This window comes from Triticum dicoccoides, chromosome 6A (assembly GCF_002162155.2).
Source record: "Triticum dicoccoides isolate Atlit2015 ecotype Zavitan chromosome 6A, WEW_v2.0, whole genome shotgun sequence".
NCBI lineage: Eukaryota > Viridiplantae > Streptophyta > Magnoliopsida > Poales > Poaceae > Triticum > Triticum dicoccoides.
The window spans coordinates 443,403,726-443,475,814 of record NC_041390.1 but is presented as its reverse complement, the minus strand read 5'-3'; the positions used below and the strand labels follow the sequence as shown (position 1 = coordinate 443,475,814).

General features: G+C 43.4%; 1 long non-coding RNA gene across 1 annotated transcript; it reads left to right on the top strand.

Annotated features, from left to right (window-relative positions):
• The first annotated feature begins 51,446 nt into the window (after nucleotides 1-51,446).
• On the top strand, nucleotides 51,447-52,232 carry LOC119315151. Its single transcript, XR_005152596.1, has 3 exons — nucleotides 51,447-51,476; nucleotides 51,593-51,677; nucleotides 52,076-52,232. It is a non-coding gene; the product is annotated as an uncharacterized LOC119315151 (long non-coding RNA).
• Nucleotides 52,233-72,089: the final 19,857 nt, after the last annotated feature.

The window sequence follows — 72,089 nt, the reverse complement described above, 5'->3', positions numbered from 1 at the left end:
TTTTATGCATTAGTTCCAATCCTCAAACATTGCATGGTTAGGATGTTATTAACATGTGGGTTGGGAAGTACTTGATGAGGTAGAACCTATTACCCTGTTACATACAAACCCTTGGGAGTTACTTATATGAATTGCTTATATTGATATGCTATGCTCGTAGACGTGGTTTGGGTGAGTGAAATCCGTGATAGATGTGAGATTCTTAATTAATGGTTCAACTTAAGGTGGCAACTTAAATACACATCTGGGTGGATTGAGGCACCTGGAGTACCCAGTGTTGCCTGTATTTTTGGAAATCCCGGAGTACCCGTGTGATCTTCCTATGGACCGCCACCCAGGCTCAAAGGGAACTGAGATGATTCATGCTAGAAACTTTCGTGTGCAGCCACCAGCTATTATGGGCTCTAGTATAGTTGAGTAAGTTACGTGAAGCTCTAGAAGAGGTGGATCAGCAGGTAGTGGGATTGTAGGTTTGGTATGGTCTGCCCGGAGTAGAGAGTTAATGTGTCTGAAAGACTGTGTCTCAGTCATCCGTTTCTCAAACACCAAGTAGTGCGAGAAATCCAACGGAGGCGATCGAGTCTTGTGGGGAAAAGTGCGCAAACCTCTGCAGAGTGTGCAAACTAATCATGGTTAGCCATGTCCCCAGTTATGGACAATCTTGAGTATCTAGTACTTGGAGTATCTTAAGTATCTCATCACTCTAAATTAATATTGTTGGGTTGTTAATTACCTTAATTGGGATTGAGTTGGAGGAACCTTCTCAATGATGTTTCAACTACCATGATAGTTAAATTAAAATCTATTCCTTTGTTGTAGGAAAAAATTGGATTTTCGCAAAAACTATAACCATATAGCTTTCCACCAGCCAAATATGCATATAGTGATAGTATTAGTCTGTTCTTGCTCTACTGTGTTACTTTGCCAGCATATTCCATGTGCTGACCCGTTTTCGGGCTGCAACATATTATGTTGCAGACTTTTCAGACGAGTAGTAAGGTTTGTTAGGTCGTTGCCGTGCAGCTCAGCTATGTCGTTGGAGTTGATGGACTCACTTTATCTTCCAAGCCATCCGCTGTTATCGTATTAGATGGCCTTAAGCCATATTTATTGTAATAAGCCCTATTTGGAGACATTCGATGTAATAAGTGTGTGATTGCTACTCTGTTATAATCCTCGAGTACTGTGTGTGTCAGCATTACCGATCCAAGGATGGCACTAAAGCACAGAGACTTGACCGTTTGAGGTCGGGTCGCTACAATCATCACACTTTTATTTACTTACAACTCAATATTACAACTCAATATCTAGAACAAAGATATGACTTTATATGAAGGCCTCTGGCGGTGTACCAGTATGTGCAATGATCTAGCATAGCAATGACATCGAAAAACGGACAAGCCATGAAAACATCATGCTAGCTATCTTACGATCATGCAAAGCAATATGACAATGAATGCTCAAGTCATGTATATGATGATGATGGAAGTTGCATGGCAATATATCTCGGAATGGCTATGGAAATGCCATGATAGGTAGGTATGGTGGCTGTTTTGAGGAAGGTATATGGTGGGTTTATGGTACCAGTGAAATTTGTGCGATACTAGAGAGGCTAGCAATGATGGAAGGGTGAGAGTGCGTATAATCCATGGACTCAACATTAGTCATAAAGAACTCACATACTTATTGCAAAAGTTTATTAGCCCTCGAAGCAAAGTACTGCTACACATGCCCCTAGGGGATAGATTGGTAGGAAAAGACCACCGATCATCCCTAGCCGCCACTCATAAGGAAGACAATCAATAAATACTTCATGCTCCGACTTCGTTACATAACGGTTCACCATACGTGCATGCTACGGGAATCACAAACCTCAACACAAGTATTTCTAATAATTTACAACTACCCACTAGCATGACTCTAATATCACCATCTTTATATCGCAAAACTATTGCAAGGAATCAAACATATCATATTCAGTGATCTACAAGTTTTATGTGTAAGAGAAACAGGCAATCCAAACTTCAAATGATATAAGTGAAGCACATGAAGCATTCTATAAAGCCATACTCAAAAGATATAAGTGAAGTGCAAAGAGCATTCTATAAATCAACCAAGGACTACCTCATACCAGCATGGTGCATAAAAGAAAAATGAAAACTAAATGCAAAAGACGCTCCAAGATTGCACACATCGCATGAACGAAACGAATCCGAAAACATACCGATACTTGTTGAAGAAAGAGGGGTTGCCTTCCGGGGCATCCCCAAGCTTAGACGCTTGAGTCTCCTTGAATATTTACTTTGGGTGCCTCGGGCATCGCCAAGCTTGAGCTCTTGCCTCTCTTCCTTCTTCTCACATCGAGATCTTCTCAATCATCGAACACTTCATCCACACAAAACTTCAACAGAAAACTCGGTAAGATCCATTAGTATAATAAAGTAAATCACTACTCTAAGTACTGTTGCAAACCAATTCATATTTTTTGGCATTGTGTCTACTGTAATATAACTTTTTATGGCTTAATCCACCGATATAATTCGATAGTTTCATCAAAACAAGCAAACTGTGCATCAAAAACAGAATCTGTCTAAAACAGAACAGTCTGTAATAATCTGAACATTCACCATACTTCTGATACTTGAAAAATTCTTCCAAAATTAGGAAAATTAAAAAATTTGTATAGAAAGACAGTTCAAAAATAATCAGAACCATTTGACATTCCAGCTAAAAATATAAAATCGCGCACTACAGCCAAAGTTTCTGTCCTGCACCGTACAAACCAACAAGCAAAGTAAACATCCTAAAGGCAAACCTTGGCACATTATTTTTATAAATACAATGGAATTGTACAAGGGGATAATTATTTTTGTTGAAAAGTTTCTGTAATCAAGATTCACAAAGTTGCCGTGAGCATGAACAAAGTTCAAGGAGCTCTCCCACTTCAACAATGCTTGTCTTTCTCACTTTCACTTTCCTTTTTGAAAAACTTTTGGGTTCCCCTCTTTATTTTTGTTGTTTTTAAACTATATGAAAGCACTCAACAGAAATAAATGACTCCCTAAAACTTCCGGGTTGTCTCCCTGGCAGCGCTTTCTTTAAAGCCATTAAGCTAGGCATATAGTGCTCTAGTAGTGAATCCACCCGGATCCCAAGGTATATCAAAAGCCAATTTTAATTAACAATGATTTGTAATTTAGTAGTGAGCACAAAGTAACATATATCATGTAACAACGAAGTCTAACTCTCTTCCTATGCATCGACATGTCATAAAAGAACAATTCATGCACACATAGTAAAGGCCAATGCATAGTATAAACAGTTTCTTGCAATTTTATCGTATTGGAAACATAGAGAGGTGGATATATAGTTCCTCTCTCATAATAATTGCAAGTAGGAGCAGCAAGCACATGCATATTATATCTATCAAAATCATCATGTGTAACTATAAAAGGCAACGCATCAATATAATCCTTAATAAGTGCAAACTTCTCCGATATAGTGTAGTCGGGAGAATTCAAAAAGATAATAGGACTATCATGCGTGGGTGCAATAGCAAAAATTTCATGTTTAATATATGGAACTATAGCAAGTTCATCTCCATAAGCATAATTCATATTGGCATCTTGGCCACAAGCATAGCAAGCATCATCAAAAAGGGATATTTCAAAAGAATCAACGGGATCATAGCAATTATCATAGCATTCATCCTTCGGTAAGCACGAAGGGAAATTAAACAATGTATGAGTTGAAGAGTTACTATCATTAGAAGGTGGGCATGGGTGATCAATCCAAATGGATTCTAAATGCCACGAAACTTTTTGGAGCATTTTTCTGCCCAAAGGACACCCAGGAGGACCAAGAAGTGCACCAGAGGGGGGCTATGGGGCCCACTAGGCACCAGGGCACGCCGGGGCCCCCAGGCGTGCCCTGGTGGGTAGTGGGGCCCACAGGCACCCCAACCTCTACCTCTATAAATACTCTAAAATTCCCAAAACCCTAGGGGAGTCAATGAAACACAATTACAATCGCCGCAAGTTCTAGAACCACGAGATCCAATCTAGGGTCCTTTCCTGGCATTCTGCCGTAGGGGTCAACAATCACGGAGGGGTTCTTCATCATCACGCTTGCCCCTTCGATGATGCATGAGTAGTTTAACATAGACCTACGGGTCCGTAGGTAGTATCTATATGGCTTCTTCTCTCTTTTTGATCTTCAATATGATGTTTTCGATGTTCTTGGAGATCTATTTGATGTAATGACTTTTTGCGGTGTGTTTGTTGGAATCCGATGAATTGTGAGTTTATGATCAGATCTATCCATGAATATTATTTGAATCTTTGATGAACTCTTTCATGGATGATCTTTATAGCCTTGTATTTCTTCTTCAAAACTTCGGTTTGGTTTGGCCAACTAGATTGATTTTTCTTGCACTGGGAAGAGGTGCTTTGTGATGGGTTCGATCTTGCGGTGCTCAATCTCAGTGACAGAAAAAGACATGACATGCACGTATGGTTGCTATGAAGGATAAAAATATGAGGTCTATTCCTACATGAATAGATCTTGTCTAGATCATGTCATTGTTCTTATTGCATTACTCCATTTCTCCATGAACTTAATACACTAGATGCATGCTGGATAGCAGTCGATGTGTAGAGTAATAGTACTAGATGCAGGCAGGAGTCAGTCTACTAATCTTGGACGTGATGCCTATATACATGATCATTGCCTTGGATATCATCATAATTATTTGCTCTTCTATCAATTACCCAACAGTAATTGTTTACCCACCGTATGCTATTTTCTTAAAAGAAGCCTCTAGTGAAATCTACGCCCCCAGGTCTATTTCCTATCATATAATTTTTAGATCTATCAATCAAAAAATCAAAAAATACATTGCTGCACTTTTTTCTTTACATATTTTTATTTTGTGTTTTTGCTAGATCTATTTATCAAATCTCATACATCTATCTCAATACCAAGGAGGGATTGACAACCCCTCTTATGCGTTGGGTTGAAAGTTTTTGTTGTTTGTGTGCAGGTGATGTTTACATAGTGTTGCTTGGTTCTCGTACTAGATTGATAACATGGGTTTCATAACTGAGGGAAATACTTATCGTTGGTGTTCTGCATCATCCTCTCCTCTTCAGGGAATTACCAATGCAGATACAAGCAATGAGGAAGAATTTCTGGTGCCGTTGTCGGGGAGAAATCATCAACATCTATTAGGTTCCTACGCATAAACTTTCATCTCCTTGCAATTTACTTTGTTTGCCTTTTTCTCATTAGATTTTTTGTTTGCTTGCCCACATTATCTTTAGGAATACCCCTCCTTTGTCACTGGATTTTGAAGTCTGTAGGATTGAAAGTATGTCTAGAGGGGGGTGATTAGACTACTTGACCAAATAAAAATCTAGACTTTTCCCAATTTTATATCTTGGTGGATTTTAGCAACTTAACACAAGTCAAGCAATTAACCTACACATGCAATTCTAAGAGTATAGCAGCGGAATGTAAATCATTGCATATGAAGGTAAAGGGGAGGAGTTTAGAGGGAGCAAACGCAATGTAGACACGGAGATTTTTGGCTTGGTTCCGATAGGTGGTGCTATCGTACATCCCCGTTGATGGAGACTTCAACCCACGAAGCGTAACGGTTGCGCGAGTCCACGGAGGGCTCCACCGATGAAGGGTCCATGAAGAAGCAACCTTGTCTATCCCACCATGGCCATCGCCTACGAAGGACTTGCCTCACTTGGGTAGATCTTCATGAAGGAGGTGATCTCGTTGCCCTCACAAACTCCTTGGTTCAACTCCACAATCTTAACAGAGGCTCCCAAGTGACACCTTACCAATCTAGGAGACACCACCCTCCAAAATATGGTGTGTTGATGATGAACTCCTTGATCTTGTGCTTCAAATGATAGCCCAACACTCAACTCTCTCTCTCTCTCTCTCTCAGATTTGGATATGATGGAAAGATGATTTGAGTGGAAAGCAACTTGGGGAAGGCTAGAGATCAGATTCTTGTGGTTGGATTGGAATGTCTTGGTCCCAACACATGAGTAGGTGGTTCCCTCTCAGAAAATGAGTAGTGGAAGTGTAGGCACGTTCTGATGGCTCTCTCTCTCAAATGGATAGGGGATGGAGGGGTATTTATAGCCTCCACACAAAATCTAACCGTTACACACAATTTATCAAACTCGATGGGACGGAATAGTGAAACTTGGTGAGACAGACCTGGTTCAAAATGTGAACGTTAGGCTTTTCGGTGGGACTGATGATACCAACTCAGTGAGACCGATGCACTAGGGTTAAACCTCATCTCGGTGAGACCGATCACATGAACTCGGTGAGACCGATTTCAGTAATAAACAAACAAAGACTTGGCTAGGCAAACTCGGTGGGACCGATCTCTCATTTCAGTGAGACTGAAACGTTACAAAAAGGAAACAGAGAGTTTGCATTGCCAACTCGATGGGACCAATCGCTCATCTCGGTTAGAGTGAAATGTTACGAAGGGAAACAGAGAGTTTGCAATCCCATCTCGGTGAGACCGAGATCCCTATCGATGAGACCGAACAGATTAGGGTTTCTGGCGATGGCTATGTCAAGTGAACTCGGTGGCGCCGGATAGATCAAACCGGTGGGGTCGAGTTTGACTTTAGGTTTAGGACATATGTGGAAATGAGAAAGTGGTTGAGGGCTTTTGGAGCATATCACTAAGCATTTTGAGCAAGCAATCCATTAAGAAACACCTCACCCCCTTTTAATAGTGTTGGCTTTTCCTATGGACTCAATGTGATCTTGGATCACTAAAATGAAAATGTAGAGCCTTGAGCTTTTGCCAATATTTGTCCTTAGCATTTTGAGGGGTCCACATCTCTCAGTTCATGTCATGCCAATCATTGAACTTTCTGAAATAATCATCTTGAAAGAATACTAGTTCAATGAGCTATATGTTGTTATGAATTACCAAAACCACCCTGGGATTAGTTGCACTTTCAAGTTCTATACTTCACACAGAAACAAGGAGAAAATTTGAAAGATGCTTGGTATAGGTTAATGGAATCCTACCTCATTTGCAATATAAAAGGAGATGCAAAAATTTTGCTTCGTAATTTTTATATAGGTTTAACCATGCATCATAGACTACTCTTGGATTTTATCGCTAAAGGGAATTTTGTTGGGATTGATGCCAATGTTGCTTATGAAATAACAGAGGGAATATTGGGAGTTCCACTACCGAAAAAGGGATTTACTTTTACGCAAGAAGGGATTCGAATATTAGACAAATTGGGTGAGCTACAGAAAACTTTGGTTGAGTTCCAAAAGTCTAATGAACCCCTCAAACATATTAGTGGAAACCTCAATCGCATGAATACTTTGATTACTCTATGTAATAAGCGGTTGGATATTTTAGATCTTAAGATGGTCTCTTTCCCTGAGAATAATGGGAGGCGTAAAGAGACTCCTAGGTTTGAGAAAACCCTTACAAAGATAGGAAAAACTAAGGATGATAATACTTGAATCTATGCATTATGCCTAGCTATATGGGCATAAAACGATAGCGCTTGTTGGGAGGCAACCCAATGAATAAAATAAAAATCATGTTTTCTTTCTTTTTTCATGTGTTTACACAATTATGCTACCATTATGATTGTGTTTTTATGTTTTAATTACTGTTGTGCCAAGTAAGCCTTTATCATGTTGGGTGATAGTTGATTTGGTCTTGTTGGAAAATAAAAACTTTTGCGCCAGTAGCAAAATTATTAAGAAATCAAAGAAGCGCGATAAAATTCTGAATTTTCCACACAAGATTGATATACAAATTTCCTACATTTTCCTAATTTTTCAGAATTTTTGGAGTTATAGAAGTATGGTCAAAGTCCAGATTACTACACACTATTCTATTTTTGACAGATTCTGTTTTCGTTGCATAGTGTGCTTATTTTGATGAATCTATGTATTCTATCGGGGGGTATAATGCATGGTAAAGTTAGAATACAGTAGGTATAGTGCAATAATAAAATATGAATGGGTTTGCAACGGTACTTAAAGTGGTGATTTGCTTTATTATACTAACAGAACGAAGGTTTTGTTAAGTTTTGTGTGATTGAAGTTGTCAAGTTTTGGGTTACATCATGATGGATGAAGGAATAAGGAGTGAAAAGAGCCTAATCATGGGGATTCCCATGGCACCCCAAGGTAATATTCAAGGAGAACCAAGCAACTAAGCTTGGGGATGCCCTGGAAGGCATCCCCTCTTTCTTCTAACAACCATCGGTAATTTTACTTGGAGTTATATTTTTATTCGTCACATATCATGAGTTTTTCTTGGAGCGCCTTGTATTATATGAGTCTTTTCTTGTTTTGCTTTATAGTTTGTCACAATCATCCTTGCTGGACACACATATTTGAGAGAGCCATATGCTATGATTTGTTATAATTTCTCTATGTGCTTCATTTAAATTTTTTGAGCTATGGAATTGCTCTAGTGCTTCACTTACATCTTTTTGAGCAAGGCGATGCTTTAATTTTGAAGAAATATACTCTCATGCTTCACTTAGATTGTTTTGAGAGTTATAAAATTTTAAAGAAATACCCTCTCATGCTTCACTTATATTATTTTGAGAGATGAAAATTTTGAAGAAATATTTGTGCTCTTGTTCTTCACTTAAATTTGTTTGAGAGCTTGTTATAAGCAATGGTAATATATGAAACCAGTCCCAAAGTGATAGCTATTCAAGAGGGATAATAAAAACTATCATGAAGATCATTGGATATTAAAACTTGATTCCTTTAATAGTTTTGCAATATGGAGATAGTAATATGTGAGTCATGTTGGTGAGTAATTATTCTTTAGTAAGAATAATGGTATTAAGGTTTGTGATTCCCTATGAAAGAACAAAAGACAATAGTTATGCAATGAAGTTACATCCTATTTATGGTGCATTATTCGGTGTTAGTTATGCTTAATGCTTTTTTATGATCATTTTCGTTTCTTGGTTGGTTGCTTCTCAATCTATTTGCTAGCCTTTCCTTGTACTAAGTGGGAATACTGCTTGTGTATCCAACTCCTTATACCTACCTATATGTAGTATTTCCATGTCATTTCAAGTAAATTTGTATGTACCAACTCTAATTTTCAAAATGAATTTCCTTTTTGTGTGCATGTACCGCTCATGAAGCTGCAGGGGGTGGCCAATATTTTCCATGCTAGATGTGTTATTCTCAAGATGAGTGTTTATTCACTTGTCATTGAATGAGAGTGTGGTCGGTAATAGGGATGCCCAGTCCCGATTGAAAAAGAAATATACTTTATGCTGTCAAATAATAAATTCCTTAGAAAGTGTTGGTATAGAAGGCACTCGTGGACACGGCTAGCCATGGATTGTGAAAGAATGGTGGAAGAAGGAATAAAATTTATTTTATGTTTTGGAACCTCCTATGATGTATCTAGCATGGAAAGTATTGGGAATTCTTGGTCGTTTTCATTGACAGGAAAAGCATGCCTCTCAAAACAATTTTATCTCTCAATTTAAGTTGTGAGCTCTTGCACCACTACAAATCTCTACTTCCCTCTGCGAAGGGCCTATCTATCTACTTTTATGCAATTTCTATTTTTATTGGGTATCCACCCTCTCTTATAAAGCACCAACTAGGGAACACTATGATCATACTTGCGCATTGGATGTAGCAAATATTTGAGTGTGTTTCATGAATGGATCAATGATTGAGCATAATGGGCTAGGGATAGCTTTCTTTAGTGTTGATATTTTGAAAGACATGGTTGCTTGTTGATATGCTTGAGTATTGAGGTCTTCGTGTCAAATTATAGACTATTGATTTGAATCATCTAAAGTCCAAATGTCCATGCTACAAAAGAAAACAATATGTGAATAAATATGATGGGTGGCATTCCACATCAAAAATTCTGTTTTTATCATTTACCTACTCGAGGACGAGGAGGAATTAAGCTTGGGGATGTTGATACATCTCCAACATATCTATAATTTTTTAGTGTTCCATGCTATTAAAGTATCGTTCTTGGATGTTTTATAATCATTCACTAGCAACTTTATATCATTTTTCGGGACTAACCTATTGACATAGTGCCCAGTGCCAGTTGTTGTTTTTTTGCTTGTTTTTTTACATAGTAGAATATCAATACCAAATGGAGTCCAAATGCCACGAAACTTTTTGGAGAAATTTTTCTTCCCAGAAGACACGCAGGAGGCCCAAGAAGTGCACCAGAGGGGGGCTGTGGGGCCCACTAGGCACCAGAGAACGCCAGGGCCCCTAGGCGCGCCCTGGTGGGTAGTGGGGCCCATAGGCACCCCCTCCACCGACCTATGCCTCTATAAATATTCTAAAATCCCAAAACCCTAGGGGAGTCAACGAAATAGAATTCCAGACACCGCAAGTTCCAGAACCACGAGATCAAATCGGGGCCTTTTCCGGTAGTCTGACGGAGGGGTCAATGATCACGGAGGGGTTCTTCATCATCACCCTTTCCCCTCCGATGATGCGTGAGTAGTTTACCACAGACCTACGGGTCCGTAGGTAGTAGCTAGATGGCTTCTTCTCTCTTTTTGATCTTGAATATGATGTTCTCCTCGATGTTCTTGGAGATCTATTTGATGTAGTGAATTTTTGCGGAGTGTTTGTTGGGATCCGATGAATTGTGCGTTTATGACCAGATCTATTCATGAATATTATTTGAGTCTTTGCTAAACTCTTTTATGCTTGATCTTTATAGCCTCGTATTTCTTCTCCGAAACTTTGGCTTGGTTTGGCCAACAAGATTGATTTTTCTTGCAATGGAAGAGGTGCTTTGTGATGGATTCGATCTGCGGTGCTCAATCTCAGTGACAGAAAGAGACATGACATGCATGTATCGTTGATATTAAGGATAAAAAGATGGGGTCTATTCCTACATGAATAGATCTTGTCTACATGATGTCATCGTTCTTTTTGCATTACTCTGTTTCTCCATTAACTTAATACACTAGATGCATGCTGGATAGCAGTCGATGTGTGGAGTAATAGTAGTAGATGCAGGCAGGAGTCGGTCTACTAATCTTGGATGTGATGCCTATATACACGATCATTGCCTTGGATATCATCACAATTATTTGATCTCCTATAAATTGCCCAACAGTAATTTGTTTACACACTGTATGCTATTTTCTTGAGAGAAGCCTCTAGTGAAATCTACGGCCCCCGGGTCTATTTCCTATCATATTATTTTCAGATCTGTTAATCCAAAAATACCTTGGTGCACTGTTTCTTTACTTATTTTATTTCGTGTTTTTGCTAGATCTATTTATCAAATCTCATACAATTTAGTCTATCTCAATACCGAGGAGGGATTGACAACCCCTCTTACACATTGGGTTGCAAGTTTTTGTTGTTTGTGTGTAGGTGATGTTTACATAGTGTTCCTTGGTTCTCCTACTAGATCGATAACCTAGGTTTCATAACTAAGGGAAATACTTACCGTTGTTGTGCTGCATTGTCCTCTCCTCTTCTAGGAATTACCAACGCAGATACAATCAATCTGTCATCGGAATATACAAGCCAAGTTCTACAATGTAAAATTTCCCACTAGTATATGAAAATGAAAAATTATGGAGACTCTCTATATGAAGATCATGGTGCTGCTTTGAAGCACAAGTGCGGTTAAAGGATAGTAGCATTGTCCCTTCTCTCTTTTTCTCTCATTTTTTCTTTTCTCATATTTTAGAACAATATCATGAACCTCATCCACACTTTTTGGAGGACTCATCAATCTCCTTCATTCTTTACCTCAGTGGGACAATGCTCTAATAATGATCATCAGACTTCTTTTTACTTACAACTTGATAAACTGAAATAATATGACTCTATATGAATGTCTCAAGCAGTGTACCAAGATGTGTAATGATCTAGCATAACATGTATAACAATGATGAATGGTGGCTTTGCCACACATATCATGTCAGCTCTATATGATCATGGAAGGCAATATGATGATGAACACTCATGTCATGTGGATAGTAATCGTGGAAGTTGCATGGCAATATATCTCGGAATGGCTATGGAAATGCCATAATAGGTAGGTATGGTGGCTGTTTTGAGGAAGGATGTAATAAGGTTTATGTGTGATAGAGTGTATCATATCACAAGGTTTGGATGCACCGGCGAAGTTCGCACCAATTCTCAAGGAGAAAATGGGCAATGCACGGTGCTGGAGAGGCTAGCAATATGTGGATAGGTGGGAGTGCCTTATTAGTCCATCAACTCACATTAGTCATGAAGAACTCATATACTTATTGTGAAAGTTTCATTATCCCTCGAAAAAAGTACTACTCGCATGCCCCTAGGGAGGAGGTTGGTGGGAGTTAACCATCACGCGCCCCCGATTCGAACAACATAAAGGATTTCAACAAGGAATAAATATGCCCCAACATCCCCATCATGCCATGACGGACACTTAAATGAGTAATACATAACAAGCTTTAATACCATATCTTTACTAACCAATGATCATGAACCAATACCCTTTCATATTACTACATCAATATAATTAAATCACACGTTTCATATTCAGTAATCTACATGAAAGTTTTTATTATACCACTCTTGTATACCTATCATTCTTGGACTAGTCTCATAACCCATGCACATTACCGCTTCCTATTAACAGACTCTCAAAAAGGTATAAGTGAAGCATGAGAGTGCAAATAATTTCTATAAAGTATAACCATCGCCGTGCTCTAAAGATATAAGTGAAGCACATGAGCAACTTCCTAACTCAAAAGATATAAGTGAAGCACATGGAGCATTTTAATAAATTATGATGAATGTGGGTATCTCTCAAAAGGTGTGTCCAGGAAACAATGATTGTCGAAAACTAACAAACAAAATAAAACTATAGCACAAGATGCTCCAAGTAAAACTCATATCGTGTGATGAATAAAAATATAGCTCCGAGTAACATACCTAGCAGGCCGAAGGAGCTAGGTGGACTTGGTCTTCTTGACTTAAACCGCCAAGGCTTGGCATTAAGATTGCGTTGGGAGTGGCTTAGACACACTGATTCAGGAAGACCGTGGCATGGGCTCCCGATGGCCAAGGATCCACAAGTTCAGGCGGCCTTTGACAGTCTGGTTGTAGCGACCTGACCTCAAACGGTCAAGCCTCTGTGTATCCGTGCCATCCCTGGATCGGTATGCTGGCACACACAATACATCAATGTATATATCAAAGTGCAATCAGATGTATAAATAACGTAAAACTGATATATATATATATATATATATATATATATATATATATATATATATATATATATATATATATATATATATATACATCATAAATCTCAGCGGAAACAATTGAACGGGTGTGGAGTCCCATCAACGCCAATGACAAGTTGAGTGTAGACCATAACCCTACAACGTAACTCTTACTCGTCGTAGAAAATTCCCGCAACATAAGACGTTGCACCCCTGTAGGTCAGTACATTGAATGTACTGGCAAGTCACATCATAAGAATAATGAACCTATTTGTACATGCAATTTGGCTGGTGGAAAGCTCTAAGTTAAGTTTTTTTGCATAAAGCTAGTTTTTCCCTAGAATAAAAGTTATTATTCTACCACTACTGTATAGCATAGGATGAGTTGGTAAACCCAACTCAATACATTCCCAAAGTTTCATTTACAACCCAACTGTTTAATTAAGAGTGATGAGATCTCCCATCATTTCCACTACTAGATGCTCAAGTTGTCCGTAACCGGGGACACGGCTAATCGATTAGGTTTTAACACTCTGCAGAGGTTTGCGCACTTTTCCCCACAAGACTCGATCGCCTCCCTTGAAGTTCTCGCACTTCCTGGCATTTGAGAACAGGATGACCGAGGCATAGTCTTTCGAAAATGTTCCCCCTTAACCCACGGATAGGTCGGTACACCTACATCATTCTACATCTGCTAGCCTATCCCGGAAGAGGTCACACTATCTACTCAACTAAGCCAAAGCCCATATTGGCTTGTGGCTGCACACGGAAGCTTCTAGACATGAGAATACGATTGATCTCTTTGAGCCTGGGTGGCCGACCACTAGTGGTGCACCACCATGGATTAACCATGCATGCTCCCACTATACTTCGCCACCATTCAAACCAAATACCACCCAGGTAGTTCATTTACAAGTCTTGGTCCTGGTTACTACTTTGTCACTCATGTCTCACCATGCTCGCTTCCCAAACCACGTCTACATTTAGTGAGGCAAAAAAATAAACTTACACGATGGTGACAAGGATATATAGATCAGACCTACCTCAATGAACTACTAGGTAACGGCATAGCCATCTGGCAACAATAAATCCTACCATGCCATCCTACCACAAAAGGACTAAGTGCATAATATAAAGCATAGGTAATTGAAGGAATGATCAAATGTGAACTTGCCTGGTAATAGTTGATGAAGATAATATCGCTCTCAGAAATTTACTTAATAGAACTATTTGTCACTCTCCGATGAAAATCTATAAAGTCAAACATTGCACTCACATAAGCAATCATTTCAGAGAACCAAGAAGAACATGCAAGGTGCGTAACAGACTAGGCTCTCCCTTAGGCTTTCTCTAGGCGACCCCTAGGCGTCCACTGCCGGTGGCCACTCCAGTCCCGGCGGCCACCACCGCTGGTGGCCACTCTGGCCCCGGCGGCCACCACTCCTCCCTCCGGCTGCCACTCCGGCGCCGGTGGCCACTTCCCCTCTGCCACTTGTCACCCTGAGGGTGATAGCCAACTTTCTTCTCCGGTTACTTTGCGGGAAGTGTTGCTCCTAGAATGGCCATGGATCCTCCTTCACTCAACTTTGCTCGAGGTAAAGATTTCCAGCTATCAATGAGGCAAAAGTTTGGTCACCCTGTAGTGTTTTCGCCTGGTTTTTGTCAACGTGAATTCTTTATGGTGGTTTCCTTCTGCCGTGCTCGTTTTCGATTGGATTGTCACACGGTTAGTATCACGTTGCAATCATGTTTTGGTGGCTATCCTCAAGGTTTCCGTGTGCTTCATCTCAAAGACAGAATGTTCAAATTTTCTGTTGCCTCAAAAGCAGTGGGTTTTGAGATCTATAACCATGGCCGGATAGTTGAGAAGGATTTTGAGTTAGTTTTCAATCTTTGGGGTTTTGGTGGACCTAATTGGTTACGTGAAGAACAACTCTACTACCGTGAGGATGAAGCTTCCTGGACTAGAGTTCTCAATGGATCGCGTCCGCGTGCTGTCGCCGGCAGAGTCTCCGGCGAGCAACCCCGGCAGTCAGTTTTTGCTCGATTAGAGGATATTCCGACCACCAGAAATAATGTGGTCACAGACTTTAATGTGCCCTCAATGCCCAATATTACTACCTCAGGAGAGGATCACGCAGCGACTGCTGCGGGCGGGAATCTGGGTCAGTCAAATGCTTCGTTTCAGTGCTACGCGTGTGGCAAGATGGGCCACTTTGCTCGGGAGTGTCATGACACTCGCCTTCCTGGGCTCTACCCCTCTCTCAGGTTTGCTACCTTCCCCGGCCCACCTAATGAGGCCTGGGACCTGGATGCGGTACACGATTGGTTCAAGTCCGTTGGCCCGGCACGTGACCCTTCGCGAGTTTCCTCTTTTCGCGAGCTATGTTTGGGATCTTTTCCTAATTTCCAGCCTCGTCCTACTCTTGCCTCCTCAACTTCTTCACTCTGCTCCTCTATTTCAACACTCTGCCCGAATTCCTCCACCACCACCTTGAGCTTGTCTGTGCCGGCGAGCGCTGCAGCTCCGATGGCCAATATCCCGATTGATCTGCGTCCTTTCGTGCCTCATGGCTTTGACATTCAGCAAGTCCCTAGCCGCAATGGAGTGGCTCGGGTGGTGCTGCCGCAGCGTCCTCGTCATCATGAAGATTGGGCGATTGCGACCATCCATCCTCTCCCTGCTGATGCTCCATTCAACAATGTAAGAGATGTTCTTGAGGAATTTATTGTTGAGCATAGGCAGTTAGGATTGAGGGACGTGCAGCGTTGCCCGTTCGGCGAGGCATATGTTCGGCTCACAAGGGTTAGGGACAGGGATAAATTGGTGCTAGATAGTCCTCACGAATTTGGGGACGTGTTCATTACCTTTGTGAAGCATGATGAGGGCAGGAATCACAGGAGGGTTCTTTTCAATCGAACTGTTTGGTTGCTTCTGACGAGAGTTCCTTTTGATTTCGGTAATACTGAAGATTTAGCTTGTGCTGTCAGTAAGTTCGGCCGCATGATTTCCTGGGACAGGGAGGATGATCATATGGGCCGTATTGTGGTCAAGGCCCGAGTTATGAACCTAGATATCATTCCTAAAAGTATGCGCTGGTCTGAAGGAGATGAATTCGAGGAAGATGGTTGGTCCTCCTCCATTAAAGTGCTAGCAAGTGAGCTCCTTGGTGGAGGTCCTACAGATGAGGACCCTATTCCTCCTGCCAATGTGGATCCACACCCTCTCCCCGAAGATGCTGAGTCGGCTCATATTTTTCATGATGATGCTGCCAACAATAATGCTATGGATGCTCATGTTGCAGAGAATTGGGATAACTGGGAAGAATTTCAGTAAAATGCGCAGAATGATGTCTTTGAGGATCTCTTGGATGTTGTGCAGCAGGAAGAATTGGCTTGGGCAGATGGAGAAGAGTTGCATCCTGCACCAAGTAACAGCAGTTTATCTTTTGATATGTCTTTCTCTGAAGGCGACAACACAAATATGCTTATGGCCCCTGTTGCAGTGGAGGTTTTTCCTCCAAGGGAGGCAGTGCCTGCTATTCCTCATCTCCCTGCCTTGGTGATTGCTAATGGTCTGCAGAACATCATCCAAGCCTATTAGTCAGATGATGAGGAACCTCCTATATTGCAGGAGAACTTCCAAGTTGCTGCATTAGTTGATGCTGTTTTGCCTGCTCAAGTTCAGGTTGTTGCAGAGCAACTGCAACTTGTTTCTCCCAACAGTGATGGAGCTCATGCTACTGATGGTGTTTCTGCATCTTCTCATTTGGACCTTGCACAACATGTGCTACTGGAAGTTGCATTGGAGGTTCCATTGGGCTCTGATCCACCTGTGTCTTTAGATGGTCAAGCTAAGTTTCCCCTCACAGCTGGACCTTCATCTGAAGTTGTGGTCTGCAGTCCTGAGCATGTTAATACTGTCAGGGGAAGCCTGCAGCTAGTGGAGAACATTGAGGATCTACAGTCTGGGTTAAAAGGTAATTGGGTTACTCAAATTAATGAGCATTTTAGCATGGCACCTTCTATCCTTGGTTTAAAACATATTCAGATGGCTACTGCTGCTTCTAATGCCTCTTCTGTCTCTGAAGAAGGCATGCACCTGTGGAAACATCACTTTAAGGACCACTCTTTGGAAAACAGGAGCTCTTTCTCAGTCAGCATTCATGTAAGTTGGTTCAACTTTATTGTTCACTTGCTTCTGTCCCCTGACAAGTTTGATTGGACTGTTAATATGCTAAAATCTGGAATGTGGGAACTGTTCACTGCTGTGGAAAATATGGATCAAGCATTTCTGTTCCATATACCTGACAAGTGCCCTACCTCTCATGCACCAATTTGTCAGGCCATGGAGGAGGGGGGCAAGGGCAAAGGAAATATTGGTGGGGCAGCCAATATGCAAGATGAGGAGTCCCAGGCCCTGTTGCATCCTTTTGGTCAAGATAATCTGAGGAAGAGAAGAAGTGGAAAGACCCCACTAGTGGAAACAGAGGTAAGGAGAAGTGATAGAATTAAGAATGACAATGCTGGTTACAAGAGAAACTCCTGCTCTAATAATAACTGTCTACCTTGCAATGCTGTCCCTCCCACCATACAAAAATCAGTTGTTAAAAACCTCAATGCCTCTTTCTGTAAGGTTGCTGGGGGGGAGCTGGAGGACAAGCTGGCCAAGAAGCCCAAGAGAAGGCAAGAGGTTGATTTGGACAAGGTGCCCTTGGCCAAAGGAGGACACACCTCCAAGCATTCATAATGTTTAGGGCCTTTTATTGGAATACTGTTTGGACGGTGTGTGTTTGTGCCTTCATTCCTAGTTTGATGCTGCTTTTGACTAATGTAAGACTTAGATATTGGAACTTTATGAACTCTATAGATTTGGGGATATGTTATCCTATTAATACCTCTTGGCTGTATGAGTGGATGCACTACTGGACATGTGCTTGGCTGTGGTTTTGGGTTTTGCTTAAACCTCTTTTATGTGTGCAAGATCAAGTGCTGGTACTTGAGCTCTGGTACAAAAAATTAGGTGTTTCCATGAATAACACAAACAGAAGCTAGAATATTCTCAACTGGAACATTAGAGGTATAAATTCTGAGGACAAATGGTTGGCCTTGAGGCAAAAAATTAATGAGAGTGACTGCAACATCTTGTGTCTTCAAGAAACCAAGAGGGAGATTTTTGACACAGCTTACTTAAAAATCTTTTGCCCTTCCAGACTTAATAAATTTGCCTTCCTACCCTCTGTTGGAGCTTCTGGGGGTCTCGTTGTGGTTTGGAATGGCTCTCAATTTTTTGGAGAAGTTATTGCACAAAACAGGTTTTCACTTTCAGTGCAGTTTACCAGTCTACTCTCTAACCAGTCTTGGATTATCTCTAATATTTATGGGCCCTGTGATCCACAAGACAAAATTGAGTTTATTAACTGGTTCTTAAATATTCACATGCCTGATAATGTTGACTGGATTTTAATGGGAGATTTCAGTCTTATGAGAGCACCATCAGATAGGAACAGACCTGGGGGAGATGTTAATGATATGCTTTTGTTTAATGAGGCTATAAGCAATCAATGTTTAATTGAATTACCTTTGCATGGCAGAAAGTTTAGTTGGAGTAATATGCAGCATGATCCTCTGTTGGTCAAACTGGATTGGTTTTTCACTTCTGCCTCTTGGATGACTACCTTCCCAAACACAATGGTGCTACCCCTTGCAAAACCTATTTCAGATCATCTGCCATGTGTAATTAAAGTTGGTACTTCTATTCCAAAGGCAAAAGTCTTCAGATTTGAAAACTACTGGCTCCAACATTCTGATTTTAAAACAGATAGTGGCAAATGCATTGAATATCCCAGTGGGCAATCTTGATGCTGTCAAAACCTTGAATGCTAGGTTTAAAAACTTAAGAAGAGCTTTGAAGCTGTGGGCAAAATCCTTATCCTGTCTGAAAACTCAAATTGCAAAGCTGAATGAGCTCATTTTCATGTGGGACCTCTTTGAAGAATTTAGAGAGTTGGACATTCATGAATGGAATTGCAGGGATATTCTTAAAGAGCATCTGCTTATTCTTTTGAGGAACCAGAAGATTTATTGGAAACAGAGAGGAAAAATCAAAGGAGTGAAGTTTGGAGATGAGAACACAAAGTTTTTCCACACTAAAGCCTCAATTAATTACAGGCAAAACCATATTGCTATTCTCCAAAATGCTGACCAAGTTGAGATATCTGACCATGCTGGGAAAGCTGCAATCCTTCTAGACTCTTACAAAAAAAGAATGGGCACATCTCAAAATACCTCAATGCATTTTGACTTGGCCTCCTTGTTTGGGCAGAGACAACACTCAGATATCTTTGCTAATCTTGAACTGCCTTTTACTGAAGAAGAAATTGATGATGTGGTCAAAAATCTTCCAACAGACAAATCACCAGGCCCAGATGGTTTTAATAATGAATTTCTTAGGTCCTGCCGGGACATTATTAAGGGAGATGTGCTCAGATTCATATATGACTTTCATACAGGGCAAATTTCTCTTGAGAGCAGAAATACTTCATACATTACTCTCATTCCTAAGGGAAGTACTCCCTTGACAGCAAACGATTTTAGACCAATATCTCTACTAAATTGCTGCCTGAAGATTATCACTAAACTGCTGGCTAATAGGTTGTAGAAAGTGATTCTTAAGTTGGTACATATTAACCAATATGGTTTTCTGAAAGAAAGATCAACACATGATTGTTTGGGCTGGGCATATGAATACCTACACCAATGTCATAAATCTAAAGATGAGATTATTGTGCTTAAATTGGACTTTGAAAAGGCTTTTGACACAATTGAGCATCAGGCAATGTTGGATATTTTAAGGGCCAAAGGTTTTGGGGACAGATGGATTTCATGGATCAAAATGCTCTTCACTTCTGCCTCATCTGCTATCTTGCTAAATGGTGTCCCTGGAAAAAAGTTTTATTGCCTTAGAGGTGTGAGACAGGGAGACCCCCTATCCCCTCTTCTGTTTGTGCTTGCTGCTGGTCTCCTTCAGTCAGTTCTCAACAAGGCAATGCACATGGGATTGTTATCTGCCCCCTTGCAAGTGCAGTCATGCCCTGATTTCCCAATTGTCCAGTATGCTGATGATACCCTGGTTATTCTACAAGCAGATGCAAAGCAACTTCATTGTCTTAAAGCCCTCAATACTTTTGCAGATGCCACTGGACTTAAAGTAAACTACAATAAATCCAGTATGATTCCAATAAATGTGCTAGAAGAGAAGATGGAGATTTTGGTAAATACTTTTCATTGCAAGAAGGAATCTTTTCCAATTCAATATTTGGGAACACCTTTAGGTCTTCATAAGCCTACTGTTGAGCAATGTTTTCCTCTTGTCACAAGACTGCAAAAGAAACTTATGGGTTTGTCCTCATTTATGACAATGGCTGGAAGATTATTGTTGGTGAAATCTGTCCTCAATTCTTTGTTGATCTATCTCATGGGATGCCTTGATGTGCCTGTCACAATCAAGACCCAGGCCATGAAGTACTTGAGACACTGCCTATGGAGAGGCCCTGATCTGGAGGACCACAGACCTGCCATGGTGGCATGGAGCACTGTGTGTAGACCCAAAAATCAAGGAGGGTTGGGTGTCATGGATATCTTCATCCAGAATAAGGCCCTGCTGCTTAAGAATCTGCACAAGTTCTATAACAGACACAATACCCCCTAGGTAAACCTGATTTGGGAATCATATTACAACAATGATACACTGCCTGGTAATAACTGGATTGGATCTTTTTGGTGGAAGGCAAACCTTAAGCTTATTGATAACTATAAGTCTTTGGCCAGATGCAACATAGGTGATGGCAAGAGTGCCTTCTTTTGGACTGATCTGTGGCACTCTACTTGTTTGCAAGACATGTTCCCTCATTTATTCTCTTTTGTGAAGAACAAGAATGCTACTGTCCACAGCATTCTCCAAGTAGAATATATAGAGGATCTATTCCACCTTCCCCTGACTATGCAAGCTTTCCAGGAATTTGAGGATATGGAAGATATTCGTATTGATCTAAGGGCATCTGATACACTAGATTGCACTGATACTTGGAGCTACATTTGGGGAAATGAACACTTCTCAGTGGCTAAGGCCTATAAAGTCATGATGGGAATAAAAATTGTGCCACAGCAGTTCAACTGGATCTGGAATTCCTCTTGTCAACCAAAACATAAGGTGTTTTTTTAGAGATTGCTGCATGACAGGCTCAATACCAGAAACCTTTTGAGAAGGAAAACTTTCCATTTGCCCAATTACAATTGTGCTGTCAACAATTGTCCACGGGAAGAAACTCTTCACCATCTTTTCTGGACCTGCCCTTTTACAGCTCAATGTTGGGACCTGATTTTCCCTTCAAGACAGCCAAATGCTTCAATTCTGGAAGCTTTTCTTGATCTCAAGCAGAAGTTACATGTACCTTTTTTCATGGAGATAATCATCCTTGCTTCCTGGGCTATCTGGATCTCAAGGAACAACTTGATCTTCCAAGCAGTACAACCTAGCATTTAGAGGTGGAAAGCTATTTTCTTGGAAGAGCTAAATCTTCTAAGATTTAGAATTAAGAAGAGTTATGCTGGAGTTTATTGTTCCTGGCTTGACAATCTTGTACTGTAATCCTAGACCATAGATTTTCTTTTCTTCTTTGCTCTTTGGCTTTTCTCAAGCCTTTTGTATAGTGATACCTTTGTTTTCTCTCTTTTTTAATTAATAAAAATTGCAGTGGGGTTTTGCCCTACCGTGTACAGTCAAAAAAAAGAAGAACATGCAAAGCAAAAAGTCTTGGAAAAACCAAATGAACATTCAACACACTTAACTAGCATGGAAATATCCTAAGTGCAAAACAACATGTGACATAGGGTGCCAAGATGTGATGTGTACTAAAGTGCAAACATGGCATAATAGTAAAACTATCATAGACTGTCCATTTCTATGTGGAAAATCTGTGACAATGGTCCAAGTGGTAGGGTTTGCCTACGGTGACATGGTGCAAAAAGAATCACATCAATCGGAGCTACGGTTTAGGAGATATGGCCAGTTGAAGTTTGAATTCAAACCTGAATAAATTCAAATTCGAAATTGGCTAAAAGTTTTCAAAGCTGGTTCTCTGGATAAAGCTATTTGAGACAAACATTTTGCCGCTAGTTTCGTCGAATTTGGAGTTACGGTTAAAAAGATACGGCTATCCGAAGTTCAGGGACTAATCTGTAAAACTCAGGGACTAAACAGAAAAAGAAATAACTGCAAACAGGCCCCTGGCCACGTGGCGGATCCTGGCTGGCTGGTAGTGTTCACGGCTTTGGCTAAACGGCGAACGGCCACTAAATAACTAAAACAGCTACTGCGGCTAAAAAAACAACTAAAAAACCAAGATCGGTTTAACTAAACCGATCGGTTTACTAAACCGCAGTTAACTGATCTAATACGAGATAAAAAAGGAACAGGGAAGCGAGTGGTCGTCTTACAGAGGCGACGGCGGCATACAGGGGCTACGGCGCTGGCGTTGGCTGGTGATGGGGCGGCGACTCTGGCGCTCCTCGGCGACGGGGAAGGAGGCGGCGGGATCTGGCGCGACACGGGTGATCCGCTGGTGGGGTCGGCAGGCAGCGGGGTGGTCGGGGTCGTGCTGCGCGGGGCGGGCATCTCTATGCTCCGGCAAGGATGCAGGTCGTCGGGACGGCGCCTCCGGCGAGACATGGGTGGCAAAAACATGTCAAAATGGCGCGGGATGGCGAGGCAAGTTGATTGACAGGGAATACGAGGGTTCAGATGTGCTACCGGCAACGAAAATGATGACGAGTAGCTCCGACTCCGGCGAGATCCAACACGGCAGTGTGGTGGTTGCGAGGAGCTAGGGACGACGTGGAGTGGTAGAATGGAGAGAGGGGGTCCAGGGCTTCTTATAGGCGCGGAGAGAGGGCTCGGGAGCTAGGGATAAGCTCTATCCCTAGAGCTTCGGCCGGCGGGTTCGGCGTGTGCGTGTGCGGGCTCATCCAGCGGAGTCTGCAGAAGGTTAGGGACGACCTAGGGAGTGGGCCCCGTGGGTCAGCGATAGGGGAGAGAGCGAGCGAGGGAGGGAAGAGAGAGGGCGGGCGAACGAGGCGGAGGCCTACGGGCGCTGGGGTCTCGCTCGGGCACGGGATTGGGCTGAATGGCCGGCTGGTTCGCCCCTGGGCCGAACACTGTTTCGGTCCAGGCGGCGCTTTTTTCAGAAAGAAAACTCCAACTGAGTGAAAATAAATAAAAAAATCTACATAGGCACATTATATACCAAAATGTTCAGAAAATAGCAGCAATAAGATGAACTATTTTTCAAGTTCAACTAAATTCCATAAAAATTCATAAAAGTCAAATAGTGCTACTGTTGCATTTAAAATCAATAAAAATCATTTTTCAAATAGCAAAATGATTTCAAATTTATTTTCTCCTAATTTTCTATTGAAGGGAATCATTTTACCCTTATTTCCATTTATTTATTTTTAGGAGAAAAATAATTTGAATTAAAACTAAATAATTTCCAAGAGGATTTGAAACTTGGAAATTCAAATAACTTCAAAGTGACTTCAAATTATTCCTTTGAAACTTCCAACTCTCTTTCTTAGAATTTGAAGAAGTCATTTTATCTTCCCTCATGAACTAATTGAGTTGCTTAAAGTTTCTAAATTTGAAATTTTTCAAATGGAATTCAAATCATTTTCAACCCCCTTTTTGATATCTTCAAACGGAAGAAATCATATCATCTTCACTCCAGGGTTTTGTGATGAAATAAATTTGAATCCATGGTGATCAAAATGCAAGATGAGAGTTTTGGGAAAGTCCTTTTATTCCCTCTCATTCAACTTTCAAAAAGTTTTCAATTTCCAATCATTTTCCACACAATCAATCACACAACAATCATAATAATTTATTTAATATAACATTCCAAAATTTAGAATTTTGGGATGTTACAAACTACCACCCTTAAAATGAATCTCGTCCTCGAGATTCGGAGAGGCTAGAAAGAAGGTTAGGTTTGGGGGGGTCTCCTTGAAAATCCATCAATCAACACATGGTATGGGGTGCTACCACCCTTAGAAGCATGGTCACGGTTCCAACAAAACTCATGTACTCCATCATTTGCGTTGATGGTGTCGGTCTTATCATATTCTCCAAGATAACTCCTTCACTTTTGCTCTTCTGGTAAGGGCATGACCTTTTCCTCAAAATCTGGAGTCCTTGCATCAAAATCGAATCCTTCTGAGTCTGGGTCTTCTTTGCTGTCAGGCTGTCGCCAATGCTAAACAACTATCAAAAATCTCATGGTGGTCAACAATTCAGGTTCCTCCTGTAGAAAATGGGTCTGGGTTGAATCTCACCGTATAACATACGATTGGCAACAGGTGCCTGTACATGGTTTCCATCATCCTGCCATTCTAAGGTTTTTGGCTTATCATGTCGACACACTTCTAGGGTTTTAAGTCTCTCTGATTTTCTATCAACATATGATAGCTGATGATAGAAGTCTCCGGTATGGGGGCCAATCCATCCCATACTTTAATCATTACTACACACGCAGATAGTCAATCACGTATTCAAACACTTGGGCATCCTCACAAGCATTGCAGAACTTCTCTTCTCCATGAACTGGGTTCGGATAAATCCATTTGTTTTGCAAGCCAAACAAAATCTCTATCGCTTCTTCACAACTCTCGGGTTTACATAACCTCCTATGGAACGTCTGCTGATGAAATCGCAGCTTCCTTTAGAATTCTTTTCTTCAACAAGATTGTGCTTGTTCCTTATCAAATCCTGGGTCCTGTGGGTTATGGCCCACTTCAACACTTGTATATCTTTAACTCATCCTTGGAGTTACTATTGTTCCATATTCTAACATTATATCTCCTTTAAATCCAATAGTACTTCATTCCCTCGTACTCTTGGGGTAACCCTCATAACTAAAACCAAACTCCAACTCATTTGTCCAAACTCCACGCTATGGAATACATTTCCTTTTCCATTGGTCAAGTGTTCACACAGACAAGTATCGCCAAAAATGCACTGGTTCATCCATAATTCATATTCTCTTCATATCAAATCCTTTATTATATCCTTAATCACTACTCAAAACTCAAATTTCAAAAGTACTCTATTACAAAAGCTGTCATCCACATAGTTCGGTATGGTCAAGCATTACTTCCATCTTTATTCATGTGCCCTACTTGAAGATGCTTCAGTCCCACTAGAATTGTGCGATGTGATCCTTCAAATCATCGATATTTTGCTTCATCATGGTGTCCATGAGCTTCATCTCCATCATCTCTGCATGGACCTCTCTCGGGTATTCCTGAGTGTGACGGAGTCTTGCTTCTAGTATTTCTCCAATTTGACTTATGGCTTCCATAGTAGCTTCACGAACAGAGTCGAAGAATGTTGCTCATGGTACTCGAGAAATGAAAAAGTATTGACCCGTAGTCTTTGGGAAAACTCCCTTCACATGGTGGAGGTACCTCCACATACCAAAGTTCAACTCCCTTCTCCATGAAAGGATAACCCTTGTAAACTACATCTCCTTCAAGATGAATATGCTTCATCATGTCCTTCAGGATTTTTGGGTAATCCTGATCACTAGTCAGGGTCATGATCGTTTCCGGGCCCTTGAGAAAAGACTCGTAAAGGGTTGTCATCTGCAGGTCTAAGATAGAAGGGGTACTCAGGATAATGTATGTATTTCCTTGGGTGAAATGTGGTTATTTTCTGGAAAAGGTTTAGGTCAGCTTTGTCCATGGGTTCAAGGCTTACGTCTGGGTGACATAGTGAGAGAGGCACTCACAATCAACAAACAACTCATAACATTTCATATGAGATTCCAAACACCTCAGCTTTTATTGCTTTACAAACTATTACAATTTCCATTTCATAACTCAACTCAACATCCCCCAAAATAAATGTGTATTCCACATTTATTACATGCTTTATCCCAATATCAAGATCAAGCTTTCCTCGAGTCTGAACATTCTCTGGAAAAATGTCCTACTCCTTTGCAGCATAAACAAATGACTTCAGACAAATCCAGGGGCTTCCTGGTGGTTATCTTGGCTCCTTGGGTTCTTGGCTTCCTTGCTGGGCATTTCCTAGCGTAATGACCTAAATCCTTGCACCTGTAACAAGTGATATGACTCAGGTCCTTTTCTGCAGAAACTGGGTTGTTCTGGGGATACATGCTCTTTCTCTTCCTCGACTTCTTCGTTCCGATCAATTCTTCTATCTCTTGTGGATCAAACTCCACTTCTTCTGTCGGGAAGTCTCCCAGATACTCTTAGTTTTCCTTCATGCAATATTGTGAAAAATGTCCTTCTTCTCCACATGAATAGCAAGCATTAGAGTAAAATCTGTTTAGGCTTTCTCCATCAGGGTCGTCAACATCTTCTTTCATCACTGGTTTTCTTAAACTTTCCCCAAGGACTTCTTTCACGGCTTCCTTCTGCTGCTTGGTAATTTCTTGTACCTTGGGATAAATATGACACTGGGTAGGGTAGTGTGTAGTTCCTTCACACAAGAAACAAGTAACCTTCATGGTTGGGCATTCTTCAGATTGGTGATTTCCTTCATAATGAGGGCATCCATCCTTGTGTTCTTCATGGGTGTGTCCTATTTCTCTGCATATCTTGCAGGCACAAGGTTTCTTCATCGGGTTATCACCGTGCTTCCGGATAAAAAGGAATCCCAACAGAGTCTTCTTCAATTCCTCCCAAGTTTTTGCTCCATTACATCCTTGTATGGCTTGATGCATTTTCCACCAGGTTGCAGCACTTTTTGTAAAGTACTTAAGAGCATATTGAACCTCATACTTCCTTGCAACCAAATTGCTCCTGAAGTGATTCTCCATGTTTTGAATCCATAGCTCTGCCTCTAACTGAGTGATCGGTCCAGAGAATACAAGTCCATCTTCATTCATCATCTATTGGGTCCAAGGGTTTTGGGATGAGATAAGAGGGATAGAGAGAGATACACACAATATAGTTTTCAAAATAAGTTTTATTTGTGGCTCTCAGGAAAAACATCAAACAATGACAGCTCACAAACATCGCATCTAACGTGAGTATACAACAAGGGTTTAGTCCTCTAAAGGTCATATAAGTCTTGGAATTCGTTAGTGTCTTCAAATTCTTCAGAGGCTTCGACTGTTGTAGCTTCAATTCTTCTAATGTATGTTGAAGTCCTCTTTTACACTAAAGTGGTCCTCAGTTGTCTGATATCTTGCCTTCCCGGAGTGGTCTCATCAGTTGATCCTTCGTGTGGTCAAAGGGAAAAAGGGTATTGTCTAACTATTTGAGGTAAAAGGAAAGATTTGATAAAGCTCGGAAAAGAAGAGAGGTAAAGGATCTTTTTGAAAATAAAGTTTTAGAGAAATCCTTTCCTAAGGGCTTTCCAATTTCTAGGGTTACGTCCTACAATCAACATGTGCTCTGATACCATCTCTGTAGCGACCCGACCTCAAACGGTCAAGCCTCTGTGTATCCGTGCCATCCCTGGATCGGTATACTGGCACACACAATACATCAATGTATATATCAAAGTGCAATCACATGTATAAATATCATAAAACTGATATATACCTCATAAATCTCAGCGGAAACAATTGAACGGGTGTGGAGTCCCATCAACGCCAACGGCAAGTTGAGTGTAGACCGTAACCCTACAATGTAACTCTTACTCATTGTAGAAAATTCCCGCAACATAAGACGTTGCAGCCCTGTAGGTCAGTACATTCAATGTACTGGCAAGTCACATCATAAGAATAATGAACCTATTTGTACATGCAATTTGGCTGGTGGAAAGCTCTAAGTTTAGTTTTTGCATAAAGCTAGTTTTTCCCTAGAATAAAAGTTATTATTCTACCACTATTGTATAGCATAGGATGAGTTGGTAAACCCAACTCAATCCATTCCCAAAGTTTCATTTACAACCCAACTGTTTAATTAAGAGTGATGAGATCTCCCAGCATTTCCACTACTAGATGCTCAAGTTGTCCGTAACCGGGGACACGGCTAATCGATTAGGTTTTAACACCCTGCAGAGGTTTGCACACTTTTCCCCATAAGACTCGATCGCCTCCCTTGAAGTTCTCGCACTGCCTGGCGTTTGAGAACAGGATGACTGAGACATAGTCTTTCAAAAATGTTCCCCCTTAACCCACGGGTAGGCTGGTACACCTACATCATTCTACATCTCCTAGACTATCCTGGAAGAGGCCACACTATCTACTCAACTAAGCCAGAGCCCATATTGGCTTGTGGCTACACACGGAAGCTTCTATACATGATAATACGATTGATCTCTTTGAGCCTGGGTGGCCGACCACTAGTGGTGCACCACCATGGATTAACCATGCATGCTCCCACTATACTTCGCCACCATTCAAGCCAAATACCACCCAGGTAGTTCATTTACAAGTCTGGGTCCTCGTTACAACTTTGTCACTCATGTCTCACCATGCTCGCTTCCCAAACCACTTCTACATTTAGCGAGGCAAAAAAATAAACTTACACGATGGTGACAAGGATGTATAGATCAGACCTACCTCAGTGAACTACTAGGTAATGGCATAGCCATCTGGCAACAATAAATCCTACCATGAAATCCTACCACAGAAGGACTAAGTGCATAATATAAAACATAGGTAATTGAAGGAATGATCAAATGTGAACTTGCCTGGTAATAGTTGATGAAGATAATATCCCTCTCAGAAATTTACTTGATAGAACTATTCGTCACACTTCGATGAAAATCTATAAAGTCAAACATTGCACTCACATAAGCAATCATTTCAGAGAACCAAGAAGAACATGCAAAGCAAAAAGTCTTGGAAAAACCAAATGAACATTCAACACACTTAACTAGCATGGAAATATCCTAAGTGCAAAACAACATGTGACATAGGGTGCAAAGATGTGATGTGTACTAAAGTGCATACATGGCATAATAGTAAAACTATCATAGACTGGCCATTTTTGTGTGGAAAATGTGTGACAATGGTCCAAGTGGTAGGCTTTGGCTATGGTGACATGGTGCAAAAAGAATCACATCAATCGGATCTACGGTTTAGGACATATGGCCAGTTGAAGTTTGAATTCAAACCTGAAGAAATTAAAATTTGAAATTGGCCAAAAGTTTTGAAAGCTGGTTCTATGGATGAAGTTATTCGAGACGAACATTTTGCCGCTAGTTTCGTCGAATTTGGAGTTACGGTTAAAAAGATACGGCTATGCGAAGTTCAGGGACTAATCTGTAAAACTCAGGGACTAAACAGAAAAAGAAATAACTGCAAACAGGCCCCTGGCCACGCGGCGGATCCTGGCTGGCTGGTAGTGTTCGCGGCTTTGGCTAAATGGCGAACGGCCACTAAATAACTAAAACAGCTACTGCGGCTAAAAAACAACTAAAAAAACCAAGATCGGTTTAACTAAACCGATCAGTTTACTAAACCGCAGTTAACCGATCTAATACGAGATAAAAAAAGAATATGGAAGCGAGTGGTCGTCTTACAGAGGCGACGGCGATGTACAGGGGCGGCGGCGCTGGCGTTGGTCGGTGATGGGGCGGCGATTCCGGCGCTCCTCGGCGACGGGGAAGGAGGCGGTGGGGTCCGGCGCGGCACAGGTGATCCGCTGGTGGGGTCGGCAGGCAGCAGGGTGGTCGGGGTCGTGCTGCGTGGGGCGGGCATCTCTGTGCTCCGGCAAGGACGCAGGTCATCGGGACGGCGCCTCCGGCGAGACCTGGGTGGCAAAAACATGTCAAAGTGAAGCGGGATGGCGAGGCAAGTTGATTGACAGGGAATACAAGGGTTCGGATGTGCTACCGGCAATGAAAACGACGACGAGTAGCTCCGACTCCGGCGAGATCCAACACGGCAGTGCGGCGGTTGCGAGGAGCTAGGGACGACTTGGAGTGGCAGAATGGAGAGAGGGGGTCCAGGGATTCTTATAGGCGCGGAGAGAGGGCTCGGGAGCTAGGGATAAGCTCTATCCCTAGAGCTTTGGCCGGCGGGTTCGGTGTGTGAGTGTGCATGCTCATCCAGCGGAGTCTGCGGGAGGTTAGGGACGACCTGCGGAGTGGGCCCCGTGGGTCAATGATAGGGGAGAGAGCGAGCGAGGGAAGAGAGTGGGCGGGTGAACGAGGCGGAGGCCTACGGGCGCCGGGGTCTCGCTCGGGCACGGGATTGGGCCGAATGGCCGGCTGGTTAGCCCCTCGGCCGAACACTGTTTCGGTCCAGGCGGCGCTTTTTTCAGAAAGAAAACTCCAACCTAGTGAAAATAAATAAATAAATCTACATAGGCACATTATATACCAAAATGTTCAGAAAATAGCAGCAATAAGATGAACTATTTTTCAAGTTCAACTAAATTCCATAAAAATTCATAAGAGTCAAATAGTGCTACTGTTGCATTTAAAATCAATAAAAATCATTTTTAAATAGCAAAATGATTTCAAATTTATTTTCTCCTAATTTTCTATTGAAGGGAATCATTTTACCCTTATTTCCATTTATTTATTTTTAGGAGAAAAATAATTTGAATTAAAACTAAATAATTTCCAAGATGATTTGAAACTTAGAAATTCAAATAACTTCAAAGTGACTTCAAATTATTCCTTTGAAACTTCGAACTCTCTTAGAATTTGAAGAAGTCATTTTATCTTCCCTCATGAACTCATTGAGTTTCTTAAAGTTTTTAAATTTGAAACTTTTCAAATGGAATTCAAATCATTTTCAACCCCCTTTTTTATTTCTTCAAACGGAAGAAATCATATCATCTTCACTTTAGGGTTTTGTGATGAAATAAATTTGAATCCATGGTGATCAAAATGCAAGATGAAAGTTTCGGGAAAGTCCTTTTATTCCCTCTCATTCAACTTTCAAAAAGTTTTCAATTTCCATTCATTTTCACACAATCAATCACACAACAACAAACAAACAATCATCATAATTTATTTAATATAACATTCCAAAATTTAGAATTTTGGGATGTTACACCCGTTCATTGGAAACTTGGGGACGGCCATAAGGTGTTGTTTTGGAAAGACGGATGGATGAGAGGTACGACAGCCAGGGAGATTGCTCCAAACATCTGGGGCAAGGTTCAAACAAAAACTGTGAGCAAGCGGACAGTGCACGATGGATTGCTCAACCACCACTGGGCCACAGATATCTCAGGTGAGCTCTCCACGAAGGAGCTAGTTCAATTGATCAGGCTCTAGGTGGTTGCTATTACTGCGCAGCTTATTCCCACCTAGCGGGATGAGGCAGTTTGGCCCTGGAACTCCAAGCAGGTGTACACTTTGGCCTCCGCTTACCAAATGCTATTAAAGGGTGCGATCAGTGTGACCTATGTGCGATGGATATGGAAGTGTTGGGCACCTCTGAAAGTGCGTTATATCGACTAGAGGGGGGTGAATAGGCGATTTTTATGAAAGTCTTCAAAACGTGGAAGTGATGAAGACAAACAGTAGAAATAAACCTATTACCCTGCAGCGGAAGGTAGACTACACTAGGCAAGCCATAGTCAAGTATTCAATAGAGTGAAAGCACAATGACAAATAGCTGCAATGTAGTAAGGATCAGGTAGGAAGATATTATGAAGCCAAACAGAACAATTAGTCACTCAGTGAAGATAAAAGATAGTGCAATCATACAATGACTTCACAAGGAGTAACAGTACGTAAAGAGAAGGGAAGGATGAAACCAGTGACTCGTTGAAGACAATGATGTGTTGGACCAGTTCCAGTTGCTGTGACAACTGTACGTCTGGTTAGGGCGGCTAGGTATTTAAACCTGAGGATACACAGTCCCGAACACCCAGTCCTGAACACGCAGCTCAGGACACCCAGTCCTCACCGTATTCCCCTTGAGCTAAGGTCACACAGACCTTGCCCAATCACTCTGGTAAGTCTTCAAGGTAGACTCCCAAACCTTCACAGACTTCGTTCACCGGCGATCCACAATGTCTCTTGGATGATCAGAACGCGACGCCTAACCGGCTAGAGGATGCACAGTCCTCAAGTGTAATAAGTCTTCAGATCACACAGACAAGAAGAGCTAAGTGATGCCTAATTCTCTTTGGCTTTGGGTGGTTAGGGCTTTATCCTCGCAAGGAATTCTCTCTCAGAGGCTTCGAGGTGGGTTGCTCTCAAACGACAAAAGCCGTACTCTGAATCTGAGCAGCCAACCGTTTATGGTTGTAGGGGGTGGGCTATTTATAGCCACTAGGCAACCCGACCTGATTTGTCCGAAATGACCCTGGGTCACTAAGGAAATGACACGTGTTCCAATGGTCAGATTTCAAACTCACACGGCAACTTTACTTGGGCTACAAGCAAAGCTGACTTGTCCGACTCTGGACAAGATTCGCTCTCATAGTCTTCACTCGAAGAGATAGGTTATGTTTAAGCATCACTTCAGTCATTCTGACTGGTTCTCTTGGACCCCACTTAACAGTACGGTGGTTCCTATGACTCAACACAGAAGAAAAAGAACTACGAAAGATCTAAGTCTTCGAGCTCCATAGGCTTCATGCGGTGTCTTCTCTTGTCATAGTCTTCAATGTGAATATCTTCATATACCACCTTTGATATCAATGTCTTCATACATTTTTATGGGTCATCTCTAGTAGGAAAACCGAATCAATGAGGGACTTCTACCTGTGTTATCCTGCAATTCTCACAAACACATTAGTCCCTCAACTAGGTTTGTCGTCAATACTCCAAAACCAACTGGGGCGGCACTAGATGCACTTACAATCTCCCCCTTTTTGGTGATTGCTGACAAACTAGTTGAAGTTTTCAACGGGGAATACAATATGTGAACTTGTAAAGGATAAGGAATTGTCTTCATAAGTTGCAAGGGCTCCCCCTGAAGATGTGCATATAAGTAATTTGCTTTTGGAATGCAAATGCACATGGCAGGTTGTGCTTGTGGAGATCCACTTCAACTTATGATGACAATCCACTATGCATGTGAAGGTATGTGAAGATAATGACATGCATAATGGAAAATGGACGTCTGCAAAATGATCTATGTGCGGAATTTATCATCGCATCACAAGGTGGCAAATAAGTAGTAGACGACCATCGAGTTTAAGTGTTACAACTCAAAGAACCAAATGTATCGAAACGAGAGTTGTAAACACAAAGCAAAATATAAAGCACCCGCCCATATGGACCCGCTTGAAGACTATCAAACTCATATGCTTCTCCCCTTTTTGTCAGTAAGGACCAAAAAGGTTCGAAGACATAGAGCATCTACTCATTCCCATGAAGAATAAGAGAAACCGCAGGGTCGTCAGTGGTGTTCGGCGGTGCAGAAGAACTTGGAGCAGTGTCGATGCGTGCTGAAGGAGGTGGCGGTGAAGTAGCATCGTCTTCGTCCTCGACGACTCTGGCATTTACAGTTGCAGCAGAGGAAGAGAACTCAGAGTCTTCAAGAGATGGAGTTCGTCGCACCACTGCCCTTCGAGGAGGTGTGGAGTGAAACTTGAAGCGCTCAGAGAAGCCATCCTCTTGAAGATCATCTTCAGAACACATCAGTGTCAGCCCTTTCCATGTTCGTCGAGAGGTTTCATGAGCAACAAAGGCATTCTTGGTGGCAAGATTGCGAATGCGATTAACATCCACCAAGAGGCTTTGCATTTGACGCTTCAGCCAGTCATGATGCCTATCCTGTTTCTGATGAAGAGCCACCAGAAGCTCTCGGTCATTGAGAACACGAGTTCGCTTCTTGGATCGTTGGGCAATTGTGCTATCAGTGGCTTCAATGAGAGCAGGATGTGGTGCACGTGTAGTGCCAGCCAAAGGATACACACGAGTTACTGCTTCAACGCCTTCAACGTTCTGAGAAAAACTTTGATGCTCTGCATTTTGAATACTTAGAGGTTCCTTGGCAGGCTCAGGATAGATGGCTTCAATAGACATATCCACATCAGGCAGAAAGATCCGATGATTGCGAGCAGATGGCTGATATGAGATAACTGAGTGAAGTTTGATCAGCCTCATTACCCATGGGGCGTAGAACTTCAAGCCAAAAGGATCAGAGCCTGATGTAGCAAGTTGGCGAATGAAGAAGTCCTGTGCATTAAAGCATTTTCCATGAAGAATATAGAAGACCAAAGTCTTCATTGCACCTTCCAGCTTGGCATGTGGAGAGTGCCCTTTGATGGGCCAGAGAGTTCGCCTTATGATGTGATAATTAGTCCTTGGCAGATACTCAAGGTCTTCAAGGAAGAACTCCTTGGGATATGCAGCATCTTGGGGCAATGGCTTCATCATACTAAGCATCTGACTCATATTAGGTTCAGGCTTCTGAAAGATGCTCTCTACAGCTTCACTGTGAAGTTGACAGCCAATTCGTAGAGATCGCCAGGAGTGGGTAGACTAGTAAGCTCAATGATATCAAAGGCTTTGGCTTCGTGATGAACGTTTCCTGTCATCCACTCCAGGACCCAAGTCTTCGGATCTCTGTTATACCCGCGGATGTGAAGTGTGGCATAGAATTGGAGGAGCAACTCTTCATTCCAATGCTCTTGGTCAGTGACGAAAGGCAGCAATCCAACCTCTTTGAAGCAATCCAGAGCTTCTTCCAGACAGGGCAGACCTGCTATTGCTTCAATGTCAAGATGCTTGTGTGGGAAGATGCGACCTTGATTGTAAAGAATGCAGGAGTAATAGCTTCGCTGCGGATAGCTCCAGAACCGATCAGATGATATTCTTTCCCTTGAGTAAGGGTTCCTGGAGCTATTGAAGAATGTGTTGTCTGCTCTGAAGCCATTGATATTGAAGGATCCAGGTGCTGATGCAGGACCTGGGAACCTGGCAATCTTGGGATTGGCTTCTGTGTCTGAGGCCTGTGCTCAACATGATAGTTGAACTGGGGACCGGCAGCAGATGCAGGAACAGAAGCAGCGGGATCAGTGGCTTCGCTGACTTCTGGTGCTTTTGTTGGTAAGGGCTCCACATTTTCTTCAGCCATGACAGCGTCAGTGGCTTCAGTGGTGTTGGTGGTGGCAGCCTCAAGATTTTCAACCTCCACGTGACGAGCTAGAGGGTCGGTCACAATCACGTTCTCCTCAAGAACCGCTTCTTGGTGGGACAGGGGAGTAGCAGCTTGTGGTACTTCTTCTTCATCGGCTGATGCAGCCGGAATGTCTTCAGCAGTTTTAGCTTCAGACACAGAGACTTGAGGCCTTGGACCTTTGCGAAGCCTGCGCAACGCGGGCGACGCCTGTGGAGTTGGTGTTGGCTGGGCCTCAGAGTCTTCTTCCTCTTGTGGGCGATCAGCCCATGAAGCATCCTGTTGGTGCTCGAGCTAAGGAAGAACTGCATCATCTTCAACATGGTCATGGTGACCAATGTCTTCAGTAGCGATGGGATCAGCTGCTGGAATGTCTTCAGCTTCATGAGCCCCTGTGAAAGCAGGCTCATGGACAGTCAGTTGGTGCTCTTGAGGTTCAGCGTCAGGGTGAACCATGGAGATGGGTTCAACAATCAAGGGCTCTGTGGGAGCAGCCCGTTCTCTCTTGGTCTTCCTCTTCTTCTTGGAGGGGGCAGTAGGAGAGGCTTCAGCATGTTTCCTCTTCCTGGCTTCAGCCTCAGCAGTCCTTGTCTTCTTCAGTTCTGAAGCGGTTGACCTGGCCTTTGGCTTCGGGCCAGTCATGCTAGTTGGGAAGACAATGGGATCTGCTTCCTGCCTTGGTGCGTCGGGTTCAGCCATAGCGGGCTTCTTTTTCTTCTTTGCAGCCATCCTGGGGTTGATGCTAGAACGCCCAAGAGCCTTGCGCTTCTCAGCCTCATTGTAGGCTTGCACACATCTGTCAGCCAGAACCTTCATGCACTCACGAGAACCCTGAGCTTCTGCATGTTTCTTGAGAAAGGCTTCCTTGAGCTCGTGCAGCATAATCTTGAAGTTCTTCACTTCTTGCATGCTGAGCTTGGCCATATGCTTCTTGAACTGAGATTTTTCAAAGTCAATCTTCTGCTTCAGTTCAACAATGCTCTGGGCGATAGCTAACTCTGAAGCAATGGTGCCATGGAAGGCAACACTGAGGCCAATGGGAAGTTGCAGATCATCGAAGCTGATGTTGGGCGTGTCAAACCACTCATCAATGAAGTTGTGGATGATTGTTACATCAAAGAGAGGCAGATTATTGAAGATTTCTGCTTCTTCTTTGCTCTTGATGAGTTGCTCAAGAGCGTCATATGCAAGATCTTCATCACTTGACAGATCAATGGCATCATTGCGCAGAATGGCAGCAGCTGTCAGCTCTTGGCCGGTGTGTGGCAAAGGCATCTTGACCTTCTGGGGCTTGGAGATGCGTGACAAATCTTCAGACTGCACACTGTCTTCAGGAGGTGCAGTTGCCAGTGGCTTCGCCCGTGTGATTTTTGGTGCAGAGGCCGGCTTTGAAGCTTTTGGTTGCTTCAGCTTCTTTGGCTTCGGCGCTACAGGCGCTTCATCTGATTCAGCATCATCTGCAGGCTCATTCATGGCTGTCCCTTGAACCACGATGTGTGTGATGAGGCCTTCAAGATTGTAGAAGGGCCCAAGAAGATTGGGTTTAGCTTCGCGAGTTCCATCGGCAAGGGGAGCAGAGGGACCAGGGTTGAAATCTAAACCCAAAGTCTTCTTGTTCTGCTTCGCTGAGTTCTGGGCAAACTGGAAGTTGCGCTTAAACAGATTGTCGTCACAACACCATAGCAGAGACGACGGGTCAGCATCCGCAGGCTGTGGTCCACGGACCATGCAGGGATAGAAGCCTCGTTCAATGGCTTCATCTCTGGTCCTGGGTTGAAGATTTTTTAGAGGATGTCTCCCCATGGTCGCTTGATGGCATTCTTTTCAGCATATTCCTTGGTCACAAATCTGTACTTGAACCACTGTTCTGCCCAATAACGTCGAATCCATTGGATTCGCGTCTTGCACTGATTGTAATCCTCTTCAGGATCTGTCTTGTACAGCTCTAAGAGGTCATCGGGCAGATCTCTTGATGTTTCTCCATGATGCTTTCTGCCACCCTTCCTTGCTGATTTCTCTGAAGCCATGAACTTTAAACTGAAAGGCTTCAATATGTTCAAAGGCTTCAAAGGCTTTCGCTTGCTGGAAAGACAGGAACTAGCTTCGGGAGAATTTATGTGATACTATAAGAATTCTGCAAATGAATGCAGACTATGAGAACCAAGGGATTCTCCCACGGACATGTACCTGTGACAGCATTAAGGTCATATGCATTCTCAGAAGATTTTGAAGATAAATCAGTTTAGAAGACATTGACCTCATCGTGCGAAGACATTCACTCATAGATAAGGAGTTGGTTCCAGATTTGTACGAATCCACGGATCAGTACAAGTGAGGAATCTAACTACTTTGTGAAGCATAAGTGAATATACTAGGCATGTTATGAGATGCAGTATGAAAGAGATCCAACTTGTGTGAATGGAAACTGCTTGTGGTAGAAAGTGATAAAGCTATAGGATCAAAGGGGGCGTAAAAAGGAAGTTTTATTTACCACACGAAGAACTGCTAGACGGAGTGGAAGAGGAGGCCGAGTAGTTCAATCTTCCGTGCCCTAAATTGGCGACGGAGGACACCTACGGCGATGGCGGAGAGGACGATGTCCGCGGTCGGCGTGAAGACGACGTCGGAGAGGTTGCGGCAGCGAAGCGCTTCGTCGCCGGCGTCGTCGAGGGCTAGCGGTGGCGCTAGGGTTCGTGCGAGAGTGGAAGAAGAGATAATGACTGTGGTGAGGTGTGTATTTATAGGTACAGGGGTGGCACTGCGTTCTTACATAGGTGCCCCTGGCGATTCGCATCTGAGGGGTACGTGGCCGTCATGCAGCATATTGGGGGTTGTTCCACGTCCCACGCACGCCTGGATTGTCGGGTGGTCGTTCCCACTTCTCCGGGTTTCAGGTGAAGGAATGAGCATTTAAAATGGATTTAATGTTTGTCTTTGTATCTTTTGCTGATAAGGACGCAGAGAAGACATTCGACAGTTTCAATAGAATGAGTATGATTTGGAGAGATAGAGTTTGAGATAGAAAGCATAGAGAGGTTAGGGTCCGATCACATTCACTTAGTTCAAAAGATTCAACAAGAAGACATAGCTATAAGTGAATGCTGTAGAGGACAGAACACTAGTATATATATATATATATAATCAACATAGTGAAGATAATCATGAAGACATGTTGAGAATGAAGCCAATCGAAATGTGAAGACATAGCAAATGTAACTCCATGAGTGAAACACTTCAAACAGAACATTTGGTGGTGGCGTTACCCACCGTATAGGAAGTATTAGACCCAGACACGGAGCACAATTATCGTGGCGCTCTGAAGTCAAATTCCACATTAATGTATTCACACTTAGAATGTATGTCTTCATTGATTGAAGCTATACTTTACTTCATGTGTTGCACATCTAAGTCATCAATATGCATAAGTGTTAGGATGTGTGCCTGATCACAGGGCATTTGAGGATTCCAAGATATTTAGCTCACACCGTAACTTGCAAAATCTCTTCTCATCCAAGGGCTTGGTGAAGATATCTGCCAATTGCTCTTCAGTGTTGACGTGTATGATATCAATATCTTCCTTCACAACATGATCTCTGAGAAAGTGATGACGAATTTCAATGTGCTTTGTCTTTGAGTGCTGAACTAGGTTGTTGGCAATCTTGATGGCGCTTTCGTTGTCGCAGTAGAGTGGCACTTTCTTTATATGAATGCCATAGTCCTTAAGTTTTTTGCTTCATCCACAGAAGCTGAGCGCAGTAAGATCCAGCAGTAATGTATTCAGATTCAGCAGTGGAGAGATACACGGTTCTGCTTCTTTGAAGACCAACATACAAGTGATCGTCCCAGAAAGTGACATGTGCCTGATGTAGACTTGCGATCCACCTTGTCACCAGCATAATCAGCATCCGAGAATCCAACTAGATCAAACTCTGAGCCCTTTGGATACCATAATCCTAGAGTTGGAGTGTGAGCCAAATATCGAAGAATTCGCTTCACAGCTACGTGATGCGACTCCTTTGGTGCCGCTTGAAATCGAGCACACATGCAAACACTAAGCATAATATCTGGCCTAGATGCACATAGATAAAGCAAAGAACCAATCATGGAGCGGTATACCTTTTGATCGAACTCTTTACCATTGTCGTCAGGACCCAAATGATGCTTGGCTGGCATTGGCGTCGTGAAGCCTTTGCAGTCTTGCATACCGAACTTCTTCAGGCAATCTTTGAGATACTTCTCTTGAGATATGAAGATGCCATTGCATTGCTGTCGTATTTGAAGATCGAGGAAGAACTTCAGCTCTCCCATCATGGACATCTGATATTGCTCTTGCATCATATATCCAAACTCTTCACTGTACTTGTGATTGGTGCAGCCGAAGATAAAGTCATCCACATATATTTGGCACACAAACAGTTCACCATCATATGTCTTCGTGAAGAGAGTGGGGTCTAGGGAACCAGGTATGAAGCCTTTGCTCTTCAGGAAGTATTTGAGTGTGTCATACCAGGCCCGAGGGGCTTGTTTGAGGCCATACAGTGCCTTGTTGAGCTTGTATACCATGTCAGGATGTTTTGGATCTTCAAAGTCAGGCGGTTGTGCAACATACACTTCTTATTCAATCTTGCCACTGAGAAAGGCGCTCTTCACATCCATTTGATATAGAAGTATGTTATGATGATTTGCATAGGCCAGCAGTATGCGTATGGCTTCAAGTCTAGCCACATGAGCAAATGTCTCATCGAAGTCAATGCCTTCCACTTGAGTATATCCTTGAGCAACGAGACGAGCTTTGTTTCTGACAACTTGACCATGCTCATCTTGTTTGTTGCGGTATATCCATTTGGTGCCTATTATGTTGTGCTTCCGAGGATCAGGACGCTTAACCAGTTCCCATACATTATTTAGCTCAAACTGTTGAAGCTCTTCTTGCATAGCTAGAATCCATTCAGGTTCCATGAAGGCTTCTTCAACTTTCTTGGGTTCTGTTATTGAGACGAATGCGAAGTGCCCACAGAAATTTGCCAGCTGAGTTGCCCTTGATCGGGTGAGTGGACCGGGTGCATTGATGTTGTCAATTATTCTCTCAATCTGCACTTCATTGGCAACACGAGGATGTACAGGGCGAAGGTTTTGCTCTTGCTGATCATTGTCATTGTTAGTGGGATTGTCTTTAGGCTGAGCATTGTCTTCAGGTGTGGAGATGATAAGTTCCTCTTCAGGTTGAGCTTCAGTGGGTATGATTTCTCCAGTTCCCATTAGCTTGATTGATTCGCTGGATGGAACTTCATCTAGCACATTCGGCAGGTGTTCTCTTTGTGAACCGTTAGTCTCATCAAATCGCACATCCACTGTTTCAACCACTTTATAATGAAAGATATTGAAGACTCTGTAGGAGAGAGAATCCTTTCCATATCCAAGCATAAAACCTTCATGTGCTTTTGGTGCAAATTTTGAAGTGTGATGTGGATCCTTGATCCAGCACCTGGCGCCAAATACTCTGAAGTAACTGACATTTGGCTTCTGGCCAGTAAGGAGTTCATATGATGTCTTGTTTAGAAGCTTGTGAAGATAAACACGATTGATTGTATGACATGCAATATCAATGGCTTCACGCCAGAATTTTCTTGGAGTCTTGTATTCATCTAGCATCGTTCGGGCCATCTCAATGAGTGTTCTGTTCTTGCGTTCGACAACGCCATTCTGGTGTGGCGTGTATGGGGCTGAGAATTCATGTGTGATGCCCAAGGTATCAACATATGTATCAAGGCCAGTGTTCTTGAACTCAGTGCCATTGTCACTTCTGATGTGCTTTATCTTGGCGCCATAGTTGTTCATTGCTTGGTTGGCGAAGCATCTGAAGACATCCTGCACTTCAGTCTTGTAGAGGATTATGTGCACCCAAGTATATATAGAATAATCATCAACAATGACAAAGCCATAGAGACAAGAAGTAGTAGTGAGAGTTGAGTAATGAGTGGGACCGAAAAGATCCATGTGGAGCAGTTCGAAGGGTCGAGTAGTTGTCATGATTGTCTTCGAGGGATGTTTGGCCCTCGTCATCTTCCCTGCTTCACAGGCACCGCATAAGTGATCTTTCTTGAACTTGATGCCCTCGATGCCTATGACATGCTTCTTCTTTGCAAGGGTGTGGAGGTTCCTCATGCCAGCATGCCCTAGCCTCCGATGCCAGAGCCAGCATTCTAAAGCCTTTGCTAGAAGACATACGGCAAGCTGTGGTCCTGCCGAAAAATCTACCACGTACAAATCATCTTTCTGATACCCTTCAAACACTAGAGACTTGTCAGATTCCATTAGAACAAGGCAACGATATTTTCCAAATATTACGATCATGTTCAAATCGCAAAGCATTGAGACAGACATTAAGTTGAAGCCAAGGGATTCAACAAGCATGACTTTATCCATGTGTTGATCCTTTGAGATTGCAACTCTACCTAGACCCAATACCTTACTTTTACCAGTGTCAGCAAATGTGATGTGGCTCTTGTCGGATGGACGTAAGGTTGAGTCCATAAGAAGGCTTCTTTTGCCAGTCATGTGGTTGGTACACCCACTATCAATAATCCATTCTGAAGACATTGGTGTCGTACCCTATAGTGCAGTTAGGGGGATAGGCTTCACGAAGAGAATTGTGAAGCAAAAACATTTGACGAACCAGTGGGTTATGAAAGCTTAGATCCAGATTAGGACTGATAGGGAGAGTAGCAAGCGATTCAGGAACGAAGTACATAGTAAGACCATTAGGGCATTTGATCTTGCGCCCCACAAGATGTTTAAGGTCCCCAGCAATAGCATCAGAAGATTTTGGTTTTCTGCTGGAGACCTTTCCCTGCAAAAGAGAGTTAAGCCTTCTTAGCCACCCACATCTTCAGGGGTGGCTTCGAAGCAATGAGTCTAAGTGCAGCATCTGAGAATTTTGGCTTTGAAGCCCTAGCAAAAAGTCTTGCAGGTGGACAATAGTACTCATAAGAATAAGCAGAATAGTTCTTGGTCTTATGAACATGGCGGTTCGATGAACCGCGCTCATATTCATAGGCCTGAGTATGGTCTCCCTGCAAAACATTTGTGTTAGTGCAACTCAGGTGAGTCCTCTGTCTGTATGAAGCCTTTGGACTGTATGAAGCCTGTAGTCTGAGGTTTGTCTTCTTCACGTGTGGTCTCATGATGACATTCACAGGAAGATTCTCCAGACACTTTTTCGGAACCTAGATCTTCTTCATAGGCGGTCCATTCCTGCAGTTAGTACCAATGTACCTGGCAAACACTTCACCATCCTGATTCTTAAACAGTTTATAGTTTGCATCAAAGGATTCATCAATGACAATGGGGTTTGCACAAGTGAAGCCAGATAGATTGGATAGATCTGCTAAAGATTCCTTTGCAGCAACCCATGTGGTTTTGGGGTACTGCTCAGGTTTCCAGTAAGAGCCATCAGCATTCATTTTCCTTACGAACCCAACACCCTCTTTCCTCGGGTTTCGGTTCAAGATCTGCTTTTTGAGGACATCACATAGTGTCTGATGCCCTTTAAGACTTTTGTACATCCCTGTTTCAAGCAATGTCTTCAACCTAGCATTCTCATCAGCAATAGCAGTGGTATCCTCAGCAGAGGGGTTAGTTACCACATCAACAGTTGAAGATATTGCAACAGTAGCAGTAGTAGAACATTCAGCAACAGAAGTAGCATTATCACGCTCAATGCATTTAAGACATGGTGGTTCAAATCCTTCCTTGCGGAACTGATCTGTTCGGAGCGAAGTGACTCATTTTCCTTTTGAAGATCTTCATGAGCCGCTCTCAATTTCTCAAGATCTTGCTTCCTTTGAAGATAATCATAGGAAAGCTTTTCATGAGTTGTTGAGAGCGTTTCATGACGACTTTCAAGTTCCTCATACTTAACGTGAAGATTTTTTATGTCTTCAATTAAGGACACAGATCGAGTCATTTCAGCGCCTAACAGATCATCGCTTTTGTCTAAATAGTTTTTGAATATGTTCCATAGCTTTCTGTTGTTTAATGGCAAGGGAAGCAAGTTTTGCATAGCTGGGTCCAAATTCATCACCAGATTCATCATCACTGGATTCAGATAGATAGCATTCAGTTACCTTAGCACCTTTTGCCATAAGGCATGATGCTGAAGATGATGATTCTGGTTCGAATGTCATCGCTTTGAGAGATTCCTTAAAGTCCTCAAACCAAGGATCATGACGAGTTCGATGACCTTCATAGACCTCAGAGAGACGGTCCCAGATAAGCTTTGCATGATCGAGATGCGTGATATTCCTGAACTGATTTTGAGACAGACAGGAGCAGATGACATCCTTCGCTGTGAGATTGAGAAGAGTGTACTTGCGAATGTCATCAGCTTCCGCCATCTTGCACAGATCGGTCAGACCATTCTCAGTGACGGTCCACAGCTCGCTGTTCATCGCCATGAGGCGTTTCTTCATCATGGCCTTCCACCTGGGATACTCGTGACCGTCAAAGATGGGGCATGCCACAGTCTTCATTCCTGTGGTCGACATAACTAGAACTCCAGGCGGTTAAACCAAAATCACACAGAACAAGGGAGCACCTTGCTCTGATACCAATTGAAAGTGCGTTATATCGACTAGAGGGGGGGTGAATAGGCGATTTTTATGAAAGTCTTCAAAACGTGGAAGTGATGAAAACAAACAGTAAAAATAAACCTATTACCCTGCAGCGGAAGGTATAGACTACACTAGGCAAGCCATAGTCAAGTATTCAATAGACTAAAAGCACAATGACAAATAGCTGCAATGTAGTAAGGATCAGGTAGGAAGATATTATGAAGCCAAGCAGAACAATCAGTCACTCAGTGAAGATAAAAGATAGTGCAATCATGCAATGACTTCACAAGGAGTAACAATACGTAAAGAGAAGGGAAGGATGAAACCAGTGACTCGTTGAAGGCAATGATGTGTTGGACCAGTTCCAGTTGCTGTGACAACTGTATGTCTGATTAGGGCGGCTAGGTATTTAAACCTGAGGACACACAGTCCCGGACACCCAGTCCTGAACACGCAGCTCAGGACACCCAGTCCTCACCGTATTCCCCTTGAGCTAAGGTCACACAGACCTCGCCCAATCACTCTGGTAAGTCTTCAAGGTAGACTCCCAAACCTTCATAGACTTCGTTCACCGGCGATCCACAATGCCTCTTGGATGCTCAGAACGCGACGCCTAACCGGCTGGAGGATGCATAGTCCTCAAGTGTAATAAGTCTTCAAATCACACAGACAAGAAGACCTAAGTGATGCCTAATTCTCTTTGGCTCTGGGTGGTTAGGGCTTTATCCTCGCAAGGAATTCTCTCTCAAAGGCTTCGAGGTGGGTTGCTCTCAAACGACAAAAGCCATACTCTGAATCTGAGCAGCCAACCATTTATGGTTGTAGGGGGTGGGCTATTTATAGCCACTAGGCAACCCGACCTGATTTGTCCGAAATGACCCTGGGTCACTAAGGAACTGACACGTGTTCCAACGGTCAGATTTCAAACTCACAAGGCAACTTTACTTGGGCTACAAGCAAAGCTGACTTGTCCGACTCTGGACAAGATTCGCTCTCACAGTCTTCACTCGAAGACATAGGTTATGTTTTAGCATCACTTCAATCATTCTGACTGGTTCTCTTGGACCCCACTTAACAGTACGGTGGTTCCTATGACTCAACACAGAAGAAAAATAACTATGAAAGATCTAAGTCTTCGAGCTCCATAGGCTTCATGCGGTGTCTTCTCTTGTCATAGTCTTCAATGTGAATATCTTCATATACCACCTTTGACATCAATGTCTTCATACATTTTTAGGGGTCATCTCTGGTAGGAAAATCGAATCAATGAGGGACTTCTACCGGTGTTATCCTGCAATACTCACAAACACATTAGTCCCTCAACTAGGTTTGTCGTCAATACTCCAAAACCAACTGGGGCGGCACTAGATGCACTTACAACCTCTCACTTGCAAGATCTTCATGTGGCTCGCTATACAACATAGAATATGGACATCTGATTGGAGGCTGCGGCATGGGCTGCAAGATAGCCCCTCACCATGTTACCTCTGTGGCCAAGAGGAGGATAACGTTGATCATCTGCTGATCCAGTGTGTCTACTCGCGTAAAGTATGGCACAACATCCTATGCAGCATGAGGGTTGCCCCGGCCCTAGCACCGGTGGTGAGTGATAGTATGGAATCATGGTGGGGAAATACCCAAAAACGGCTGGACAAGGAGATACGCAAAGCTTTTGATAGCTTGGTGATGCTAGTGTGTTGGCACCTATGGAAGCAAAGGAATGAACGGGTTTTCCGCTCGGTGCCCACACCCATGTCGGTGATTGAACTTGTGAATAAGATTCTAGACGAACTTCGCACTTGGGCGATAGCGGGAGGGCGTGCAGTTGAAACCATTTTGTGAGGAGTTAACGTAGTGTGTGGAGTTGGAGTTCTCGCGTGGCCTCGGTCGGCTTGTGACTGTTGGTTGTGCATCACAAACTCTTGTACATTGTTTTCTCTCCTCTATAAAGCTAAGGCATGCAATTTGTGTACTCTCAAAAAAAGAATTGTGGACGAAAGAGGGGATGCCATCCCGGGGCATCCCCAAGCTTAGACACTTGGGTCTTCCTTGAATATTATCTTGGGGTGCCTTGAGCATCCCCAAGCTTAGGTTCTTGCCACTCCTTATTCCTTGATCCATCGTGATCTCACCCAAAACTCAAAAACTTTAGCACACAAAACTCAACAAAACCTCGTGAGATCCATTAGTATAATTAGTTGACCATAAACTTACGTGCTATTATAAACCAATTAATAATTCTTCTTGCATAATACCTACTGTATTCTAACTTCTCCATGACTTATACTAACATCAATAAAATAAGCACAATATACAAAGAAAAATAGAATATGTCTAAAATAGATCAGTTTGTATTGATCTGAACTAAAACCATACTTCTGTAAGTCTAAAAATTCTGAAAAATTAGGACAACTAAAATTTTTGTATCTCAATATTGCGCAAATGTTTTAGAATTTTATCATGTTCCAGTAAAAAATGGAAATTACACTACTGGGCATAAATGTTTCTGTTTTTGCATAGAATCAATTCAACTATCATTCAAATCATCCCAAAGGCTTTACTTGGCACAACCACTAATTGAAATATAAAAACACAATCATTACAGTACCAATAATCATGTCATCAAACAAAAATATAAAATGGGTGACTATTGGGTTGTCTCCCAACAAGCTCTTTCTTTATAGACATTAAGATAGGCTTTGAGATTTTAACGATGCTCACATAAATGGTAAAAATAGCATTACAAAGAGAGCATCATAAAACCTGTAAAAACACATTTAATTCTAACGTACTTCATATGCATAGGAATTTTATAATAAAAAAATTATCAAGACAAGCAATATCTAGCATATGGAAGAAATAAGAATGCATTGACAGTTTCGACATGATGAGAGGTAATTTAGTATCATGAATACTTTTATAACCATATTTGCCTCTCTCAAAATATTTACATGTAGGATCATAATCAAATCCAACAATATAGCTATCACATGACATACTCTCAACATGATCCACATGCATACAAATTTTATAATCTTCCAAAATAGTGGGATTATCATCAACTAAAGTCATGACCTCTCCAAACCCACTTTTAGTAGTATTGAAAATAACATTACTAATAATAGATTCATCATGAAGCTGAAAGGAATTTTCAAGATCACAAGAATCATCATAATTATCACGCAAATCATGACCATTAGCACAATTGATATTCACAGAATTTATACTAATGCAATTACAACCATGCTTTTCATTCAATAGATGTATCCCAATAGCATTTTCTTTTATCACTTCTTCATTTTTAGCTATTGATTTACAATATGTAGCAAATTTGAAAAGACTAGCAAGCGGATTAGGATCCGTATATCTTTATTTTTATTTTCTATTTTTGTGTGTCAATGATAAGGATAACATAACTAGGAAAATAAAAAGTAGAGCAAGTAAATGGTAATGTGTGTGAAGGGACCTTGAGTTGTTTGATGAAGTCTCCCGGGAAATAGCGCCAGAAATTCTTCTTGCTACTTGTGAAATGGGTTGGGATTTCCCTCAAGAGGAAGGGGGGTAGTAGAGTAGCAGAAAGTATTTCGTTCAGTAAAGAACCAAGGTTTATCAAACAATAGGAGATTCACAAAAACAACCTTTAGCACTATCTACACACACAAGAGCAAATACTTGCACCCAACACGGGCAAGAGGGTTGTCAAATCATGTGTACTCGTTAATTGCAAGGACTAAAACTGATAGTAGGAGATATATAATTGCAAAGCAAAATAAAAGTAAATAAATTGTAGAAAGGTTTTTAGGGTTTTAGTAATATGATTTAAATGGACCGGGGGCCATAGCTTTCACTAGAGGAATGTCTCTCATAAGAATAATGATGCGGTGGGTGAACAAATTACTGTTGGGTAATTGATGGAATAGCGCATAGTTATAATGTTATTCATGGCATGATCATTACATAGGCATTACATCCGCAAGTAGATCGACATCCATCTGCATGTACTACTATTACTCCACTTCGAGAGGGCTTCTATGCTTCCCTCTTTGGGTATTAAGTTCATGATAAATAGAGTAATGCATTAAGTATGATGACATAATGTAGACAAAATAAGATCAACTAATGTGATTGAACCCCATCGTTTTATCCTTAGTAGCAAAAATACAAATACGTGCCTCACTACTCCTCCTGTCACGGAGCAAGGACACCGCAAGATTGAACCTACTACTATGCACCACTTCCACTGAAGATCTAATCATTAACCTGGCCAAATATAGCTAATAAATCGGAAAGCATTACATAGCTATAACAATCACACATAATAAACTTCAGAATATAACTCAAATACTTTTAATGAATAATCTGGTCATAAACCCATAGTTCATCGGATTCCAACAAACACACCACATAAAAGGATTACATCATATAAATCTCCGAAGAGAACATTGTATTGAAGATCATAGAGAGAGAGAGTCATATAGCTACTGATATGGACCCATATGTCCTGTGGGGAACTAATCACACATCATCAGAGGTGCAGCAAGGTTGATAGAGGCCATTCATGATCGATACCCCCTCCGGCAGAGTACCAATGGAGCCTCCAGATGGGATCACGGAAGAACAGAGGCTTGCGATGGTGGAATAATTGTTTCGGGTCTCGCTCTGGCGGTTTCTGGATTTTATGGAATTTATGGGCCTAGAATTAGTTCAAACGGAGTTTTGAGGGGAACACAAGCTAAGGCACACCCCCTTGGGGCGCGCCATGTGATCTCGAGCTCTTCTCGTGCTGTGTCTGGTCTCCCCCCGAAGCTTCTAGGGTCCCTTCTATTCCAAGAAAAAACACCGTAAAATTTCATCGTGTTTGGACATTGTTTGGTACGGTTTTCATGCAAAACAATAAAATAGGTAATAATAGGAACTGGCACTAGGCACTAGGTTACTTCCCAAAAATTATATAAAATTGCATATAAAGCATACAAGATTGATAATATAATAGCATGAAACAATCAAAAATTATAGATACGTCGGAGACGTATTAGTGTAATATATGAAAAGTCTGAGCCCCTTCAAAGCTTCAAGTGTTTATGTAGCCATTCGCATGACACCCTATACCCTTTGTTGAGCTGATACAATGCAGAAACATGGCGACCACAATGGCGTGCAACTTGTGTGGGCGCATGATTCCCGAAGGCATGTGTTATTAAGTTTCCCCATGGCGTGAAGTACTTGGGCCCTTTCATCGGATGTTGTGATCGACCAGCTGAGGACAGTTTAGGAGGAGAGTGTAAATTTTTGGCTTTTCACCATGCAAGAAGCGCTGCAACCAGGGGAATTTGTTGCTTGATACATACCCAAATTTGTGTATGTTGCATGCCTATTATCTATCATTTCTGCAATCCTTTTGAAGTTTGTCTAGAACTAACCTATTATTTCTGTTGTTCTTTATTTTAGGGAAACAAAAAACTTGTGTATCTTAGAACAATCTAATATAATTCAGAAGCACTTAGGATGTCTTAGTGAGCATTGCAGCTACAAGCCAGGGCAAAGGGGTGCCCATATGGCCCAAATGCCCTGTTGGGGCTCCCCATGGCCCAAGACACCTAGGGTGGGCATCTGAATTCCCTAGGGAATTGTTGGTGCCCTCCTCTAACATCAATGATTTATATACCACCTAACCTCTGTCGTATTTATTGGCCATTTTTTCTTTGCATTCAGTTCGCATTTCGAGGCAGTCTTCAATTCAACCCTAATCTAGTACTCTTCTGGAGGGGGGAATCCATGTTTGTCTTCATCAACCGTACCTCTATCATCGCTTCTCCATATTAGTTGTGAGTAGTCCTTCCCCTGGACTACGGGTTCATGGAAGTAGCCAAGATGTAATCTCTCCTCTTTTTAGTTCAATTCAGTGGCCATATCAGATGCCCTGCATAATTATGATCTATCTAAAGTAAACCATAGTGGTGATTTGATTGTGTGATGAATTATTTATTTATGTTTAGTTGTATTGATTCCCAATATTTGATTTATAGATGCATAATTTTCTCCAGTTATTTTCCTCATCTTAATCAATTTAGATGGTTAATACATAGTGGTAATTGTGTGCATTAGTTGGGTTTAATTTTGTAAGCAAACTACCATCGTGACAATAAATAGAAAAGGCTTGCATTCTATTATTTTCACTAAGGATAAATATTTGTATGAGGTCTCTAATGAATCATGCAAGACAACAATATGTCATCTTTATTTAGGCAATTATCCATTTCATCCTTAATACATGGATGATGAGAGGGTATCTTAGTCTAAGAGTAGATTATTACCTATAGATGTAGGGAGGGTCCAGGTCTTTAGAATTATGGGCATACTGCATATATAACATGAACACATTACACACAATCTAGACTGAGCATGAGATATTTCATATGCACTTTTCACATGACTATGTTACTTGCCGGATTTTTATCTTATGGAGAGTTATAGTTGGTGAACCAATTAACCTAGGCTCAGCTTTGATAATAAGAAAACGCTTCCAACAACTTTTACATTGGTATTATTTCTAGTTATTATTATTCCAAAAATACAAAAAATATTACTATCATATTATCTTTTAATACCTTGTACAACTTGCAAAGCAAGCAAGTTTGACACCCTTGTTAGTGTTGTCGGGGGCACACATGAAGTTTTACTTGTGTTACATAGCTAATCATTAGTGTACGAACCCTGTACCTCCATAGATTGCATTACTTTATGAGTTAAAAGCACCAGGAGTCCTAGAACTTGCTCTCAATGTGATGCTTTAGTCCTACAACTTGAAATTTGACCCTACCTAGTCCCTCAACTTGCATAAGATGTGCAAATTTGGTCCTGACAAATCAGAGAGCGTCATGTGGACGTGTGGGTGCATACCCGGTCAGCGTGTGCTCTTTTGCAAAGAGGCCCCTAGCATTGCTTTGAATCAACCCGCACAGATGAGCACTTCTCCGAACCAACCCACGAAGACACCAACTTACACAACCAAGTTACACTCTAAGGACACTGACCTCGTTTCCGGGATGCATGGTGCACATAGTGTTCCCCAAGATCGAAGTGAGGTATGAGGACCTGACGGTGGACGCGTATGTGCATGTCAGCAGCAGGGCGCTGCCCACCATCCCCAACTTCATATGCAACATGATAGAGGTAGTTGGCCCGTGATCCACAGCTGGAAAAACTAATTTCCACCCTTCCCATTCCTCTATCTAGGTGAAAGTAATATCAGCCACAGGTTTGTGTTACGATTCAATTACCACCCTTGTTTTATTGTGTATGAAACTGGGATTTGTGCTGTAAGTAGGAGCTCTGCCCGTGAAGTGAATCATTTGCCGAAAGTAGAGCAATTGCCAATGTGCTGTTGAGGTTCTTACTTTATTTTTCTGTGAAATTAAGGCATTTCTGAGTCACCTGAGAATCTACAGAGGGGGAAGAATGAAGTTACCTATATTGGACAACATTAATGGGATTATTCGCCCATCAAGGTACAATTGAAAATTAACTAGTGCTTTTCCTATGCATCGACTAAGCTCTGACAGAGATCTTTGTGAAGAGAAGTTACTAATTCAGATATATTTTATGTTCTTTTTTCTTGCTACAGAATGACACTGCTTTTGGGCCCTCCAAGTTCCGGGAAGACCACCTTGCTTTTAGCACTTGTCGGTCGACTTGGTCCTGGACTAAAGGTGTGATATCAAATTAATTAAATTTTTTTATGCTCATTACTCATAGGTGATGGGAAAATCTTCGCTATAGGATCACTTTCGACCAAATCTGTATGTGTGTAACGCTTGATGATAAGTGGAGAGATAGATTGGCATTATCCTGCTCCTGAAAATGATTATCTGATGGAAACACTCATCCCTATCATATTAGAAGTTCAGAACTCTGTTATTAGCTACCCTTAGCCTTCTCTGGTTTTGTTGTACTATGTAAAATTATGTTATAAAGTTTATAAAAATGTAGTAGGGAGAAATCCCCTCTTGTTTCCTAAAAAACTATCCTGATAGGTATAGTGAGCCTATCAATCAAGGTGCAATATCTGAAACAATATATTATTACTGACCATCATCAATAATTGCAGATGTCTGGGAGCATTACTTACAACAGCCACCATCTAAATGAATTTGTGCCTCAAAGAACATCTGCTTATGTAAGTCAGCAAGACTGGCATGCTTCAGAGATGACCGTCAGAGAAACCCTGGAGTTTGCTGGGTGCTGTCAGGGTGTTGGTATAAAGTATGGTAGGTTATCGCCACCATGTCATTTGGGGTGTTCCTTGATGATTTCCCTTTTGACACCGCCAACTTGCAGATATGCTCGTTGAACTTCTGAGGAAAGAAAACAATGTTGGGATCAAGCCTGATGAGGACCTTGATGTATTCATGAAGGTATGATGCACCCAGCAAGCTTTGGATAGATGTACCCACACTATTTCGTCTATTACTATGTCATAATTTCTACTACTATTCAGGCATTGGCTCTCGAAGGTAGACAAACGTGTTGGAAATATGCCCTAGAGGCAATAATAAAATAGTTATTATTATATTTCCTTGTTCATGATAATCGTTTATTATCCATGCTAGAATTGTATTGATAGGAAACTCAGATACATGTGTGGATACATAGACAACACCATGTCCCTAGTAAGCCACTAGTTGAGTAGCTCGTAGATCAATAGATGGTTACGGTTTCATCACCATGGACATTGGATGTCGTTGATAACGGGATCACATCATTAGGAGAATGATGTGATGGACAAGACCCAATCCTAAGCCTAGCACAAGATCGTGTAGTTCGTATGCTAAAGCTTTTCTAATGTCAAGTATCATTTCCTTAGACCATGAGATTGTGCAACTCCCGGATGCCGTAGGAATGCTTTGGGTGTACCAAACGTCACAACGTAACTGGGTGGCTATAAAGGTGCACTACGGGTATCTCCGAAAGTGTCTGTTGGGTTAGCACGAATCGAGACTGGGATTTGTCACTCCGTGTAACGGAGAGGTATCTCTGGGCCCACTCGGTAGGACATCATCATAATGTGCACAATGTGACCAAGGAGTTGATCACGAGATGATGTGTTACGGAACAAGTAAAGAGACTTGCCGATAACGAGATTGAACAAGGTATCGGGATACCGACGATCGAATCTTGGGCAAGTACTATACCGGTAGACAAAGGGAATTGTTATACGAGATTGACTGAATCCTTAATATCGTGGTTCATCCAATGAGATCATCATGGAACATGTGGGAGCCAACATGGGTATCCAGATCCCGTTGTTGGTTATTAACCAGAGAGATGTCTCGGTCATGTCTGCATGATTCCCGAGCCCGTAGGGTCTACACACTTAAGGTTTGATGACGCTAGGGTTATAGGGAAAGTATGTACGCGGTTACCGAATGTTGTTCGGAGTCCCGGATGAGATCCCAGACGTCACGAGGAGTTCCGGAGGTCAAGATTGATATATAGGAAGTGTGGATTTGGCCACCGGAAGTGTTCCGGGCATCACCAGTAATGTACCGGGACCACCGGAAGGGTTCCGGGGGTCCACCGGGAGGTGCCACCAGCCCCGGAGGCTTTCGTGGGCCAAGAGTGGGAAGGGACCAGCCCCTAGGTGGGTTGGGCGCCTCCCACCAAGGCCCAAGGCGCCCTCAAGAGGAGAGGGGGCAAACCCTAGGGACAGATGGGCCCTAAGGCCCACCCTAGGTGCGCCCCCCTCTCTCTCCCCCTTGGCCGCCACCCAGATGGGATCTGGGGGCTGCCGCCACCCCTAGGGAGGGAACCCTAGGTGGGGGCACAGCCCCTCCCCCCCTATATATAGTGGAGGTTTTGGGCTGCCTAACAGATGAGTCACTCTCTCCCAAAGGCGCAGCCCTACCTCTCTCCCTCCTCGTCTCTCGTAGTACTTGGCGAAGCCCTGCAGGAGTACCGCGCTCCTCCACCACCACCACGCCGTCGTGCTGCTGCTGGACGGAGTCTTCCCCAACATCTCCCTCTCTCCTTGCTGGATCAAGGCATGGGAGACGTCACCGGGATGCACGTTTGTTGAACGCGAAGGCGCCGTTGTTCGGCGCTTAGATCAGAATCGACTGCGATCTGAATCGCCACGAGTATGACTACCTCATCCGCGTTCTTGCAACGCTTCCGCTTAGCGATCTACAATGGTATGTAGATGCACTCCCCTTCCCTTCGTTGCTAGATTACTCCATAGATTGATCTTGGTGATGCATAGAAAATTTTAAATTTCTGCTACGTTACCCAACAGTGGCATCATGAGCTAGGTCTATGCGTAGTTTCTATGCACGAGTAGAACACAAGTTGTTGTGGGCATCGATTTTGTCAATTTACTTGCCGGTACTAGTCTTATCTTGATTCGGCGGCATCGTGGGATGAAGCGGCCCGGACCGACCTTACACGTACTCTTACGTGAGACAGGTTCCACCGACTGACATGCACTAGTTGCATAAGGTGGCTAGCGGGTGTCTATCTCTCCCACTTTAGTCAGATCGGAATTGATGAAAAGGGTCCTTATGAAGGGTAAATAGAAATTGTCATATCACATTGTGGTTTTGGCGTAGGTAAGAAACGTTCTTGCTAAGAAACCTATAGCAGCCATGTAAAATTTGCAACAACAATTAGAGGACGTCTAACTTGTTTTTGCAGGGTATGCCGTGTGATGTGATATGGCCAAAAGGATGTGATGAATGATATATGTGATGTATGAGATTGATCGTGTTCTTGTAATAAGAATCACAACTTGCATGTCGATGAGTATGACAACCGGTAGGAGCCATAGGAGTTGTCTTAATTTATTTATGACCTGTGTGTCAAAATAAACGTCATGTAATTACTTTACTTTATTGCTAACCGTTAGCCATAGTAGTGGAAGTAATAGTTGGCGAGACAACTTCACGAAGACACGATGATGGAGATCATGGTGTCATGCCGGTGACGATGATGATCATGGCACCCTAAAGATGGAGATCAAAAGGAGCAAAAATGATATTGGCCATATCATGTCACTATTTGATTGCATGTGATGTTTATCATGTTTTACATCTTATTTGCTTAGAACGACGGTAGCTTAAATAAGATGGTCCCTCGCAATAATTTCAAGAAAGTGTTCCCCCTAAAAGTGCACCGTTGTGAAGGTTCGTTGTTTCGAAGCACCACGTGATGATCGGGTGTGATAGATTCTAATGTTCGAATACAACGGGTGTAAGCCAGATTTACACACGCAATACACATAGGTTGACTTGACGAGCCTAGCATGTACAGACATGGCCTCGGAACACGGAAGACCGAAAGGTCGAACATGAGTCGTATAGAAGATACGATCAACATGAGGATGTTCACCGATGATGACTAGCCCGTCTCACGTGATGATCGGACACGGCCTAGTTGACTCGGATCATGTATCACTTAGATGACTAGAGGGATGTCTATCTGAGTGGGAGTTCATTATATAATTTGATTAGATGAACTTATTTATCATGAACAATAGTCTAAGTTGTCTTTGCAAAAAGGGTTGTAGATCAATAGCTCGCATTGTAGCTCCCTATTTCAATACGTTCCTAGAGAAGGATTAAGTTGAAAGATATTGTAAGCAATGATGCGGACTAGGTCCGTTGCCTGAGGAGTGTCCTCACTGCTACACAGAAGGCTTATGTCTTTGATGCACCGCTCGGTGTGCCAACCCCTCCAACATCGTCTATGGATGTTATGAACATCTGACAGATACGTCCTGATGACTACTTGATAGTTAAGTGCACCATACTTTACGGCTTAGAATCGGGATTCCAATGACGTTTTGAACGCCATAGAACATATGAGATGTTCCAAGAAGCTGAAATTGGGCTTTCAGGCTCATGCCCGTGTTGAGAGGTATGAGACCTCTCACAAGTTCTTTGCCTACAAGATGGAGGAGAATAGCTTAACCAGTGAGCATGCGCTCAGAATGTCTGGGTGCTACAATCACTTGAATCAAGTGGGAGTTAAACTTCCAGATAAGATGGTGATTGATAGAGTTCTCTAGTCACTATCACTGAGCTACTAGATCTTCGTGATGAACTATGACATGCAAGGGATGGAGATGATCCCGGAGCTGCTCGCGGTGCTTAAGACCGCAAAAGGTAGAAATCAAGAAGGAGCATCAAGTGTTGATGGTTTAACAAGACCACTGGTTTCAAGAAGGGCAAAGGCTAGAAGGGAAACTTCATGAATGGCAAACCAGTTGCCGCTCCAGTAAAGGAACCCAAGGTTGAACCCAAACCCGAGACTAAGTGCTTCTATTGTAAGGGGAACGGTCACTGGTAGCGGTATTACCCCAAATGCATGGTAGATAAGAAGGCTGGCAACTTCAACAAAGTATATACGTGTTATTAATATGTACCTTACTAGTACTCCTGGTAGCACCTGGGTATTGGATACCGGTTCAGTTGCTATTATTGGTGACTTGAAGCAAAAGCTACGGACTAAACGGAGACTGGCTAAGGGCGAGGTGACGATGTGTGTTGGAAGTGTTTCCAAAGTTGATGAGATCACCGTCGCATGCTCCATCTGCCTTCGGGATTAGTATTGAACCTAGATAAATGTTATCAGGTGTCTACGTTGAGCATGAATATGATTAGATCATGTTCATTGCAATACGGTTATTCATCTAAGTTAGAGAATAATGGTTATTCTATTTACATGATAATACCTTTCATGGTCATGCACCCTATGTGAATGGTTCATTGAATCTTGGTCGTGGTAATACACATGTTCACGCCAAAAGATGAAGAGTTAATAATGATAAGTACCACTTTCTTGTGGCACTGCCGCTTAGGTCATATTGGTGTAAGATGCATGAAGAAACTCCATGTTGATGGATGTTTGGAGTCACTTGATTTTGAATTGCTTGACACATGCGAGCCATGCCTCATGGGCAGGATGACTAAGACCCCGTTTTCAGGTACAATGAAACGGGCAAGTGACTTATTGGAAATCGTACATGCTGATGTGTGTGATCCAATAGGAATAGAGGCGTGCGGGGGACATCGCTATTTTCTCATCTTCACTGACGATTTGAGTAGATATGGGTATATTTACTTAATGAAGCACAAGTCTGAAATGTTTGAAAAGTTCAAGCAATTTTAGAGTGAAGTTAAGAACCATCATAACAAGAAGATCAAATTCCTATGATCTGATCGATGGAGAATTTCTGAGTTATGAGTTTGGCAATCACTTAACACATTGTGAAATTGTTTCACAGTTGACACCACCTGGAACACCACAGCGTAATGGCGTGTCCGGACGTTGTAATCGAACCTTATGAGATATGGTGCGATCTATGATGTCTCTTACCGATCTACCGCTATCATTGTGAGGTTATGCGTTAGAGACAGCTGCATTCACTTTAGATAGGGCACCATCTAAGTCCGTTGAGAAGACGTTGTATGAACATTGGTTTGGCAAGAAACCAAAGTTGTTGTTTCTTAATATTTGGTGCTATGATGCTTAAGGCTTCAGCCGAAAAGCTCGAACCCAAAGCGGACAAATACATCTTAATAGGATACCCAAAGGTAAGAGTTGGGTATACCTTCTATCTCAGATCTGAGGGCAAAGTGTTTGTCGCTAAGAATAGGTCCTTTCTCGAGAAGGAGTTTCTCTCAAAAGAATTGAGTGGGAGGAAGATAGAACTTGATGAGGTTGTTGAACCTCTACTTCAACCAGAAAGTGGTGCTACACAGAAAGATGTTTCTGTGGCACCTACATCGGTTGAAGAGGAAGTTAATGATAGTGATCATGAAGCTTCAGATCAAGTTGCTATCAAACCTCGTAAGTCGACAAGGATATGTACTACTCCTGAGTGGTACGGTAATCCTATCTTAGATATCATGTTGTTAGACAACAATGAACCTACGAGCTATGGAGAAGCAATTGTGGGCCTGTATTCTGACAAATGGTTAGAAGCCATGAAATCTGAGATAGGATCCATGTATCAGAACAAAGCATGGACTTTGGTGGACTTGCCCGATGATCGGCAAGCCATTGAGATAAATGGATCTTTAAGAAGAAGATGGACGTGGATGGTAATGTTACCGTCTATGAAACTCGACTTGTGGCAAAGAGTCTTTTCACAAGTTCAAGGAGTTGACTACGATGAGATTTTCTCACCCGTAGCGATATTTAAGTCCGTCGGAATCATGTTAGCATTAGCTGTATTTTTCGATTATGAAATCTCACAGATGGATGTCAAAACAAGTTTCCTTACCAGATTTCGTAAGAAAAAGTAGTATGTGATACAATAAAAGGTTTTGTCGATCCTAAGGATGCTAAAAGGTATGCTGGCTCCAGCGATCCTTCTATGGACTAGAGCAAGCATCTCGGAGTCAGAATATATGCTTTGATGGAGTGATCAAAGCTTTTAGGTTTATACAATGTTTGCTAGAAACTTGTATTTACAAGAAAGTGAGTGGGAGAACTACAAGATTTCTGATAAGTATATGTGGATGACATATTGTTGATCCAAAATAATGTAGAATTTATGGAAAGCATAAACAGTTGTTTGAAGAGTGATTTTCAAAGGAAGACCTGGATAAAGCTACTTACATATTGGGCATCAAGATCTATAGAGATAGATCAAAACGCCTGATGATACTTTCAAAGAACGCACACCTTGACATGATTTTGAAGGAGTTCAAAATAGATCAGTCAAAGAAGGGATTCTTACCTGAGTTGTAAGGTGTGAAGTTGACTAAGACTCAAAGCTTGACCACGGCAGAAGAAAGAGGAAGGACGAAAGGCCGTCCACTATGCTTTTGTCATAGGCTCTATATGGTATGCCATGCTGAGTACCGCACCTGATTTGTGCCTTGCCACATGTCTGGCAAGAGGGTACATAGGTGATCCAGGAGTGGATAACTGGACAGTGGTCAAAAATTATCCTTAGAGGAATAAGGAAATATTTCTCGGTTATGGAGGTGATAAAGAGTTCGACGTTAAGAGTTACGTCGATGCAAGCTTTAACACCTATCCGGATGACTATGAGTAGAAAAACCAGATATGTATAATGGAGCAACCATTTGGAATAGCTCCAAGTGGAACATGGTAGAGGCATCTATGATATGACATAAAGTTTTGCGAGGTACATGCGGATCTGATTGTTGCAGACCCTGTTGGGGATATTACTACTGGGTGTAAACCAGCCAGGACAAGCCGGGTTAACTTCATCAGTAGTTGAGTGTGATAAAAGCCCATGATGCAAGATGAGGGCTAAAGGCCCATAATCGGTTTAAGGCCTATAACTATAAACCAGCGTCGGTATGTAACTTGTGTTATAGGTTAGGAATAGTGGAGACCGAACCGGACGCATCTATGAGCCGGTATCGGGACTCTGTGAACCGACGAGCGTCCGCATGTATATAAGGGGACAACCCGGTGGCGGTTGAAGGAGAGACAACAACTCGAGACATAGGTGAAGCTTATTTGCTCCCTAGTCATCGAAACACCCATCAATTCCATCACAACTAGACGTAGGCTTTTACCTTCATTGAAGGGGCCGAACTAGTATAAACTCTCTTGCGTCCTTGTGTCCGCTTTAACCCCTTCAAGCTAACCCATAGCGATGGCTCCACAACTAAGTCCTTTCTCTAGGACAACTGCCGTGACAAAACCATGACAGTTGGCGCCCACCGTGGGGCTATCGCATGATGGTTTCCGGTTCTTGGAGGGCCGCTTTGAAGGACTCGAGGGCTACGCTGTAGGCCGGATGACTAAGAGTCATCGCGGCAAACTCTACATCGACGACGCAGGCTGGGGCCCTGAGGCCGGCTCAATTGAGTACGGGTACCGGGTCCCCTTTGGTAGCATTCATGTTTCAATTGGCAAGATCAGTGAACCGGGCCCTGAGCCGGACATCTGCACCGACCTCGTCGAGACGGCTCAGCGTACGCGATCAGCCCGGATTAAACCGGCCATGAAGTGTGCCTTCGTGGGAATGATCCATGGAGGGAGTTATGAGGATGGATCGGAGCTTTGCGGGGCGACTGCCGTTCGTTCCGGTGAGGAATCTTTGACCGGAGAAACCGAATCTCTTTATCAGCTACAAGATGCCAGATTGAGAGCTGTTCCAATGGCGACAGTATTCCGGACCCCTCTGATCTGCCTAACCGGGTTGGGATATTCATGATCGGAACACAAGCAGCGCTTCACTCTTCGACAGCCGCGGCAACGATCTCCTGTTCAGCAACGGCAACGGTTGCCGGGGCGGGAGGCCCTGTGCGCCCACCGGCTCAGGTTCTATCAGAACTATTTGATGCGTTGGCTGTGCTTATGGCAGAAGTTAATCCGCCAGATCAGGATGCTCACAACATGGAGATTGCAAAGGTAAAGGAACAAATCACCCAGGCCAAAATGGATTTGGCAGTTGAGGACACCAGGATGGCTGCAGAGCGGGCCGCTTTAGACGCACAGGCCTACAGGCTTATGTTGGATCAGAGCGCGTTGCATGAAGTCATGAGGACGAAGCACCGGTCCCGCTTACCTCCGGTTTTCGAGGCCAGAGACCTTTTCAACACTCCAGGACCAAGAGCCAGTAATCCGCTGGAGGGGAACCGGGCAGAAGCCCCTGGGACCGGTGCACCAGTTCAGCCCCGTCAGATGGACCCGCCTCGTCAAAACACCGTTACACCTCGGGATGCTTTAACACATCCGGGTCACTACTCCAACCCAATGGACAATCTTGTTGCCGCTGCTGCACAACTGGATGCCATTCCAGTTGAAGGTGACTCGCCGCAAGCAGTAGAGACGCGACGGGTCAAGGAACTTCTGACGACAGCTTTGGCCCAACAGGAGGCGTACTCGTACAGCCGCGACCGAATCCACTCGACCCCCCGTCCAAGCCGGAGCTATAGCAGACATATGGATGAACCAGCAGTGTCGAGTAATGAACGACGTGGAGCACCCCGTGGTAACAACCCGACGGGTGGTGCTAATGACGCTCAGGAAGTGGTGAACCGGGCCCAAGCGCGTAGGGAGGCCGAGTTAGCCGCACAGCATCAGGCTCGGCAGCTCACGCCGGTTCGTCCAACCATTTCGATCGAACATGGTGTTACTTCTAGTTCTTTGGGGTGCCTTGCCTCGTCCCCGCTTTACGCAACGTGCGTTTTCCCAAGGATTTCAAAGGCCCACGCAAGGTACCAAATTATACGGCGGATCAACCACCAGAGACATGGGTAGAGAGCTATGAGATGGCCATGGAGATGCTTGATGTGGATGACACAGCATGCGCGAAATACTTCACCATGATGCTTGAAGGAACGGCCCGTACTTGGTTAAAAAGCTTGCCCGCTAATTCTATCAGTTCATGGGCCCAATTACGAGCATGGTTTATCAACAATTTCAAGGATACCTGTAAACAGCCTATGTCGATAGTGGACTTAGCTGCATGCGTCCAGGAGGAAGGAGAGTCGGCGACTCATTGGGTACGCCGGGTTTCACAAGTGTTGCACTCCTCAGACCGCATCAACCCTGACACCGCAGTATTAACCCTAGAAGGCAACTGCCGGTTTGGGCCCCTGAAGTTGAAATTGGGACGGATGAAGCGTCATTGCACCGACATGGGGACCCTCATGGCCGCTTTGGTAAAATATGATGATTCTGATAGTACCAAGGATCCCGAATCTGATGATGACCAGACAGGGAAGGAGAAGAAGAACAGCAGCTCCAAAGGTCAGCAGCATCACTGGATAGGCAATGGTGGAGGAGGCAAGCGTAAAGCGGGTGGCAACATGGATTTTGTGGCTAATACCAACGTACAGGACAACTGCCGTGACAATGGCCAACGGCGCAAGGGTAGGCCAAAAAATCGTAGTGGAGCGCCCAACCCCAACCCAAACCGCCTGAACTATCTGCTAAGCCAGCCCTGTCCAAGACATGGGACGAAGGAGGAGCCAGCAAACCACCTTTGGAAGGATTGCTTTATTATGCAGGAGTTCAAGAATTCTAATAATTTCCGGTATGATCACGGATCTGGCGGTGGCTCAGGGTCCGGGCCGGGTTACGGTGGAGGAAGTTCCGGTTCAGGATTTAATGGTAATCCGGGCGGACATAATGGTCAAAATAGTCAGAACAACCAGGGTGGTTACAACCAACAGCAGCAACAGTCAGGTTACCAAAGCAACCCAAAGCAGTTGAGTAATGGGCAGTACCATGTCTTTACCACTAGCTTGGACAAGCGAGACCGGAAGGTTCAGAGGTGGGCAGTCAACTCTGTTGAACCGGCCACACCCCGTTATCTACGTTGGTCTGAACAGCCAATCATATGGAGCAGAGAGGATCACCCACTTCAGGTCGATAATCCGGGTCAGTTGGCTCTGGTGGTGGCGCCTCAGGTGGGAGGTTATAAGTTCACCAAGGTGCTCATGGATGGAGGGAGCAGCATTAACATCCTATACTATGAGACCTTCCGTCGTATGGGACTTACAGATAAGAATCTCAAACCGTCCAATACAGTATTCCACGGTGTAGTGCCTGGCAGATCAGCATATCCCGTTGGTAAGATAACTCTTGAAGTGGCCTTTGGGGATGATCATGATTCCAGATCGGAGACATTAACGTTTGAAGTGGTGAAAATCCAAAGTCCATATCATGCACTGCTTGGGCGTCCGGCATACGCCAAGTTTATGGCTCGATCCTGTTATGTGTATTTGCAGCTCAAGATGCCGGGTCACAAGGGGACAATAACGGTTCATGGAAGCTGCAAAATCGCTTTGGAATGCGAGGAAGGAGATGCGGCTTATGCAGAGTCGGTTTGTGCCACCGAGGAGTTGAAGTACTATAAAGACAATGTTGATCCGGCGGACATGACTCCGTTGAAGAAGCCAACTACGGAGCATGATCCGGCCCTGAAGTTCAAATCGGCAGCAGAAACTAAGCTTGTTGACTTCGTGCCTGGCGATTCGTCTAAGCAGTTCAGCATTAGTGCCATTTTTGCATGGAAAGCGCGCTCATCGAGTTCATCCGTGAGAATCGGGACATTTTTGCATGGAAGCCCTCTGACATGCCAGGTGTACCGAGGCAACTCGCTGAGCACACACTTAATGTGGATCCTAAATACAAACCGGTGAAACAGTTCCTCCGCCGGTTTAACAAAGAAAGATGCAAGGCGATTGGGGATGAGGTAGCCAGGCTCTTAGCAGCTGGTTTTTTTGTTGAAGTTTTTCACCCTGAGTGGCTTGACAATCCGGTGCTAGTCCTTAAGAAAAATGGCACCTGGCCTATGTGTGTGGATTACACAGATCTTAATAAAGCTTGTCCAGCAGATCCTTTTGCCCTCCCCCGTATTGATCAAATCATTGATGCTACGGCGGGTTGTGAGCGTTTAAGTTTTTTGGATGCATATTCTGGCTATCATCAGATCAAAATGGCTGTTAAGGACCAGGAGAAGATGGCATTCATAACTCCCTTTGGAGCCTTCTGCTATGTGTCTATGCCCTTTGGGCTCAAAAGTGCCCAGGCAACTTATCAACGGTGTGTACAAAATTGTCTTCACAAGCAGATTGGCCGTAATGTACATGCTTACGTGGATGATATCGTGGTTAAATCCAGGGAGAAGGAGACTCTGGTTGATGATTTGAAGGAAACCTTTGATAACCTAAGGACGTACAAGATGATGCTTAATCCGGACAAGTGTGTCTTTGGTGTACCGGCGGGCAAGTTATTGGGTTTTCTAGTGTCCAACAAGGGAATTGAGGCTAATCCGGAGAAGATCACAGCCATCACCTCCCTGGCTAAACCGAAGTGTATCAATGATGTTCAACGCCTGGCAGGCCGGATTGCCGCGTTAAGCCGATTTATCAGCCGCCTGGGTGAGAAGGCGATCCCTTTGTATCAGATGTTGAAGAAGACGGATCAGTTCGTCTGGAGTTCTGCTGCTGATGAAGCATTTGAGGACTTAAAGCGGCAATTGGCCAATCCGCCTGTGCTCGCTGCTCCCATTGACAAGGAGTCATTACTGCTATATGTTGTTGCTAATGCTTGTGCGGTCAGCGTGGCTATTGTGGTGGAACGAAAGGAGGCAGGTAAGGAGCATCCGGTTCAACGTCCGGTCTATTATATCAGCGAGGTACTCATTGAGTCCAAGCAAAGGTATCCGCATTGGCAGAAGCTGGTGTACGGAGTTTTTATGGCAAGCCGAAGCTTAAGCAATACTTCCAAGGGCACCCAATTACGGTGGTCGGTTCTGCTCCTTTGGGAGATATCATCCAGAACCGGGAAGCAACTGGCCGGATTGCAAAGTGGGCTATAGAGCTGGGGCCGTACGGTTTGAAATATGTGCCTCGGACAGCGATTAAGTCTCAACCACTTGTTGATTTCATCAATGATTGGACGGAAATGCAAGCACCTGGAGAAAAGCCAGATCATACGTATTGGAACATCCATTTTGACGGATCCAGGCAGTTGGAAGGCTCGGGGGCTGGAGTCGTATTAACTTCCCCACGAGGTGATAAGTTTTGTTATGTTCTCCGTTTAATGTTCCCTTGTACTAACAATGCAGCTGAGTATGAAGCCTTGCTCCATGGTCTTCGGATGGCTAAGGAGATGAATCTAAGTCGAGTTAAGTGCTTCCGTGATTCGGACCTTGTGGCTCAGCAAGTGTCTGGCACTTGGGACTCCAAGGACCCACTCATGGCAGCATATCGTCGTGAGGTGGATATTGTTGCAGGTTATTTCAGAGGCTATCAGGTGGACCACGTGGACCGGCGGAAAAATGAAGCGGCGGACGCTTTAAGCCGGCCGGGCTCTCAGCGCAAACCGGTCCCACCCAATGTTTTTCTGGATGTGCTGCACAACCTGTCGGTGAAGATCCCTGGTGAAGAGGATTTGGCCATTCCTGATCCGGAGGCTCAATTGGTGGCAGTTCTTCATGTTATTCCGGATTGGACGCTTCCTTATCTGGCGTATAAGAACCCGGGCGAGTTCCCAAAAGATGAGATTCTGTCCCGGCAGATAATCCGGTGATCCAAGTCCATGGCTATCATCAACGGTGAGTTACATCATTGCAGTGTATCAGGAGCTTTTCAACGTTGCGTGTCTCCTGAAGAAGGCCGTGAAATTTTGCGGGAGATCCACGAAGGAGTTTGTGGTCACTACGCCGGTTCAAAGTCTCTGGTGGCTAAAGCGTTTCGCCATGGTTTCTATTAGTTAACTGCTCATGCTGATGCGAAGGATCTAGTCAGACGATGTGATGGTTGCCAAAGGTTTTCAAGACGTGCTCATGTACCGGCTCAAGAATTGAGGATGATTCCAATTACTTGGCCGTTTGTGACTTGGGGGCTGAATATGGTTGGGCCTTTCAAAAGGTCCAAAGATAAGAAGACCCACCTCCTGGTGGCGGTGGACAAGTTTACAAAGTGGGTGGAGGCAGAACCTGTTAGCAAGTGTGATGCGGCCACGGCGGTTCAGTTCATCAAAAAGGTGATTTTCCGGTTTGGATTTCTGCACAGTATTATCACAGATAATGGTACCAATTTATCCAAAGGTGCTATGAAGGAGTTCTGCGAACGGGAGCACATCCGGCTCGACGTTTCATCAGTGGCACATCCACAGTCCAATGGTCAAGCAGAAAGAGCTAATCAAGAGATCTTGAGAGGCATCAAGCCCCGGCTCATGGTTCCTTTGCAGAGAACGCCGGGTTGTTGGGTAGAAGAATTACCATCTGTGTTATGGAGCATCAATACAACACCCAACAGATCAACAGGATACACACCGTTCTTCATGGTTTATGGAGCGGAGGCGGTTCTCCCCAGCGATACCCGTCATGACTCACCTCGTGTCACGGCTTATGTTGAAGCGGATAACGAGACAGCACGGCAAGATGCTTTGGACCGGTTGGATGAAGAGCGTGACATCGCAGCCGCCCAGTCAGCGATTTACCAGCAGGATCTTCGTCGTTATCACAGTCGCCGAGTCAGAACCAGAGCCTTCCAGGAAGGAGATTTGGTGCTTCAGCTCATCGAAGATCAGACTGATATGCATAAGCTATCCCCACCTTGGGAGGGTCCTTTCGTGGTCAGCAAGAATCTGCACAACGGGTCGTACTATCTGATCGATATTCGAGAGCATAAGGACTCACGTACATCAGAGGAAGAGACTAACAGGCCGTGGAATATAGCTCATCTTCGGCCTTACTATACCTGAGCCATTGGCTATACTTATGTACATACAATGTATATATTATTATTAAGTATAATAAACCGGAACCTCAGCTAAAGCGGGGTATCTGTTCTTTTACATCATGTGAGGTTACACGGAGTTGCTCTAAAACGGCCTCCGGTTTACCCCTTGAGTTCGATTTGCTAAAAGCATCGTGTTATATCACTTGGAGGATTGGTCGTGTCCGAACCAATACCATGCCTCTTGATAGGAGAAAGCCACCAGATCACTTGAGGACTTGGTCATGTCTGAACCAGTCATGCCTCTTGATCGGCCTAAGGCCACAGAATCACTTGGGGGCTTGGTCGAACCCGAACCATCACCACGCCATTTGGTTGGCATAAATGCCACAAGAATCACTTGGGGACCTGGCTAACTAGAACCATAGTTACACCTAATGGGAGCTTGGTCGTGTTTGGCCATGGTTATGCCATTTGATCAGCTTAAATAAATCTTTTTTGGCAAACGTTTTTGTCGTTGCTTTTGCTTCATACTTTTCTTTGAAGGGGGTTTTTGCTTTTTATTGTGTTCTTTAAACCGAAAAAGTTTTTTAACCAATCAATTGACGGAACACAGTTCACGTCAATCCGGAGACTATTTGTCCGGTTTGATCCTTGTTGTTAACATCCTCTTATGGAGTAACACGGTGTTCATTATAACCCGGCACGGTTTACATGGTAACCAGTGTCATATACATATACAGGAGTTGTTATTTCCTCCAACAGTGTGGGTTTGCAAAAGCTCCGCTTCAAGGTTGGCCAAGCCAACTTCACACTCAATGGTGGAAGGTATTATGTATCTCAAATTTTTTTGATCATATACTTAAAATTTTGTTTTAGATGTTTTGTCTTTATATATACAAACATCATATTCCGCCTGACGGTACAACCACGGTGGCACTTAACGAATTTCTTATTTCAGAAAGCATTTTGGAAAGTTCATTACCATAGGAAGAACAAGTTATGCGCGAAGGCATATCAACATCAAAGGTATCAGCTAGCCTATTACAAGGCAGCATGGTGCCCATAATAACATAATTGTTTTTCACAAAGGAGAGACAGTTTTAAAACCGGCTTCCGGTTTAAGCTTGGCCACCAGCCTGGCCTGATGGTTGTGGGTCATCCTGCGCAGCTTCAGCTTCCGTTTCTCTACCCAGTGGCTGGAAATCCACAGTTGTCCAGTCAATTCCCATCAATGCTTGAAAAACAGCTTCGTCATGGAATAGCGAAGATGGGTCAATATCGGGAGCGTAAGTATGCTGACGGATTAGAGGGATCAGGTTTTCCGATTCATGGATTGGTGCAGCTATTCGCTTGTTCTGGCTGTCATATTGGGCTTGATAATGAGACAAATCTGCTTCCTCAGCCAGTTGACAAGCTAGCGGACGTACCTACCGGTTTATGGCTCACAGATCTGCTTCACCAAATTCTGACCCGTCTTCCTTCAAATTGGGATAACCCTGAGCCGCTTCAATAGGATCAAAATCCGGCACCCAGGCTTTTGCCCGGATTAAAGCATTGATTGCACCGGTTCGAGCAGCAGATTTCTTCAGCTCTTCAACTCGGGCAGGAAGCACTGACGGTTTCATCAAAGTATCTTGAATCAAAGTGGGCGCCGGTATGTTATGAGACGCGGTACAGATGATCCGCTGGGCACTAGTATACAATTGTTCAACCAAGGTATAGGCGGCTTTCAATTTCTTCCGCACATCTGACCCCAAGTGACCAATGTGTGTCCCTGAAATACCATAAAAGGTTAATAAACCGGCGACTCTGTAAGAAGGCAGAACCAATTCAGAAGGCAAGCTGGCTTACCAAAGATAGCAGTGGTCATGGCATGAACGTGCCGCTTTATGCTGGTCAGTTCATCCGTCACTGGTTTCAGTGCAGCCTCGGCATCCTCTGCTCGTTTGATCAAAGCGGACTTTTCAATGGCCCAATCCGCCCGTTTCTTCCTGAAGTTCTCCTTAAGTTGTTCCATGGTGCTTAAGGCACTGGCCAATTCCTCTTATGCCTTGGAGGTTTTAGCCTGTTGGGTTTTCAGGTTTTCTCGCAGATCGATGACTTGGCTTTCTTTCGCCTTTAGCTCCGCCTGCAGGCATACAGATATATGTTTCAACAAATCGGTAGAAGGATTCAAGTACCAACCACATAACAAGTTATGCGCTTAGCACTTGGTGGCTAATGCATATTCGATCTTGATCTTTCAATTGTTTACAAAGTCCCAAGCTCAATACAAGTATTCTACTTGGCACTTGGGGGCTAATGCATATTCGATCATCATCTTTTAATTGTTTACAAAGTCCCAAGCTCAATACAAGTATTCAACTTGGCACTTTCGGGCTAATGGCTATTTGATCATATGTATTCTGATGCGGCAGTTTCAATTACTTAAAGTACCGGTTGAACTACGCTAAGTTGAACCGGCCCTTGGGGACTACATCAGCAAATTTCAAAGCATCAAGAATCATATTATTAAGTCCCGGTTTGAAAGAATATTTCAAATCGGCCCTTAGGGGCTAGGAGAGTCAGCAAGAATGAAAGCATGCAAACAGGAAGGAGCATATGGAAGTTACCTCATATTTATCCTTCATCATGTTAACCAAACCGGCTTCATAGTCACGACTGGTATATAGCCGGTTCAGATAGCCGGAATGGATATCTTGGGCGTTCAGAGCAGCGTAAGCCGTCAGATCAGCATTCCACTTGCCTTTGCCAAAAGCAGCTAATTCTTCCTTGGCAGAATGTTTGGATAAAGCGACAGGATTGCTTGGCTCAGTATGGCCAGTGCCAGTAATGACAATTTCATCATCATCGGTACCGCCAGTTTGCACTGGAGCTGTGGGCTTGTCAGTAGGTTTTGCGGGACCAGTGGAGCTTTCAACCCGGAGGGAACCTGTGGGCTGATGGATAGGACCTGAGGTATCAGTAGGTATTTCCTCAGCAGTAAGATCATCATCTGCCTGCAGTGGATCATTGGGAATATCCTCAGGAATAGCCGCTTCAAGATTGGGTGTGGTGCCTAGTTCAAGAATGACATCTTCTTCAGCCGCTTTATCCAGGCGGGCCTTCTTGCCCGGCCTGGGTTTGGCCCCGAGAAGAATAACAAAATTAAATACAGCATATGTTCTAAGGCAATATACTACAAACATCACAATAAATATAGCTTACCCAAGCACCGTTTTGAGCGGTGGGAGCTGAGTAGCCGACGACTCGCCAGAAGATGAGTGGGAAATAACCTGATAATCGGAGTCAGACGGATTAAGAGGTTGACGAAAGCAGCCCGCTTTAGGACAAGCACTGACAAGCGAATTAGAGACCTCGGAATGACGTTTCCGAACCGGACTGTTCGGTAAACCGGCGGAGGTAACTACCTGGCCACTGTGCCGGGTGGTGCGGCGAGCTTTGTGTTGTTGAGTCTTCATAAGAAGTTTAGGATCCAAATAAGCAAGAGGATGAGAAAATTTAACTTTCCAGTTTGCCTGACGGATTTTTTGTGAAGGCAAAGTTTCTGAATCGGAAGAGAGAATAATTACCTCTGCAACATCCACATGGCTGGCTTCGACAACATCCTGACAAATATCATCATCAATAAGATGCATGAAAAATAAACCAAGTGAGTCAAGCTCTACCTCAAAGTCTGGATTATCCACCTCATCATCAAGGGCCGGATTAGAAGATGCAGTGGTTCTTTTTCGATGGGCAGTCTTCTTCACAGCTTTAGTTTTTTGCTGGGTTGCTCTTTCCGGTTTATCTGTTTTCTCTGGTTTCTCCTGCGGCAGCTTTTTGCTCCAAAACGGATCATCGCCCTGGTTATGCAGACACTGATATTAAAAACAATGACCAAACATATCAATAACAGATTCAGCAAAGAGAAAAATCAAAGTCTGACAGCTGGCGGTTTGTTGGTGGCACAGAAGGGAAGCAGGCCGGTTCTAGCGCAGATGTGCTCCGGTTCATTCAGTATCTTACGCATAGCCTCTGTGATTTCTTCACCGGAAAGCTGGAGTCTTGAATGTCGCAGTGGGTCATCCACACTATTAGTATATTCGCACATCAAACCGGAGCGCTGACTAAGGGGCAGTATGCTCCATGATATCCAACAGCGAGCAAGGTCAACCCCTGTTAAACCGTTGGCCATAAAGGCCCTGAGCTTTGACAGCTGAGGAGCATATTTGCTTCTCTCCTGGGCAGTCAATCGTTGAGGAAAAGGATGGGTATTGCTGAGCCGCTCCGGACGAAAGCCAGGCAAGGGATTCTCACCAGCAGGGGAGGTGTCTTTGCAGTAGAACCATGTCTGATTCCACTCCTTGTGTGCAGCTTGGCGTGAGGGTAGGTGACCTCTTTCCTTTTTTGGATAGCCATGCCACCCAACTCCGTATTAGAGCCATCAGTAAACTCAGTACGACGGTTTAGATGGAAAAGATCTCTGAATAATTCCACTGTGGGCTCCTCTTGAAAGAACACCTCACAGAGCACTTGGAAGTGGCACATATTTGTAACAGAGTTGGGGCCAGTGTCTTGCGGATGGAGTTGGAAATCAGCTAGAACATCCCGGTAGAATTTAGAACCGGGCGGTTTAAAACCCCGGGCTAAGTGGTCTATGAAAACAACAACCTCTCCTTCTCGAGGTGTGGGGGGGCATTCTTTGCCAGGAGCCCTCCAATGGACGGTGTCTTTGCTGCCTAAGGCGCCAATCAGGACTAAATCGTCCAGTTGATCCTCTGTGACGCGAGAAGGGACCCAATAGCACTCATACACTTGCTTGGCCATGATGAAATCTACAAAGTACATTGATATGTGCAATGTTAAACCGGAAGCAGATCTATCTAAACCGGAGTTTATGAAGCAACAGCATCCCGGTGGTTCAACAAGGGGACTAATGATATATGATAGATTGCTTTTTCAAAGGTGAACCGCCTATGTGGTAAAGAGGATACAGATCTAAGGCAAGAATGACTAAGGAAGGTAAAAACAGATTTCATAAGGTCGCAGTGGAATTTTGGATCTACCGTAAGACAGGAAAATAAAAGGATTTAGACCTAAAAGGTTGATCTCAAAGCAATTCACAAGGGACCAGATCAGTGTTTTATGCGCATAAAGGTTTGCTTTGGTAACAGAAGATAAGCCATTACGGAGAATACATCAGGTTTGAAGTTTTATTCATGGGCTAAAGAAGAAACAAAGGAAGAACAGCGCCAGAGTCTCGATGAACTTCGACGAACGAGGAAACCCTAGAACAGATCTGCGGGGGAAACGAAAGAAGATTTACCGGAGCTGAGGCAGAAGCGGAAGGTCGCCGCGATGCTCTGGTGTGCTCAGGTTGATGCAGAGGTCGACGGTGGCGGCGGAGCTCCGAAGCTGGGCGATGCGAGGAAGATGAAGCAGAAGGGGTCAGAGGGAAAGAGAAAGGAAATGACCCTTCGGTCCCATTTATAAAGAAAGGGATATGTCAGGCGCGAGAATCAAGGAGCCGCGAGGTTGGAAACAAAGTTGCGGCCTTAATTGTCGCAGGCTTGTTAACAGGATAAGGTTCTTTATAACCAGTGACGTCACACCGGTCTACGACGAGCAGAGAAGATGACATCACGGCAGTTCAACAGAATACAAGAAGATGTTGAAGATGAAGATTTTTGCTAAGGATTGACATGAACCTGTTCAAATCAATTTGGGGCCTAATGTTGGGGATATTACTACTGGGCGTAAAGCGGCCAGGACAAGTCGGGTTAACTTCATCAGTAGTTGAGTGTGATAAAAGCCCATGAGGGCAGATGAGGGCTAAAGGCCCATAATTGGTTTAAGGCCTATAACTATAAACCGGCGTCAGTATGTAACTTGTGTTATAGGTTAGGAATAGTGGAGACCGAACCGGACGCATCTATGAGCCGGTATCGGGAC